General features: G+C 37.7%; 4 protein-coding genes across 5 annotated transcripts in view; 3 read left to right on the top strand and 1 right to left on the bottom strand.

Moving 5' to 3' along the window:
- Positions 1-3,232: 3,232 nt before the first annotated feature.
- LOC121326196 (5-hydroxytryptamine receptor 7-like) lies at positions 3,233-11,954 on the bottom strand. Its single transcript, XM_041269395.1, has 2 exons — positions 11,187-11,954; positions 3,233-4,591 (listed from the first exon to the last, which is right to left on the bottom strand). Exons 1-2 carry the CDS (start codon positions 11,714-11,716, stop codon positions 3,811-3,813), a joined length of 1,311 nt encoding a protein of 436 aa, XP_041125329.1. The 5' UTR covers positions 11,717-11,954; the 3' UTR covers positions 3,233-3,810.
- Positions 11,955-13,570: 1,616 nt separating this feature from the next.
- On the top strand, positions 13,571-16,953 carry zgc:65997 (uncharacterized protein LOC794398 homolog). Its single transcript, XM_041269293.1, has 3 exons — positions 13,571-13,947; positions 14,853-15,030; positions 15,733-16,953. The coding sequence occupies exons 1-3, from the start codon at positions 13,624-13,626 to the stop codon at positions 16,017-16,019; spliced, it is 789 nt and encodes a 262-aa protein (XP_041125227.1). The 5' UTR covers positions 13,571-13,623; the 3' UTR covers positions 16,020-16,953.
- Positions 16,954-18,584: 1,631 nt separating this feature from the next.
- On the top strand, positions 18,585-41,681 carry LOC121325654 (pantothenate kinase 1). Of its 2 annotated transcripts, none has more exons than XM_041268492.1 (7): positions 18,585-19,445; positions 31,479-31,831; positions 33,868-34,121; positions 35,072-35,248; positions 35,717-35,840; positions 39,285-39,410; positions 39,630-41,681. In XM_041268492.1, exons 1-7 carry the CDS (start codon positions 19,160-19,162, stop codon positions 39,687-39,689), a joined length of 1,380 nt encoding a protein of 459 aa, XP_041124426.1. In that variant the 5' UTR covers positions 18,585-19,159; the 3' UTR covers positions 39,690-41,681. The 2 variants fall into 2 exon arrangements, with proteins under 2 accessions (XP_041124426.1, XP_041124427.1); XM_041268493.1 differs by lacking the exon at positions 18,585-19,445 and adding an exon at positions 20,358-20,419.
- A 9,207-nt stretch (positions 41,682-50,888) lies between these two features.
- Positions 50,889-72,089, top strand: part of LOC121326259 (monocarboxylate transporter 12-like) — a 22,608-nt gene continuing 1,407 nt past the window's right edge. Inside the window, exons 1-5 of the mRNA XM_041269493.1 lie at positions 50,889-51,665; positions 59,627-59,865; positions 67,126-67,229; positions 70,011-70,154; positions 70,667-71,267. Coding sequence (XP_041125427.1) covers positions 59,756-59,865; positions 67,126-67,229; positions 70,011-70,154; positions 70,667-71,267 — 959 coding nt within the window. The 5' untranslated portion in view covers positions 50,889-51,665; positions 59,627-59,755. The remainder of the gene's footprint in view (positions 51,666-59,626; positions 59,866-67,125; positions 67,230-70,010; positions 70,155-70,666; positions 71,268-72,089) is intronic.

A 72,089-nucleotide genomic window follows, 5' to 3' on the forward strand; every position in this document is an offset into this window, starting at 1 on the left:
CAACGACCATTATTTAAAGGTCTTAAAACTGGACTCATTCACTTAGATGCCAACACCTTACTGCCAGAAATGTCTCTGTTTTGGTGGTTGGCTGTAAATTCCAAATTAGAGCCATCATAGACAGACAGGTGTCTGAGTAAGATTTGAATGTTCTTAAAGGCTTCTGCAAAAATATTACCATTATACGTGCCCAAGGTGTTTGTGTGACTCATGGATGAAGGGAGCAAGCCAAGGCGGGAACCATTAAACCCCTAGATTCTGATACCGTGTGCTCAAGTTTAATTGGATAAGGGTTTTTTAGATGTAAAAATTTAAGTGTGAAATACAGACAGACATACAGTACAACCTCCATACACACAGATACATTATATAAAATAAAGCTAAAGATAGTGTCATTGGTCAGTTGTCTCATGATATAGTGCCAGGCATCGGTCTTATTTCCAGTATCACTAGATATGTTAAGCATTGTGTCTCACTGGATGGGCCAAGAATCACATAAATCATTTCTTAACGGGAGCCTGTTATTTTTTTTCTTTTTTCCTTTATTTCTTTGTTTATTTTGACTGGCATGAAACAGTCACATTTACACAGTTTACACTGTTTTGGACAAACAATTGGACATTAAGCAGCCTGGGGATATTGTACTAAAATTCTCAATCATTAATATTGTAAAAAAGAGTGTTTTTTGTAAAAAATGGAGTTCACGGTATTGATTTCACACAGACCATTTGTTACGATTCTGTAGTGGTAATTTAGTTGTACTTGGCAACCTCATGAACACAAATATTTAAATTCTAATATTTAAAACTTTTGTTCAACTGTAACATTTGTTAAAAGTTTGTTTTAAAATGTATTTTTAAAATACATTATTGTATTACTATGAGAATGTCTTTAGCATATGTAAATTATGGGGCCCTACTCCAAAGTTTTAATTTCTTTTTTTTTTATTATTCAATTTTTTTATTTTATTTATTCTGTTTTTGATAATAAAATAGTTAGCTTTTTCAAAAAGCGTGTCTTTGTAAAGAAATGTTAACAATTCCGCGTATGGGTGTGAAACCTATATCTGGACATTGCCTTTCCAGTTCACATAACCTAATAAACTAGGTTTTATTATTTAATTAATTATTTAATTAATTAATTAATTAATTGATTACATGTTATATTCATAAAACTATTATAGACTATTTTATCAATAAAAAAAAGCATTCTTTAAATATTTCATGAGTTACAGCTTTTTGTAAAGGGTCCATTGTACTGTACATGGCTTTTGTAGGTATTTTATAAATTGCAGCACCAAACAGAATTAGCAAACAGTGGTAGTTTTCAGCTATGGTATAGTATGCACAGGCTCATGACACTTTCTATAAGGTGTCTGGCATTTTTAAAATATTCTAGAGCGATTTAATGTTAAATATAGTTTTATTCATAAAAACAGACTTACCATTTAGAACAAAAATTGCCAAATTTACACTCGAGCAAAAAAAAAAAAAAAAAAACACATACCTTAAATACCATATGTATTTATTTGATGTTACAATATTTTTGCCTACTTTTATTTTTTCCACACTACACTACACAAGCAAGGATTAGGGAAATACATAAACACATTGTATGTAAAGTTTTAGAAAAGTGGAGAAATGAAATCCATAGTAACAACCACACAGCAAGCTCAATGCACAGTCTGTCTGTTGAGGACCATTTTCAACAGCTATAATACATATTTTATTTGGCCTGTTCCTCGCTTGTATACAGGTTCAAATGTAAATGGAGAAATTATTCAATTACTATATTCAGCTTAACTGGAATGAGCCTCTTAAAGGTGTTAAAAAACAAGGACCTCTCCGTTGTCAATCCATTGTCATGATCAGTTTAATACAGTCACTTGAGAGACTTGAGAGTGTATTGGATTCAGGGAGTCTCTGCAGAGGATACTTTACCATCACATTTTAGGGCATATTTTCCAAGTTTATTCACAAGGAAATTTTACGTTCATTTTAAAAAATGAGAAACAACAACTTGTCAGGGCTTAAGAGACATTGGGCCTTATTTAGCAACAAAGTTCAACCTGATTTTTCTGAAAGGTTTGCAGCAATTTTAACAAAACTAGCAAGAAACAACTACAATAGCTTCTTCTTCTTCTTCTTCTTCTTCTTCTTCTTCTTCTTCTTCTTCTTCTTCTTCTTCTTCTTCTTCTTCTTCTTCTTCTTCTTCTTCTTCATTGTATTATATTTAAACTGTTGTATTCCCTTCAGAAGAAATAAGGGCCAACTTGAGTTTTATTACTTAGCTGTTTAGTTCTATAATAGTAATTAACATGTGTTTTTTTCCCCACTATGCAAATACACTCCCGTGAGTCGGCACCAAAAATGTGATGATTCTAACAAGAGGAACAAGTGGTTTGAATACTATATTTATTACACCATATTGAAGTTTTGCCTTTAATGTATTGAGGCATGTGATCTACTGTTGGTTAATGCAGAAATAATTATTATGTCAACCAGGTTAAGGACAAAAGAAAATCCTGATTTTAAATAAATAATTTACATCGGGAGTAGCCAAAAGTGGCCCCTCCAACCATGTTCTAAATGGATTAATTGAACCAATTAATCATCTCTCTAGACCCTGGAGTAATTCATTCTATCACTATACTGTGATTGGACACACCTGATTTACATTTTTGATATTTGAGAGTTTCTGAACCACGTTTATCAAACTGCGAACACAGGTTGTGGAGAACTAGGTTTCTCTACTGTAATTCTGTAGGTTTATGTCAGGTTTAATTTACTGTTCACCACGAGACATGCAAGCCAGAAAACAGCACAATGGTTTTACACGCACAGGGCAACCTTTAACCTGGTATAGCAACTTCACGTATGGTTTGAGAGACATGGTTTGGAAACTCTCTATGATAAAGCAAAAGGAAAAAGGATTTCACTTTTACACTATAGCAGGAAAAGATTTTGTTCTAGACATAACAATGCTCACTTAAATGTATATAATTCATCAAATGCAGGTAGCAGTTAACTTTTCTCATGTGTAGCAATGTTCATTTATACAAATCAATGTATGCTGGTTATGAACTAGTAAGTATATGCACTTTATAAAACAATATGATTTATAAATTAAAAAATTATAGTAATATGCAATATTTACATTCATAATTGTACATTATATTGTGTGTGTGTGTGTGTGTGTGTGTGTGTGTGTGTGTGTGTGTGTGTGTGTGTGTGTTGTGTGTGTGTATTACCTGAGTTAAGACACTTCACAGTATATTGTGTGGCCTACTTTATTGTCTTTTATCCAGGAGTAAACTCCACAACATTTAATTCCAACTCAGCATTTATTTAATGTATTTCTTCAATACTGTTTTAACATTGGCCTAAGGCCACGCTGTCATATCCTGTACTGGTTTTACTGCATTAAAAAATCTTGTGAAGTCAGAAAGTAAATGAAATGAAAGCTGTGCTAGCCTCAAAGGTATATTTGAATGTATCTATTTTTAGCATTAGCAACGCTGCTAAAGATCTTGCACTAGTAGGAAGGCTGTAACATATAAAGCAATAAGGTACCGGCACAAAGAAGTAAGTGTATGGATTTAACTTTCCTCTTTAAAATGAACAGCTTGATTACTTTTTTTTTTGTGACACCAAGTGCTAAGTAAAATTTCCTTTCAGAATGATAAAAACCCTTGATAACATAATACAGCTTAAATAAGAGGCTAATAGAGCCACAATATTCAGATTTTCTGAACACCCCAACCATGTATATAAAATGTAATAAAAGAAAGTGGTACAGCATATAACCAAGTTACAGTTTTCCCTCAAAGCAGTGCTGCTGGAGTGCAAGTTCGGGTCTCTCTGCAAGCCTCAGAGCTTCGTGCATCCCTGCTGCTGACAGTTTGCGGTTGATGTTCCTGTATTTGCACTGCAGCAGGTTCCGGAACGTGGTCCGTAGGTCTCGGTTGAAGAAGGCATATATAAAAGGATTGATGAGGGAATTGGCATAGCCCAGCCACAATAATGTCCTCTCTACCCAAAGGGGGATGCAGCTACACTCGATGCCACAGATGAAGGGCCTTGCTGTGGACAGCAAAAAGAAAGGCAGCCAGCAAACCGTAAACGCCCCCACAACAATCCCCAGGGTGGTGGCTGCTTTCTGCTCCCTTTTGAAAATGGAGATGTTTTTTCTTTCGTGCTTGAGAAGGCGAGAAAAATTGGCGCACTCTTCCGACTCCTTGTGCACTTTTATAGCTCCCGGGGCGCAGTCAAAGCCATCATTCTCTTCTGGCAGTGGGAAGCCAGAAAATGTGTGTTTAGCAGCACTCCTCTTGGCAGCTTTGTATATCTGGTAGTACATGATCAGCATCACCGACATGGGGATGTAAAATGCCACAGCGGTGGAGTAAATGGTGTAGCCAAAGTCTTGACTAATCAAACACACCTTGTCATCATTTACATTCTGGGCCCAACCGAAGAGAGGAGGCAGAGTAATGGAGGCAGACAGGAGCCAAACACACAAGATCCTTTTGGCCATGCATCTTCCATTTTGTCTCACAGGGTACGTTAACGGTTTAGTTATTCCAAGGTACCTGAAACGGTACGTAAAACAGAAGTTAAGTCCCCTTTTTAAGTAAATGACCACATTACATTTAATAAGGTGCCTCAACAGACTTTAAATTACTAGTATGAGGGGGCTCCCAAGTGGCGCATCTGGTAAAGACACTGCCAGCCATGGGCAGGAGTTCCCAGGGGTCAGTGCACAATTGGCTGAGACAGCATGCAGTTATAACTACTATTTTTATTTATGAATCTTAATGCTCTTTCAGCGCTCTCTCTTACTCTTTTAATTATTGCCTTTAGTTCTCCTTCTGACTACTCACACAACAACCAGCTGGAAGCGCAGTGCACATTTTTATATCTCCCGTTTCCCCCCCATGTCTCTGCTCTCATTCACACAAAAGTAAACAGCCAGAGTGGGCCAATCAAGCCAGCACCCATGTAAAAGAGAAAGAGCAGCATGCAATCACCACACATTATAACACAGACTCACACTCAACATTTATACAGTGCATCTTACAATGCAATCCCATCCCTCTCCCCAGTCTCTGATACAGTCCATGTTGCCCGTGTCTGGGCACGGCTGCCCCCGAGGCTACACTGCTCCCCCATTGCACACTTCCTGGCCCGTAAAGAACTGATCTGTGTTCTGAAGGAGCAGTCGTATCCGGCGATGTGGTTTGATTCTCTCTGCCGGAGCAGTCTGGCCACCGACACGAGGGATGGCTTTCGTCCATGGCAGGTGATTGGACGAGGTTGGGTTAGCAGGGTGCTGGCACTGGCTTTTAGAGGTGAGTTGGGGTATGGGTGGTGAAGATGAGACAGCGTGATTGGAGGAATCTGAGTTTAATGGGCGATGGTGGCAGTGGCTCGCGGGGTGATATTCGGACAAAGGAGCGGGAGATGGTACGGTAACTTTTGGCTCACTAACTGTTCAGTAACTATGGTAGAGAGTGAGACGGTCTCTGTGCAGGACAAGACGGAGACCAGTGGGGGGTAGTTTCACCCTGTATACCACTTCGCTAAGATGCTCAAAGACTTCATAGGGACCCACCCATGGGCTGTGAAGCAGCTCCCCTACATCAAAGTGCCGTCCCCTCTTCTTGACATCTTAATTGCACTTCTGTCTCATGCCGGCAGCTTGCAGCTTGTTTCTGTCGAACTGGTGGGCTACGTCCAGCCATCTTGTAACCAGTGTGCATACTTGGGGCCAGGAGGTAATGGACTTGAATCTGGGGGCTGCCTGAATAACAGTTTCATAGGGATATGTATTTCCCTGTGCAGCAAAAGTAGGGCTGGTATGCAGGTTCTGTAAACGAGTAGGATCAGTGGAAGCTGTTGGTCCCAGTCCCCCTGGGGGTGGCTGGTAGCGATGGCCAATTGGGCAGAGAATGTTGCGTTACGAGGTCTTGGTTGCCCCGAAGTGCCCTGTGCCACGTATTCCGTGAACCACAGTCAAGACCGCAGACTGTAGTGTACAGGGAACCATTGCCATTGCAGGACCTTTTCCCGGAGGGCTTAACTGTCCCACTGTACCCGCAGTCCTTTCGTATTGGGGGAGCAGGCGGCAATGGTTTCCCAAGCAGGCCACATACCCCCTGCAAGCCATAGGAAGACGAGCTGTAAGTCCGGGTCTTGCTACTGTTGTGCTCTCCACTCTGTGGCTGGAACAATGGTAAGCTTGTAGCAAGCCTTTCCTAGCTGTATCTCTCCTCTCCCGGTTCCTTCCTCTTGCTTCTGTTGCTCTCTCCTGTCACAGTGGTGAGGGGGCTTGCTGGGGTGTCGAGTTCGCATTCTGGTGACAAAAGTGTTGGGTGGCAAAATCGTAGTCTGGGAGTTGCTCCAACCAATAGATGAGTTGTCCTTTGGGCCCCTTGAAACTAACCAACCACTGGAAGAAGGTGTGGTCAGTGCACAGGGTTAAGTGTCTCCCACATAGGTATGGTCAAAATTGTTTAAGAGTGGCAATTACCACCAGTTCTTGGTGGGTGACGCAATAACTGCATTCTGCTCGGTTGAAGGCTCAGCTAAAGTATGCAATAACTTGTTCACCTCTGGCCATCTATTGTGACAGCACCACCCAGAATCCTTGATCACTGGCATCAGTATCAAGGAAAAAGAGTAAAGGCGCTGGGGGCATCAGGATGAGGCCCAGAATCAGTGCATCTTTCAGGGAGCCAAAAGCATCCTCACGCTGTGTGGACCATAGGAAGGGTTGACTTTTGTGGAGTAACTGGTGGAGGTGGGTTACAATGGTGACGAACTGGGGTATGAAGTGATGGTAGTATGAGGCCAGAACCAGGAAACCCTGCATCTGGCATTGGTTGGCTGGGGGAGGCCACTTTTGGACAGCTTCAGTCTTTCCAATGTTGGTGCTGATCCTGTACTTCCCCACGTGGTGTCCCAAGAATGCCGCCTCACTTTGCATTAATCAGCACTTATCAGGATGCAGCTTGAGTCTGGCGATCTTGAGGCACTGTAACACGATTTGCAGGTTAGCCAGAGCTTCGTTAAAGGTGTGGCATAGACCTGCAGGTCATCTAAGTAGACCAAACAGCTCTGAGGGGGAATGCCTGTCAGCACCCACTCCATGAGCCTTTCAAAAGTGGTAGGCGTGTTGCACAGACTGACTGCCACAATCATCTCCCCGTTGAGAAGGCGGTCTTGGGGCAGGCTTCAGGGGCGAGCTCGATTTGCTTAGTAGCTGCTGCAAAGGTCCAGGGAGCTAAGCCATGCTGAACTAGCAACCAGGTCGAGCGATTCATCAATGCAGAGCAGGGGGTAGGAGTCTTTTTTTGTGGCTTCGTTGAGACATCAGTAATCAATGCAAAACCAGCGAGTCCCATCCTTCCAGGGTACCAACACCACTGCAGAGGCCCAGGGCTATCCAAGGGCTCAATGACATTCGTCTCTTGCATCTCTCTCAATATGCGCAGCTCCTTGCTGGGCCAGGGGGAGGTGGCGTGATTGTTGGAAGGATGGGGCGGGTTTTTCCCATGTTGATCACATGCTGGACCAGATGAGTGCAGCCAGTTTCTTCAGGCTGTGCAGCAAAGGTGTCCTGGAATTCAATCAGCAGTGCTCACAGCCATCTGCATTGCTCTGGGCAAAGCCCCTCACAACTGTTGCGCCAGACCATCTTCATCGTCGACCAAGCTCCCGGCTGGGCTGAGGGGGTAGCAGGGGTGGGGCACAAGGTTTGAACTGCTGGCAAGTGACATACCTCCTATTATATCAGATGGGGCAGTTAGCCATCAAGTGTCGGGCTGCCCGCATCTCCAGCATATCCTCTCCTATTGTCGGCTCTGGTCCGGGGCGGTGGCTCTCACTCTGGGGGTAGGGGTGTGCTCTGGTTTTTCTCCCTCGTCAAGGTGGGTCTGATAGGCAGTGGTTCAGCCCGCAGCGTGGTGGGAAATCTTCATCCTGTCGCACGGCCTCAATAGTTAGCGCTTGGCTCACAGCTTCCTCCAGTGTGCGGGGGTTGGCAAGATGGACTTGGTGGCTCAGTGATGCTGTCTGTAAACTGCAGAGGAAAGTATCTAGAGAGATGCAATGACTAAAGCTGCTGGGTTCGTCACTGTAAGCCCAACTGGCTAAACGTGCAATGTCAGCAACCAACAACCCCAGTTTCTCCCTCCGTGCCTTCTTTCTTCACTGAAGTTGGTCTTGAAGAGCGAGGTATGGTTCACAGTTGTCGAACCATTGCTTCATTGCTGCTAACAGTGCATCATATTTGGTCCTCTCCTGCGGTTCATTCTCGTGACTGGGCTAGGTAGATTGCTGTCTTGTTCCACAGCTGATAGCTCAAACTGTACCAGGAAGGCCTCCAGAGAGGCTGTGTCAGTGAACCGGGGTAGTTTTGGTCTCAGCCTTGCGATGTGGAGGATCAGTAGTCTGTGGTAGGAGGCATCTCTCTCCTTCCTGGGTTGTCTCGTGTTGCAACCCCTGGCGAGGATGGGGGTAGTGGTTCCATTGTAGTGGGTGTTGTCTCACTCCTCTTCAAGTTGTCCCGTGCTTCAGCCCTTACTGGGGGGTGCAGAGTGCGGGTGTGGGGGGTTGAAGCTATTGTGCTGAGTGACAACTCAGATAGCAATAAGTGGATTCTTCCACAGGAAGTAGCCTGGTTGCAGGGTTGACCGCATTGGTACCATTGGTTGCGGGGGTCCAGGTTCAGAGTGGCTGTGGTCACGGTGTCTGGATTCGTCATCTGCTGCTCCTTGCCTCGCTGTCCTCCAGAGTGCCCTGATAACCGATGTTGCCTTCAGCCAAGACAGCGGCCACTGTCTGCATCCAAATGGGCCCTCGGGCTTTGGGTCTGCTCCCTCCTGTGAAACTCATCTGGTGTTTTCCGTGTTCTCCATTTAGATCCTACTTTACTTCGCTCTCATTCACACAAAGGTAAATAGCCCGAGCTGGCCAATCAAGCCAGCACCCACGTAAAAGAGAGAGAGAGCAGCAACACTCGCCACATATTATAGCACAGACTCACATTTTACAGTACTCTCTCTCCGCAGTTTCTGACACTGTCCATGTTGCCCGTGTCTGGGTACAGATGCCCAGACACTACAATATATATATATATATATATATATATATATATATATATATATATATATATATATATATATATATACACACACACATATATATGTATATATCAGTGCCTTGCAATTCTCTCATATTACTGAATTACAAATGGTACATTGAAATTTCGTTCTGTTCGATATTTTATTATAAAACACTTAAATTCAAAATCAATTATTGTAAGGTGACATTGATTTTATGTTGGGAAATATTTTTAAGAAAAATAAAAAAACTGAAATATCTTGCTTGCATAAGTATTCAACCCCCACACATTAATATTTGGCAGAGCCATCTTTCACTGCAATAACAGCTTTAAGTCTTTTGGGGTAAGTATGTACCAGCTTTGCACACAGTGTCGGAGTGATTTTGGCCCATTCTTCTTGGCAGATTTGCTCCAGGTTGTTCAGGTTGGTTGGACGTCGCTTGTTGACCGCAATTTTCTAATAGTGCCACAGATTCTCAATGGGATTGAGATCAAGACTTTGACTGGGCCACTGTAGGACATTCACCTTTTTGTTCTTGAGCCACTCCAATGTTGCTTTGGCCTTCAGCTTCAGTTTTTTAGTGGACTGAAGTAGATTCTCTTGCAGTATTTTCCTGTATTTTGCTCCATCCATTCTTCCTTCAATTGTAGGGATGGTGTGTTTTGAGGCATGGGCTGTGTTAGGTTTGCACCTCTCTGTGGCTTCTCTCACAAGTCTCCTTCTTGTTTGAGCATTGAGTTTTGAGGGACGGTCTTTTCTTGGCAGTGCCTGGGTGGTGTGATGCATCGTCCACTTCCTGATTATTGATCCAGCTGTGCTCATTGGGATATCCAAACACTTGGATATTATTTTGTACCCTTTCCCTAATCTATGCATTTGTATTACTTTATCTCTAACTTCTGTATAATGCTATTTGGTCTTCATTTTCCTTCAGATTCACAGCCTTACCAATGATCCTTCAACACTGGGGTTCTTATCCAGAAAATGTGACAGCAACTTTAATGGTTCACAGGTGGAGGCCAATGGTAACGTATTTGTGTCCTCCTTTGGGCAATTTCTTTCATTGTGCAAACTGGGAGCTTCCACAGCACAGGGGTTGAATACTTATGCAAGCAAGATATTTCAGTTTTTTTATTTTTCTTAAAAATATTTCCCAACATAAAACCAATGTCACCTTACAATAATTGATTCTGAGTTTCAGTGTTTAAAAATAAAATATCAAACTGAACGAAATTTCAATGTACCATTTGTAATTCAGTAATATGAGAGAATTGGTCAGAGGTCTGAATACTTTTGTAAGTATTCAGTATTCATATATATATATGTGTGTGTGTGTGTGTGTGTGTGTGTGTGTGTGTGTGTGTGTGTGTGTGTGTGTGTAATTGTGTGTCTCGTAGATGTAAAAGTGTTTTTTATTTTATATATATTATATATATATATATATATATATATATATATATATATATATATATATATATATATATATATATATATATATATATATATATATATATATATATATATATATATATATATATATATATATATATATATATATATATGTGTATATATATATATATATATATATATAATATAGATATATATATATATATATATATATATATCAATAATTTAAAGAAAATACGAGGCGACCGAAGACATGTAAAATCCTAAAGTATTAAAATAAAAGTGCTAAAAGGACAAAGTTATTTATCTGTCGCCTATTTACATGGCAGTTCATAAATTGGACAATATGTCTATTTAATGTCTTCAGTAGTCATGTAGTTTTATATTAAATGTGTCAGTTCCCACATACTTCCAGTTTTTGTATCGCTGTAAAAGTGAGAAACAGTAGTTCTGGTACGCGTATGATGTGTTAAGGAAATGTATGGTATCTAGAAGCTGAGGTGCTTATATTATACACAATGATGTGGGAAATAAAAGTGTCAAAGCGTACATTAGGCATGAATTTAAATGAAATGGAGTAGACAAGAACACACTAAATTAAAATGTGTGAATTTTATGTCTGATCACCCCGGGAGGTTTCCAGCATACTCACCTATCTATACTTATTACACACAGGGTCATGATTGAAGCTGTACAGCACATCACATCCATCGCTATAAAGACGTTACAGAAAACCTGTCCAAAGATCCATTGTCCACCAATAAGGTCCGTGACACTAACAAATGGCATTACAGCCACTGCTACCGAGAGATCAGCCAGAGCCAAAGAAACGATGAGATAATTTGAAGGCTGTCTTAGTTTCTTTACAAAGCATACCGAAATAACTACCAAACAGTTTCCAGCAATAGTCAATAAAGTGAGCATCGTCAGAATAACTCCAATAACTATTTTTTCCATGATTCCATAGTTTAGAATCTTCTCCCCGCATTGAGTATCGTTCTCTGTGAACAGGCTGGAAGTTGGCAGGGAACTGGGAGTTGGTTCTTGTATAATCTTCAATAAATAATGTAAGTCCAGCGAGTCTGAAATCATTCTAGTGGTGCTGAGATCCCTCGGTTTTTCTTCTATCATGTAGGACCTGATGTTACTGTAAATAAAACTGCTGTTGGTGTCCATAACCATTTTGATCCCCAATGTCCATGAGGCAACCCGGTGTTGTTAGCAAACTGTACAGTTATACATCTGGTCCAACAATGCAGCATCTGATGCTTTCATCTCTTCACCCAGACCGTTCAGCAAACATTACAGAAGTGATGATTAAACAGGTATGGCAGAAGATTCAGTAATGAGTATAATGGACAACAGGTGTCCCGTCTATATAATCATTTTGAGTTGAGAGTTTGCCCAAGTTCATGCTTCTTCTGTCCACGCTTCCCCAAAGAGAAGTGCTCTTTGTGAGTGAGCAAGGCTGGGTTTTGTTTGTGATTAAGCGACACTTTCACTTTAAGAAAGACTAACGACGTCATACCAATATGATGCCGTATTAAAATACAAAAAAAAAAAAAAAAAAAAAAAAAAAAAAAAAAAAAAAAAAAAGCACAAACGTCTTTAGGTGTGAAGAGAAGGCATGTTTTTTTTTTTTTTTTAACTAAACCTATTTAAATAAAACAAGCAAAACGCATGACGTGCCACTGACTTTAGTGAGTAAATCTATGAACCATTTATTTTATAATGTGTTTTCCATGTAAAATCAGTTTCAGATAGACCCTCTGGGAATCTAACAGTTTTATTTGATTTGGATGATGTGTTGTAAATATAAATACATCATTTCAAATGGAAGAAGACAATGCCACAAGTAACACCGAAGCAGTGCGTTTTCTAGTATTGTTTTTTCCTTGTAGTTGTCAATAATTGTAGGATTATATTTTATTTGTATTTCCTTGGACACCAAAACAGTAATTTTTGACAGTTCTAGCTTAGAAAATACCTTTTAATTAGTTTCTGATTGAAGTTGAAAAGACTCTAGGATGGATACTAAATGGATACCTTCTCACACACATCTTACTGTCAATATCGGTAACACATACCTCTAACTCAATTTAAAGGAATGATAAGCAAGACTTTTGTACACAATCTGTCGAAAACACATAAGCAAAGATGATCTTTCAAACAAAATGATGACACCCCGTGGTTTAAAACGTGCATATCATATGATATTCCCTAAAATGATGTCTGCTACGAAGGTTGAGATAAACTAGTCTAGGGAACAGATGATAGAAGTAGCAGTCAGTTGAAATACCAAACCTTGTAATAAAATGTTGCCTTGCCCAGTTTGCAAAAGTTAATAAATTATTTGTATCACTGGGTTTACCTATTTGTCTTTTTGTTGAACTTTCAACATGTATCCTGTTGCTAAGAGGATTTCCCCATGAACAAGCTGCACTTCTGCTGTTAGCGACCTAAAGAAAATCGCATCACAGCAAAAGTGGATACTGTCTTTAGCTCGGACTGCACAGATGACTCTCATACTTCCATTAATTAAGTTTTGCTGCCCTCTGGTGGTAAAATTAAACCAAGCACATTCAATCACGTTGGTCCTTGTGAATCGTGTTCTAATGAAAGGCGAGAAGCAGTGGTACTGTCTGCAGCCTGAATACTTTCTGACCACAGTCATTCAGTCTTGGGCCGCAACACTGGGCCTCTCCAAAGCGAAGAGGTGGTGGTTGTTATACGATAGGGATTTATGTCTACTGAGGCATCCAAACTCATTTCACTTGTGACCAAATGGCATTCAAATGACCCTCAAGATGAATGAAAGACTAGTAGTGGCCCACTCCGCTACCCAGTCCCCAGTGATAGGACAGTGCTAGATTAGCACACGGCAGTGCTGTCGTTTTGAAATGTGGCGCTTGTGTGCCACCTAGTGAAATCTGTACTGTAATGATCAGGAAATGAATGTTATTTGAGTTATACAACTTAGTTGTGTAATGATGTATACGTAACTACTGTTTGTCGCGTTCAGACGGCAGTGCAGAGCATCGCCATTGACATGCTTGTGCTTGTATGTACTTAAACAAGCATTGTTTATCATGGCAGCTGTAGCTTTAGTACAAGGTGCCAGCAGAGGGCTTGGACTGGAGTTTTGCAAACATATTTTGTCAAAGAAAAGCGAGGCACTGATTATCGCAACATGCAGAAGTCCAGAAAAGGCACTCCAGTTGAAAGATTTAGGAGAAAGGTATCCGGGAAAGGTCACAATTCTGAAGGTGGATGTGACCCGAGAAAATGAAATTCAGCAAGCCGCCGAAATAGTTAAAAGCAAATTTGGGAAAATAGACCTTTTAATTAATTCGTCCGCTATGTTGCTTCCATCGGGAAAGGGTGAAACTAGCCTTCGGGATATATCGTTTGAGGTGAGAGTGTACTGTACACTATAGTATTGTTAAACTGTGAGAAGGCTACCCTGCTACCTCGTGCAATTACAAAGGGGCACTAAGTAGTTTTGTGCAAGGTTTGAAATATGATATCAAAAAATAATAAGAGCATAGATATTTCATAATAAGCCCTGCATATACAGATGTGCTGCAAAAGTCTAGTATAAAGAAGTTAAAGTTTGTAAAATGTATCCTTGGTGATGCTAATGATTTGAACAGTAAGTTAAAATCAGAAAACTAACCAGGTTTTACAATTTGTATTTCTTTGGTTACAACATACTGTATTTTCACAATCAAATGTGTGCACTCAGCCTAATCATCCAAATTCCAACAGTACACAAGCATACCCAGAATTTAAAAACCTGTGTTGATTCGTGGTAGTAGCTGGGTTTCTTCTTCCTTCACTTTATTATTATTTAGCAGACACCTTTATGCAAAGCAACTTACAGAGACTAGGGTGTGTGAACGATGCATCAGCTGCAGGGTCACTTACAACAACACCTCACCTGAAAGACAGCATAAGGAGGTTAAGTGACTTGCTGTGGGTCACACAATGAGTGGCTGAGCTGGGATCTGAACCAGGGACTGCCTGGTTACAAGCCCTTTTCTTTAACCACAGGATCACACAGCCTCCTATTATTTGGGATACCTGAACAGCCATCTACAATTGTATGCATGCTATTTTAATAACTAAACCCTGCATGTCCCAAGTGCGTCTATTTTGTAGGAATGGCAGGAGGGAGTGGGGGTGAGGTTGTTGTTTTTTTTTTTTGGGGGGGGGGGGGGCATTTATTCAAGTTTTACCCTATAACAGGTTCAGGTCTGACCCTGATTCGGTGAATAAATTAAACACGTTAACTGGCTTTTCTATTTATCTCTCTTAGGGTCTTGTTGCCACCCTGACTACTAATACAGTTGGACCTCTTGTGATGGCAAAATATTTTAGCCCTTTGTTGATGAACGGAAGTGGAGGGTTTGGGCAACAGACAGCTGATAAATCTAAGCAACACAGTGGCATTATAGTCAACATGACTGCTAAAGTTGGGTCTATTGGAGACAACCGTAAGTGTATAAAATCTCTATGGAAGAATAAGACTGGTAATGTCGATCTCAAATGTGCAATTCACAGCAGAATTGAGAGAAGATTGTCTTGTGGTTCTAGTTAGTGTTGCAAGCTGTGAGGGTTTGACTGCGCTGGACAAAGACAGAATGCTGAAACACTGGGTTGCACACTTTTATTAAATTAAATAAAAAACAAAATACTTTTAACCATACAAAAACAAAAGTTGCCTGATAGGCTTCTTACAAAATAGCTCTATGTTAGCCGAGAAGGAGAGCACATAGACAGCCAGTCTCTCCCTGGACTTTACAAAACAACTGTGAACTGTCAGGCTTAAATACAGCTAGGCCAGGCTAAATTGACAATCAATTAAGCGACTGAGCTTGACCAGCTGCATTCACATAAAAATTAAGAGATTATTAAGGCTTAGCTTTTTAACTTTTTCCAGAAACATTTATACAGCAATAAACGTAAAACAAAATAAAATCATAAAAATAAACACTATTTAAAGGAGAGGGGTTTTCACCCCATCACATAGGCACAATTTTCAGGACCACTGTTTTAAAATAATATAAATTAAATGATACATGCAAACATCTACCCAAATCCCCCCTAACCATTATATTTGCCAGATTCTGATTGGAGCACACAAGGCCTCCTCTCTGTTGTGGATTGAGTCACTAATGTTGCTGTCATATCTCTAGGGTTGGGAGGATGGTACAGTTACAGGATGTCCAAGGCAGCACTGAACATGGCTACCAGAAACCTCAGCATTGAGCTTGGCAGAGGAAGGGCAAAGGTTGTGTGTGTGTCACTGCATCCAGGAACTGTGGACACAGACCTGTCCAGGCCTTATCACAAAAATGTTCTCAAAGATAGACTTTTTACTACTGAGTGTTCAGTACAGTACTTAATGAATCTTATAGACAATCTCAGTGTGGATAAAACTGGAAAGTGTTTTGCTTGGGATGGCTCAGAAATACCTTGGTAAATGAACCTTGATAATACCCATTTTGAACTATTGCAAATGTGATATTAACTGGCTTTAAGATAGTGGTAGTTTGTTGCAGCAGTTACAATATAATGTCAGCACAATGTATTAATAAATATTTCTAAGTACTTTGTTCTGATTTTTAAATGTCATTATTTCTTTAAACAGATTTTATGTTTAATATCAACAGTGGTTATATAACCACAAGACACCTTTCACTTCACAACATTATGTATATGTGTGTGTGTGTGTGTGTGTGTGTGTGTGTGTGTGTGTGTGTGTGTACATTCAGCCCAAAATTGGATATTGTGGGAATCATAGTTGTAGTTCCCAAAAGTGGCCATGTGGGGGTGTCATGGGCTCACTTTATTTATCTTCATGCATCTATGTTGTTTAATAAAATAATGCAGAAACTGGAGAAAACGTCTAGTAAAATTGCCTTTTGTCTCCAGTAGATTTAATTCCAGAAGTAAACAGCACTACTGTACTGTGTATAATACCTGACTAAAGATAATAACGGTAAATAAACTAAACTGGGGTTAAAAACTGCACTTTACCCATACTTTAGTGTTAATGAATTGAACTATGGTCTATATTTTTTTATTTATTTTTATTTTTATTATGTAACCCTCTGAATACAAGATAAATAACCAGTGCTCGTGGTCAAACTCCAAAGTACAGTGGAGGTAAATTAACTTTATCTGTTCAAATGGTGGCTGTTTAAAATCTCAATTCAGATCATATAATGTAAGTTTACTTGAAGACAGATTTTTCAGGTCAGGGTCACTATCTTTGTGAAGTTAATGGTGAACTGAGAGATCACGGTGAATTAACTGTCATTGATTTGTATGTACAGGCATTATGTTCAATGCAATTTCATTTTAAGAAAATTTACAAATGAGAGGAGGCCATTCGGCCCATCTTGCTCGTGTGGTTGTTAGTAGCTTATTGATCCCAGAATCTCATCAAGCAGCTTCTTGAAGGAACCCAGGGTGACAACTTCAACAACATTAAAATATAAAAAATGTTTTGTACAAAACACATTTTTTTACCTGTCATTGGTTTGGCAATACGTCTCTCAACATTTTTCCCGTTTTCCAGACTTCATTATCTATTGACAGTGAAGCCAATTTATCCACTGAAAATTAATTTGAGGTGCAACATATATTAGGATGGAACCTGATCCAGCATGGGGACCCTGGTACTTTTTTAAGGGTCCTAAAAATGTATAGCGTGGTGGCAAGATACATTGTTTTCAACTGAATCATTGTGAAGACTGAAGTCAAGAAAAATAAACAAGTGAGAAAAGTCACTTAGCAGTCATGATGATTACTTCATTAAAGTACTCTTCAAAGTGATCAGCATTTTAGCACTGAGAAAGAGTTTGTGTGGTTTTTCTGCCTGGTGGTGAAATATATAAATATAAAAAGAGAGAACCGCAGATCATGAGCTCAGTAAACAGCTCAAAGTTATTGTGGCACTGCTCTTATTAAACATATTAACAACATAGAACATTTTATTCATATTTCACAATTCAAAACAGAGATCAAAAGTAGCTTTTTTTTTGTCTGTAGAAAGTCTTAATACAGTTCATCAAGGCCTTATCTGTTTGCTTTGAGGCAAAGCACAATTTGCACAAGCCTTTTTCATGTTAATAGATTTATAAGACTTAATTGAGCCTTTGCAGCAGCTAGTCCAGTTCTTCACGCTTTATTTAGTGATAGCTACAGGGTATATTGAGTGTACAAGGATAGAACAGTCTCCCAAGTGTATCAGATCCAAGGTGGAGATTGTTATACTAATGAAGGACATGCTGGTTTCCTAGTATGGTATGTGCACATTGTAGTTACAACTATTATATGGCAAGTTTTATGATCTTACCCATTTTAGGGCCAGGGTTTTAATAATAAAAGTCAGTGTGCTTATACGAATCAATAATTCTGCTTTGCAAACCGGCCACTGTCTCCCTGGACCCTCTGTGACATTTGTTTATTGAAACTGTACCTTTTTGTGTTATCACAGGATAACTGGATTTAAAATCCCAATTAAAGTAAATGGCAAAGAGAGTCTATGTGTCAAATAATACTGAACAACAGAGGATTCTTTATATAATGGGTTCAATATACTGTAATGTTTTCATGGTTAGTAAGGCCCAGTGTATTACGTTTTGGTAATGCTGAAAATTAAATGCAATCATTTAGTGTAGAAAGAATCGTTATGTAGGTGTCCAATGGTACATTTTTCTTGGCTCAAAATACAGAAATTGGGTATCATGACATTTCAGAAATCCCACACATGGATCACTGTGCTATTCTCTGTGGTCTCAGGATAGATTACTTATACAATACATTGTATACCTCCATTTTTCTGCATGCACTCCATAATAAAAGCAGCATGGAGCCCGTCTGAGTAAGTCAGCCATCTTCCTGTGTCAGCTCCTAGCACTGTATAAACACCAGTATTCAAATACACTTTAAAACATCATTCCACCAAGTCACATTTATTTGCAAACTAGATTTGAACCCTTGAAGACAATCAAAGACAACTTTACCAAAAAAAAAAAAAAAAAAAAAAAAAAAAATCCCTGCAATGCTATTGTGGACGCAGTTCTACTGCACTGAAAATTTCCAGTCTCGTTTATGATGTACAAAAAGGTTCTTTGTCCAAAATACTTCATCATCTGCAGTCATATAACCCAGTACTGCTGCAGCACGTTTTTGTAAGGGGTCACGTCTGCTCAATTGTAATAATCTGAAAAATGAATTACCTGGTGGGTGCAATGCATATTCGCAGTAAACTCCCTGTGCCAGGAATTTGCGCAGGGTTTTTTTTTTTTTTTTTCTCGTGCCTCTGGGGGTGGTGAAGGGGGTGGGGTTAGGCATAGACAGTGACGTCGCATGCCGTCTGTTGGAGAGTAGGAAACTGCAGAAGGGGGAACATGAAGGAAGAAAATGACCGACAGTGACCTAGAACCATCCATCCGCGCCTGGGGCATCGCTATCTTTTCCAAACAGTAAATAAATACGCCAACTTAACCTTTGTTGAACAAATATATTGGACCGCAGTTGTATACTTCATAAATAATAAACAGTCGATCGTTATTTCTTGCGATACTGCCTTCTTTCTCCGTGTCTGTGATTATGGATAAAGGTAAATCCATTGTGGAGCAGAACGGAGCAGGTCCTTGGTGTGCGAACTCACTGCAGAATGAGTTTCACTCGCCACAGATAAGCAACAACACCAGCAATCCCTATAGTGCTGCTGCTGTTAGCACTACAACGACTGGTAGTACTAATAGTGGTGGTATTACAAGTTCTAGCAATGGAACAACGGAGCATTTCCAACATCACCAGGATCTTCATGGATCCCCTGCAAAGAAATGCAGACTGAGGAGGAGAGTGGATTCGGGAAAAAAGAACAGACCTCGTAAGTTATTAAAAAAAAAAAAAAAAAAAAAAAAAAAAAAAGCTAGCTGTATACAACAGTCTATTAGTGTTGCTTCTGTGAAGTTTATCAATATCTTTATCTGTCTATATTAGTTTCACAGTCAGCGCAACGGTACACTACTCACAAGCTGTCATTTCACAAGTATTTTAAAAATGATTAGGGTTACTTTCACGCCTCCATACAATACCCCAGTTTAAATCATATTGTCACTGAAACGTTTCCTTATTTATTAGCCAGAGTAGGGTACATACTGTTACAATTAGAATGATTCTTACCTGAATAATACCTCATCCATTTGTAGTATTATTATTATTATTATTATTATTATTATTATTATTATTATTATTATTATTATTATTATTATTTGTGGTAGTAGATGCTGTCATTGGAAACTGCATGAAACTGTCCTGTTAGGTAAATACAGAAGATCACAACATGCCATCTTTCAATTTAGTTTCTAGAACAAAACCAAGATTGTTGAACAGCATGGTGTGACGTTTATTGGCCAATACTCATTCAGTAGGTGTGTGTAAATCGCTGCTGATAAGAAGGCATGTCTTCTTTAGCCAATGAGCAAACAAAGCTTACCCTTGCAGGGAGGGGTTATATGGTCAGCCAGGAATGAACAGCTAAAAAGCAAGATTCTTCGCATTTGGCATTTTTCTATCAATTGATATTTTGCAGCAAAATTAACTGTGTGTAAAATTCAGACTATTGCAGATACTATAGCAGGACTTTAGTACAACCAATGCATTAGGCAGCCATAATTTGCTCCTTATTATTATTATTATTATTATTATTATTATTATTATTATTATTATTATTATTATTTTTATTATTATTATTTATTAAAATTACCTAAATTAATAAATCAAATAAACAGTCTTATTGATATTGTGCTGCAAGATCATAAACACCAGTCATTATGAAGCTTAAGGATATTAAGAAACCAGGTCTTATTATTATTATTATTATTATTATTATTATTATTATTATTATTATTATTATTATTATTATTAGTCATTTTAACAATAATTTGTGTAGTAAACTGACATCTGTTCTAGTTATTTATTTTTAATTTTTTTTTATTTAACATCAATTAAATAATTTACTGTTTGATTTTGGTACACTGTTGTTACACAAAGCTTTTCAACTACTGTTCTCAGGCAGCGTTTTTAATACTAGCAGAAATAATTAGTCCGAACTGACTACAGTTATGGTCCAGTCAGTGCAAAACTGATTTCCTTTTGTTAATCAGTGTTACAGGTGGTACTGTGCATGCTTCAATGCTTGGATTCTCAGCTTAGTTTCCTGTACTAAATTTTTTTTTGTGTGTGTGTGTAGCAGATCAATACAGTATCATGTTTCAGGCTGCTGTTGTAGCAAACATGTAATGTTTGAGTTTAGAAACATTAACTTACAACATTATGTAGCTTAGATACAGCCTATACAGTACCAGTAGGAATGCCTCTGACCTATTTGCATACTTGAACTTCTGGGATATTTAGGGAATATTTTTTTGACATAGGTGAACCTACCCTAGACTGTCAGTAAAGAAGGCAATAACATTTAAGAAAGATTCATGAACTGTATAGAGGAAGGAATTTCATTGTAACTTATTTGCCAGAATCATTTTGTAACAAACATACAAACAATTTTAAAAATACTGAACTTTTAACATTGTTTTTTCACACTTAAATCTTAAACCTATTCTGGAGCAGCCAAACCTTTTTAGCTAATATACAGATCTTGAAGAGACATAAAATATATCACTTGCAAGATAAAAGACTATAACCTAAAAAGTTAGTCTAACTAAAAGCTGCCAGACTATACTTAGACACCCTTTTCCACATAAATAGATCATAAGTAGGACACGAGCTCTAAAAATCATAAATAGGATACTTAATCAAAAAAAGCCATATTGTGTGGAGGTCAGTCAACCATTTATAAATCAGGAGCCATCGCTTGGAAAGATCTAATCTCAGCTGTACATAGATCTGCAGATTGGAGGTTGTTTTTTTTTTTTTAGAAACCTCTGTGTGTCATGTTAATGCACAATATATTATAATTTATTTTTCCCCTCCATTCGTGTTCTCTATAAATAGGTGGTGTCATGGTTCAGCTGTAAGAAAACAAGCCAAAAAAATACAGGTGGAGTTTGAGTCATTTACCTCTTAATGACTGAAGCAGTGTGTGACTTTGTTCAGTTCATTTGACCATGTTCTGCATCAGCTAGTTAGGTGCAGGCTGCATATATTAGTCATTGTTTGTAATTGAAACATGTTAATAAGGATCTCCCTCCGCTCCTGAGATGCATGCTGTGGCTTACAGTAGTAGGTTTTAGTTTGACAATAAACTCAAAAACACAACTATTGTTCTTGGTTTGTTTTAAAGGGGTTTCTTATACAGTGCTTCAGTATTACAACATCATAATTGAGAGTACAGTAGGAGAAGAGCACTGCATTTTGCTGTGATTAACTAAAGTGACAAGCATGTTTTCCCTCTTGTATGTTTGTAGAATGCTAAGAAGGTTAAGCCATGGGAAAAGTAGCAAAGACACCAGGAATATACCGACACATACTGCATACTAGTGGGAAAATGGGAATTTAAGGGATTTGGTGATTTCTGTATTGCAAAACACACGCTGCTCTTTGGTATAGTAGGAACAACTCAGTGCAGACATAGCCTGTCTGCACTATAATAAAGTGTGTTGACCTTATCCAGGGTCACGGATTTGGCAAATCCATCGAGAGGCACTACTGTAGCTTGCCTTTTACTACGACTGTACTAATTCCTCCTTCAGCTCTTCATTTGATTTAAATTTTGAGTGGTTGCCAGTTTCCCAGAGGCCTTTTTAACAACAGAATCAGTATATGGATTAAATTTTGATTAATTGTCCACAAGCAAGCTGAGTTTTCTGAGAACGTCACCCCAATGAGTTGACTTTTTTGATGACTAAAACACAGCAAGCAATTGGTTTGGTCAGCATCTACTTTAGCTGGAACCCACCAGAATCCAATTAAGTATGTTACTGTGTAAAATGCACCCAGAGTACTAGTAACCAGAACCCTTTAGTCAGCTGTTCAGAGCATGTTCTTTGGGCTTTCAGAAGAGTTGTCAGTTTCTCCTATTTTTCATAACCATTTCAGTTTCTGAAGTTCTGTGCATGACTTTGAGTTTCATAAAGCTAGGATCCTGCTTCTGATAGACACGTTTCATTACCACATACCTTTGTGGATTGCAAACATCAAATGTTTACATTCGAAAGGCATACATGCAAATAACTTTCCCTTGTCTAAAGTATTGTTTTAAGAAGCGATGTGTGGCAGTTTTTTTTTTTTTTTAATAGTGAACCGGCATGAGCCCATTGGAATCTCAATATTTCGATCCGTTAAAAGAATGGCACAGGACAGACCTTTCACCTAAATGCCCTGGCTGTCATACGGTGCATCAGGTTACCTAGTTATGTCATGTCGTGTTGACACTGAGACTTTTCCCGGTTTATACTTGGCTCTTCATGTAGTCAGCCACTTGAAGCTAGCAAAGCAAAGAGCACATTTTACAATTAAAGTGCTGTATTGTAGACCTAAGAAGTCTGTAAACTTATCTAAACTGCAGACTAAATTAGCAGTTCTACATAACACATAGCATTACAACCTTAAAATCAACATGAAATCATATAACATTCATGCCAGTCCAGTCCAATTACCTGCCATTTGAAGACATTTTTAATAAGTTACTTTGGCGCTGTATGAGAAGCACATTTTTGAAAGACTGTCCTCCGGTGAAACCAGAATAGCATGTTGGTAAAGCATACGCTCAGTAGAAAATCAAAGGCGTAATTTATTCAAAAATGAGTCTTAGTTACAATTTGTTTAAAGAAATCAGCAACAGTCACGAATAGCTTAAATATTTTTATTTACCTCATAAAAACATCACAGTTTGGAGACTTTTTTTTTTTTTTTTTATAGCTGGGTTGTAGGTTACTATCATGCTGGGTGCATTTTATAGGTACACAGTTTTTGATTTCACCATAGACACATCAACAGTAAATGTTACGTCTTACACCAATGTACTTTCTATAAGCAGTGCCACTGAGAGCAGGAGGGGCAGTGTTCTTAATGTACAGCACTGTCAATCCATACAGTGTTTAATATTTAACTTTAAAGCATTGCATGTTACTGCATCTAGTGTGTGCACAAGCAGATATTTTCAGTATAAAGTTCAAGGGCAAGAGAAAAGAAGTGTTAAAGTAGTTCAATAACCTTAGCGGGGTAGGTGTACTGAGATGGGCCAGTCGCAGCGCAAACATACCACAATTTACATTTTCATTGCAACGATTCGCAAAGTATATATTTTGTCGTATGTACTTAGAGAAAATATGTTAATGAAAAGAGCCGCAATACTAATTTAAATATCTGTTGTGTCGTCTTAGCGAGATCTGTAGCATACATTGTGAGAGTCGTGCGACATTGTTCTAATAAACTGCAGGAGTTGAGTTATGGTTTGCTACAGCAGAGGCTGCCCGAAGGATAACGTCTGTACATGCAAGGTTGCAAGAATCAGACTAACATAGTTTTTGTTAAATGTAAACGTCATCTATACAATACATTATGTTCTGTATTCATTTTACCTATTAAAATACTGTTTATATATATATATATATATATATATATATATATATATATATATATATATATATATATATATATATATATATATATATATATATATATAAAGGCAGTTTATTCCCATCAGATTCTGTAGTTGGGCCCCAACCTTCACACCCAAAAAGCTTTTCATAATCATACAGCAGCCCCTCACTAAACCAGACAAGTTTGTCCGACATAAAGAGGTGTCAGGTTTAAAAATACATTTATATACATGTATTTATAGTTCTTGATGTATGTTAAATATTAATCATTGCATTGAAATAACACTAAAGTGTTTTGGGTACACTACACATTACATTATATAAAAATATACATTTGTACAATAAGCCTATGCAGTATACAGTACAGCAGTAAAATCAAATGAATATCTAGCGCACTTTCTTTTTACTTTAGCCTAGCCTACTGCTGCATTGTACACATTAGTGTACAATGCAAATAAAAGATTATTTTAAATTGAAACTGTAATGATTTCAGTTTTTTTTATTTTTTATTTTTTAATTTATTATTATTTTTAACTTGTACTACTTAGTAGCCTACACAATTAACACACAGTAGTTCATGGTCCTATACAGATGCTCAGGATGAGGCTCAGGGGTGCTCCCAACACGCTGGGAAAACCAGAAATGTCACAGAAATTTGTTGTCAAGACTTGTAAGTAGTACACCCTGACTTTAGTGAAAATTAGGTACCCAAAAATGCAAAAATAACAAAAAAGCAGAGTGGGAAATGCCAGCAACAATTGCAACTGTTTAAAACGTGCTTTCAAACGTTCTGAACAAATTAAATCAGTTGTAACTGTCGCCGTTGTCTGCAGCTTTAGTACATCTCATTGTAATATTTGTGAACCCTGATTTGCACTATCTCCGCCCCCTTTTTGTAGATTTATGCAGGAATGCTCATAATTGCATATTCATCTGAGGTTGATCCGCAGTTATAAACTGCTGCCGCAAAGCATTCCCTAAAAAGTCGCTAACAGCATTGCGCTTGTTTAGTACATTTCACCCTAGACTTCTGTCTCTTTTGCAACTATTGCGACAGTTGCAATACTTTAGTACATCTAACCCTAAGAGTGTTTTGTAATACAGCTTTGAAGCTGCTTGAAGCAATGCATGCACCACAGTACAGCAGGACAAGTTCAATTATTGGTGCACTTTCAGTGAGTGGACTACATGAAAAGACCTTTGATAGTTTTTTGTCATATTAGTGCTGCAGAATTCATGTTTTGAAACATGGGGATTGCAACCAGATATCTGTAGAATTGCCCTGCCACCTTAAGAATATATTGTAATATCTGCAAATTGGTCTGTAATAAGCTTTTTTATGTATTATCCTTAAATTTCAGCATTTAGTATGCTTTTAATTTATAGTGTTGGCTCAAATCCTTAACTGTTGTATCATTCCATACTACAAAATCATATACATACAACTGTAGGATGCATCACATTTATTTCAGCATGCACTGGATGACAACATTTACTTTTGATATACTTTAAAGGAGAAGAATTGACGCCATATTGCAGAATATCTGCTTTATCAAAGTAGTCTCTGTTGGCATGTTGACACCACATGTACATAAATATTACATAATTAAATGAACTGGTACCTTGAGGTTCCATATTTTCCAGGTCATTATTGAATACAGTAAAATGTTTATCTTTTAAATTAGATTGAATATAATGTAATCTGTCAATGTAGTAGTAAATCATTCCTAGAAATACCTGGAAATAGAAAAGGTGTGGTCATCCTAAAGATTCAAATGGGCACATTTGTGTTTTGTGACAAGGTTGGTTGTGCACAGCCTGGCACTGTTCTTTGCAGTTAGAATATATTGCAGAATGCTGTTAATGTTCTTTATTAACATGTACTCCTACAAAGTGCTTTTAGAATTCATATTAAAGAAGACTCTGAGCTTGTGCTAAAACAAAAGCTAAGTTTATTGATGCTTTTGTAGAGGGGCCTTTTGGTGTTACAGTATATCAAAGGTCTGGGGCCCTCTTTTGCTATAGAACATCTATGAACCATCATAGTGACTTCTGTACGCTATAGTATATCATACTGTCATATCAGAGACAGACTTATTTACCAAGATTTACCCTGGCCTAATATCCATCCTTAATTTACACATGCATATAGCTATACAGCATATAGGATTACTACCTTATTGCACAGATACATTTGTAGTGCACAACAGCCCAAACCTCCAACAGCTCTGTGCTTGCTGGAACAGTAACACCTGCTGAGAGATCTGACAGGAACTGCTGTAAATTCGTCCACACAGCCTATCCCAGCTGGTGCCTGTTTCCTGTCCAGCATGTGTTGGATTTTCATTGCTACAGCTTACTTCTCACCTTCACCCACAAACCGTAAGGCACTCTGATGGATAAAGAGGGATATTAAATATTTTCGAAAAGTCTGTACAAGGTACAGAGTACGTGATAATGTTCTGTTTGGTGTTTTGTGATCTTTGTTGACGAAAAAACGAACAAACAAAAAAAAACTACAGTGTTCTACAGGGATTTAATGAAGGCAGCATATGCAGTAAAATACAATTCTGTATATAAAAACACCACCGTTATCGTTAAAGCAACATAACTGGTGTTTTTTATTGACTTTATAAACTGTTTACAGTCCTGATTTGGAAAGGGGTCACATCAGGCCCAGTTAAACAATTATGTCGTAGCAATGTAATTTCTAGTGAGTCAAACTAGAAAAGTATCCTACATAGTATTTCTGTACCAGTGCGCTATATTTGAATTATTACTGTTAAAGAAGCTATTATTTATCTCTGTAATATAACCTGTAAAAAAAAAAAAAAAATATCACACTCCTTTCCAGTCTGGTCTGGAGTTGAATGAGTTTACAGGGCACTACTGTAACCTTCAGCTTCAAGTATGGAGAAGGAGTGTGCTACAACTAGTCAATCAAAGGGTGTCTCTTCTCAGGAGGGCAGTTTTCAGCCAATTGCATGACAAAACAGCTGCAGGAGGAGGGGATGTTTTGTTACACAAGAGTGAAATGACAGTGGTAACGTGCCCCTTAACTGTTTCTTCCTAAACTGTGCTAATTATAGCAAATGAAGTACATTCTTAGTTATTTGGATAACTTGGATTCAAATGTCAGCATGCCAGATCATTAGTGGAAACAGTTTTGATTGGAGGAAAGGTGGTCTGTTGGCGTACTCGAGAAATCTACATGCTGCTTCATGTACAGCAGTACAAATAGATTTGTTTCTGAAGAATACAGAAAACATGCTGAGCAGTTTCTTATTTTTTTTTAAATGAAGTTAGAGAGGTTTTGTCTGCCCCATTAAAAGAATGCTTAAAAATCTTTCTAAGTCCAGTTTTTTTATTTATTTGTTGTTTTTTTTTTTTTTTTGGATAATCTAGTAGCCAACTAATAAAAGTATATAATAAAAGTGCTTCTGTCAAAACATGTGCCCAAGTGTTTTGTATGTAGAAAAGCCGCAATGTTTATGTAACTAGAAGACACTGTTCTGTGTATCTAACATAATTAAAGTGTTGTCTGGCAACACACAATGTATTACATATTTGAATGTGTTGGCATTTATGTCACAAAAGGTGTCAATGCACTGTTACTTTTACAGGGCTTTTGGTACCTGTTACATGAAAGGGACATCATGCTCACAAAAGGCCCTACTGGTACTGTACCGCTGTGGGAAAACTAACCATACTCTCAGATCGACCTACTTAGTAAACTTTTAATTTAAAAGTAATTTTGTTGTAAAAAATGTGATTAAAAAAAGCTATACTATTCTTATTGCAATACCTAATGTTTTTATTTATGTTTATGTCAACTTTAAGGTCATGAAGCCTGATTGGCTTGCAGATGGTGTCAGTTATCTTCAGCCTATCAGAAAAAAAGACCACATCGTGCTGTCTAGAGACTTGAAAAAGACGATTACAAACACACATTATTGTAAAAATCCATGAACTGAGACACTCAGGAATGTGCTAATATTTTTTACATCAGAGCTGGAAATTGGCTTCCAAATGATATTCAGCTCAAGGGAGGCCTTGAGCAACACATGAATTTTCCTTTGTTGTATGTCAAAGGTGGGTTGGCTTACCTATAAACTGAACAGCTGATTTGGAGTTTGGCCTGTATACCACTTCTATCTTGCCACACGCAACAAAACAGCAACATGCAGCTATGGCCAAAAAATTCATAAAATTGAATGAAACCTGCTGAATAATTTTACCTTAACATATTGAATTACACACTGCTTTGTGGTTTTCTGTATACGTAATGAAAAACTGACAAATTGAAAAATGTGACCTTTTGAAATCTAACATGAAATACTGCTACTATGGCTTCCAGTAGACTTGTGATATCATTTTGTAGTTTATTTGATTACATGATGTTAAATAAAATATAAATTAAATTAAGTAAAAAAAAAAATATATATATATATATATATATATATATATATATATATATATATATATATATATATATATATATATATATAATAAAATAAAATAAAATGTATTTTTTTAATCTCAAAGTTCAAGGTGATGCAAAACTTTTGGCCATAGCTGTACAACAGGGAGGCCATTGATTGCACAACCAGTGTGGGGCAAGCATACACTGCATTTATATTTTGGTATAGATTTATTCATCTGTAAGAGACTAGTTAGTTTCCACTGACAAATGGAACTTACCGTTTTAACTATTTTTATTTTTGTATTTAAAAGATTTATAAATATAGTGTAAACACACTATTATGGCAATATGCTTACAGTGCTAGTGTTTCAGCACAGTTATGAGTTAGGGGACAGTACAGTAGGTGTTCTTTCCACAGTAGGAGCTACTGCCCCTTGTGACAGGTAAAACAAGAATGAGAATTGATTCTCCTTCAACTGCAGTGCAAAGGCGACAGTGGCTAAGCTCTGAGGAGTGTTGTGTGCATGAGGGTGTCAGCAATTAGGTCATGGGGAAATACCTTCTGACCTGCTGACTTGCGATTGGAACCAGTTGTTAGAACTTTGTGAGACTTTCCATGCACGTTTGTTACCAGAATATATCAGTCATACTGTCTATCTAAATAGAGTGTTATTAGCTTGTGACTTGTATGTAGCGGGGTCATGTAAGATATATGCAATGTTACCTTCATTTAGCAAAAGAGAGTTTAGATAAAATGTAGTTTTAAAGGTCTGACTTCATCTTAGACTTCATCACCTAAAATGCACTACAAAAAAAAAGAATCAGAGAAAGAACTGTAAGACTGATTAAGGTGTTTCAGATACGTAAGTGTGGCATTAGAATTTTGTAAATGCCTGCCCGATCTGCATGTTTTTACAACAGAAAGGGTCGAGTTTGGATAAAGACTTTCAACAAGAATGCAGGTTGTGTAGTAAAGTGTATGCTCTCATGCACTGTATACATATTTATTATTTATTTATTTTAAAGTGCCCTTGTTCCCATCCCTTGTTACTTCTAAATATGGCGCTCACATGGGTTGAGGCAAAATTGTATTTCACTAAAGGGAAAGCCAGACGGTCTCCACACACCTGACACGATGCGATTTTTTTTTAAAACTGCCAGCAAGACACTGACCATACACACCAGATGAGACACAGGCGATGCGACAAACTGCCAGATCTATACAACTGTTAAAGATTGCTATTGACAAATATGATCAAGACTGATACATATTTGTCAACATGTAGTAATTGTGTGTCTTCTCTGATGGTAATTCATAACATATGGCAGTAAAAATACATACCAGGCTTATCCAGGTCCTTCGAAATGGACTCCCATGCATTGTCTGTCGGATCTGTATCTTTATAATTGTGATGACTTTTGTCATAAAGCTCTGGATATTTTTTCAATGGAAAGTGTTATTATTGTTTCCTCATTTTGGTACTGCTTCACCCTGCTGGACCACAAGCATCGAAGCTGTTCTCTAATTGCTCAATGCCCTAGTTGACACATGTGAAATTGCAAAAAATTGGATTCAATTCTATTTATTTTGCGTTGCTCCTGTGTCGCCTGTGGTGTAAAGATACTTATCAAAAGTATAGGTTCTATTAATTTCATCGCATCGCTGCACAGTTTCATTTGCCCCATCATGTCTGGTGTGTAGCAGCCTTTACTGTTTTCAAGTGTACAAACAGGATAGGCTTATGTTACACTGGTCAGTTGTGTGGCTAAGGATTTTTCTACTATGAAGTCAGATGGTTGGCTTTTAAAACAATTTAAATAAAAGATTGGTATTAGCTGTTTATCCTGCCCTCAAGGATATTAGAAGTGCAGTGTGCTGGCTTACTTTATGGATCTGCAGGCAGTCTTCCCTTTATGCACTTGTTTCCATAGCAACCAAAGCAATCAGCTGGTGTTGCAGTACTTGCTGCAGTTTATCTGGGATGATTTCATGTCACAGATGCTGCTTGACCTAAACTGAATGGTGACTAAGACACAGCATGCAATAGCCTGCATAAAGACAATTTCAAAAGCACAGCCCACTCATTTAAAGGCTGTGGTATCTGTGTGGGTTTTAGTTCTGTGGAGGTGAATTCCTTTGTATCTTATCTCCCTTTTAAAAATGGGTTAATTAAACACACACACACCTAAGGGAAGTTATCGAGGGGGGTGGCAACTATTGCCTTAACATCCTTACACCACCGGGCAATAGTCACCCTCTGACCTGTGATTGGTCCACTTCACTGGTAGTCCCGCCCCTTTTCAAAGGAACGTCTTTCTTCTCCACTCCTCACAACAGAGGGAAAATTACTGAATATGAATAAGCTGCTGAACAGCGATTCTGTGACTTAACAAAAAACATATGAAAAAAGATGTTCCAAACACTAAAATGGTGATTAAAGCATCACTGTCACTGTGTATGTATAAAGTCATATTTACAATTCAATTTTCCTTACTTGTTTTCTTGACTGAGTCATAGTGGAAAATTAAATGCCCCTTGGGAAGACTCCAGGGATTATAGCCTTCTCTCAGGTCCTCCTCTCCAGTCCATATTTAATGTCTATCTATCAATATCGATATATATATATATATATATATATATATATATATATATATATATATATATATATATATATATATATATATATATTGTAAAGCAGGGTAGTGGTACAGTGTTATGTAAGGAAGCATTGTCACCTCATTATTCAAATATACCAGTCTTTCATTCTTGCACATATCCCATTTCCCAAACCAGTTGTATGAATCTTGCTGAACTATAGTATGGGGGCTGCCAAATGCCAAACATTGCTTAAGTAATGAAAAACGCCACCACTGGCATTTCCCCAGGCAAGATGTGATTTTCATTAACATTGTAATGTATTTTGTTCTCCTGCAGCTTTCCCCTGGTTTGGAATGGACATTGGAGGCACACTGGTGAAGCTGGTCTACTTTGAGCCCAAGGATATCACAGCTGAGGAGGAGCAGGAGGAGGTGGAGAACTTGAAGAGTATCCGGAAATACCTGACCTCCAACACGGCCTATGGGAAGACAGGGATCCGCGACGTCCACCTGGAGCTGAAGAATCTGACCATGTGTGGCCGCAAAGGCAACCTCCACTTCATCCGCTTCCCCACCCAGGCCATGCACAGGTTCATCCAGATGGGCCGGGACAAGAACTTCTCCAGCCTGCACACCACACTCTGTGCCACCGGCGGGGGAGCCTACAAGTTTGAGGAGGACTTCAGGGCAGTAAGTGAGATCCAGCATCAAGAGATTGTTTTTCACCTGTTTTCAACAATGCAGTCCTAAGAATATAATCATGTTAAAGATACATTACTATCTAAATGTCATACTCGCTACACGGCTGTATTCTGTGATTGTATATAGTGTCAGTCATTCATATCGCAGAAATCACTCATGATGCCGTGGTGTCTTCATCTTTGTAGGGTTTTATTAACCCTGAATGCTAAATGTGTTGCTGATCATGGCATTGACTGCTGATCTAATCAGATGCCATAGGTCATCTCACTTTGAGTTTCTCCTGGATAGCAACAGTCCACTTTGTATGTTCTCTCAGTGTTTGGTTTGAGCTGTATTTGATTTTCCTGCTTCAGTTTCATTACCGGTGTTGTCCAGTTTACATTCTTAGTAATATTTCTACTGCTTATGGAACCATGTAGACCAACTTTGCAGCCTTATTGTTTAGGTAATAAGATCTCACATGCTCAGCGGGTTATAACCACTAGCTTTTTCAAAACTCAGCTTATCAAAAAGACGTCTAGATTTCATATTGACTATGAATGTACCTCTGTGAAACCGTGGAAACCATACAAATCAAATCATTTATAGTACACATAACAAAAAAAAATAAATTACACTCTACTGTACCTGTAAGGCCTGAATTTAACCTGAGGTGTATGCTTTCTGTAGATTTATATGAGCTTAGTTGTAGCAGAATACCTCTTTAGTCAAGTACCACTTTTGTTCTTCATGTTGAAATGAAATAAGTAGTTATTAGGACTAATTAGGCTGGGCTGAACAAACTGTTCTATAGGACAAGTTCTTTAGACTGCAGCTATGCTTTTTTTGCCTGATGCCATAATGTCTCATTTGTTTGTGCATTAGATGTGCTTCTGAGAATTGGCACATTAATAGTTCTGGGCCCCCTGCTATTTATTATTTATGTTTTCCCTTGGTCAGATACTAAGATTACGTGGCCTGAATTATCATTTTTACGCAGATGATACTCAAATTTATGTCCACATTAAACCTGATATTGATCTTGCTCCCTCTGTGCTTGCTGACTGCATGTCTGATATAAAGAATTGGATGTGTTTGCATCTGAATTTTGATAAGACTGAGGTTATGCTGTTAGGTAGTTCCCATCAGCTACTTAAAACCAATGCTGTAAACCTGTCAGTTGATGGTACCATGCTTGAGTTTAGATCCAAAATGAAAAATTTGGGAGTGATTTTTGATCCTGGATTAACTTTTGAACCTCATATGCAGAATACTGTTAAGGCATAATTTTTCCACCTTAGAAACATTGCTAGGCTGAGACCTATGCTCTCTGCATCTGTAGCTGAAAAGCTGGTTCTTGCTTTTGCTTTCTCACAGGTATTGTAACAACCTGCTCACAGGCGTCTCTAAAAGCACACTTACCAAATTACAATATGTTCAGAACTCAGCAGCTCGAATCTTGACTAGGTCACATGCAAGTGATCACATCACTCCTGTTTTAGAGTCCTTGCGCTGGTGGCCTGTCGGGTTTCGAGTTGATTTTTAAAATTCTTCTTCGTATCTTTAAGGCTCTGCATTGTTTGACTCCACAGTACTTCTCTGATCTTTTATCTGTTTACACTCCCTTATGCAACCTTTGCTCAACTGATTCTGGACTGTTGTGTGTTCCTCTGGAACACTATTCCTAAAGAAATGAGGGATTCAGCCACTTTGTGTGCTTTTAAATCTAGCGGAAAGACTTTTAAAAAAGCATTTTTGTGAATGCTTTTATTTTGTGTGTTGTGATTTGTGTGTTTCTTGTAAAGCACTTTGAGGTGATTGCTTTTAAAGGCGCTATATAAAATAAAGTTCAGTAGTAGTAGTAGTAGTATGTAATAATTGCGTAGCAGCAGCAGCAGACGCCTCACGTGGCCCAGGGTACGCAGTGTACAATAACACGTGGTGCAGTGCTGTGCTTGCTTTGGCCAGGAGTTTGTTTACTGGGACACCTGCTCACTGATTAACCTGCTGTTTGCTCACTGTGTGCGCTGATTTATTTTTTTCAGATGGCAGATCTGGAGCTGCACAAACTCGATGAACTGGACTGTTTGATTCAGGGGCTGCTCTACGTGGACTCCATTGGGTTTAACGGCCGTCCAGAATGCTACTTTTTTGAAAACCCCTCTGACCCCCAGAACTGTGTGAAGAAGACATGTTGCCTTGACAACCCATTCCCAATGCTGCTGGTTAACATAGGCTCTGGGGTCAGCATCCTGGCAGTTTACTCCAAGGACAATTACAAACGAGTGACTGGGACCAGGTAAACTTGCTGAGCCACGCAGTCTTGTCAAAGTCAATGTAAATCCCACTGGTTTATGATGTGGTGATTCGCCTGTTATGTTTAAAGGGCTTTAATACTAGGGAAGAAACTCTACTCTTGTTTCACAATCCACTAAAATGTGTTGTTGCTGAACACCGATACATTGATAAGTTCTTAGTTGCTGCCTTAACCAAACATATTGTAGTCTTGTCTTAACGGTGTAACTGGGTCCTATGGTCCTCATATAACTTTTGGAAAGTAATACTTTTGATCTATACAATTAACCCCCTAGAAAGATTTTTTTTTTTTTTTTTTTTTTAATAAATTATGTGGTGTCCTGTGCACTTTGCTGTATCAAGAGCAATAATGAATCCTACTAAAAACTAAACCATGGAGGAAAATGATTCTGTAAATTTAAATTTGAGCTATATTGATTGGGAAACAACAATTACACGTCACTTGTTTGCACTGGTTTGCCCACTTCACTCTTAAATCTGCAATTTTAACTGGAAAGGCATTGATCATTGGTTGCAGTTGGGGAAAAAAAATAAACCCTTAACTTGAGCTCCTGATACTTGAGTTTCTACAATACACCCTGTTACAGGACTTCTTCACGTATTCCCAAACACTTAATATGTTCCGTCTCATCCTCAGTTTGACATCCTTCTGTCTAACAGCCTAGAATGGATTTGTATGACAGTTCATAAATTACTGTAGTGTCAGTTACAAGTAATGCACTATGGAATGTGTAATCTGAGCCTTTTTATCTCCAATAAAGTTAATATGCATTGATTCTATACACTAGTTTTATAATGTTATAGTTTTAGCTAATCTAGTTACACGTCATAAAAACAGATATTCCTTCATGAAATTCCTATCTATGGAAATCAGCAGGTCTTTATCCAGACAGTAGTATTAATGATGGTCTGTTTCTAATCCCCCACCCCCAGCCTTGGAGGTGGAACCTTCCTGGGACTGTGTTGCTTGCTGACTGGCTGTGAGACATTTGAGGAAGCTCTGGAGATGGCAGCTAAGGGGGACAGTACTAATGTGGATAAACTTGTGAAGGATATCTATGGGGGAGATTATGAACGCTTTGGGTTACAGGGGTCTGCTGTAGCGTCCAGGTGAGTTTTTTACCTCCTTACTGTTCTACATGGCCGTCGATTCTTTTGTCTTGCCTCGTTAACATAACACTTCACAAGGCCTACTGTTAAACTATCACCACGGTTTAAGAACAGTAACGCCAAACTGCAGACCGCTCTTCACTTCACTCAAAACAGCTGACCAGTAAACAGTTATACAAATAGTAAAGAAATGCATTTGTATGTCCAATTTTTATTTATGTTTCAGTAAGACACTCAAACAATTTAATTACTGTGTTTGTGCTAGTGTTTTCTATATTTATTTATTATTTTATTCAAATTTTCAGACAGGATTCTGCTCATCAATCAAAGACCTGGTTTTACTTAAGCTTCACTGAAAACAAACTGTTCTGTTGGTGAAGTCTTGTCTATCAGTAAAATGCATCTCCCAAACTCATGCATACAAGCAAACTCGACCGACCTGAATTCTATGTTGTCTTGTCATTTTAGTTTTGGTCACATGATGAGTAAAGAGAAGCGAGATACTATCAGAAAGGAAGACCTGGCAAGGGCTACTCTTGTCTCCATCACGAACAACATTGGTTCCATAGCTCGGATGTGTGCAGTGAATGAGGTAAGGCTGCTTGCTGTAATTAAAGGAGTTTGCCTTTCTTAACTGCTAGCACCTATCGTATATTCCAAACTTAAGTATAAAATACGAGCAAAGAGCTAAAAGATCTTCAACAGAGGAAATGACCAGTCCTGATGGTAATAAAAAGGCAAGAAAATGCATTTAAAACTTTTGTTAGCACTCCTTTTGAAGATTTAGTAAGCATTTTTTTATAATAAATAGAATTACATAAAAGAGCATGTTATTCTAAAACATAATGTTAACCTTTTGCAGAATCCACACTGTTTGACATTGCAGCAATGAGTTTGCATCAGTCCAACCTTACTGCGCCAGTCCAACAGTAATCCACTCCAAAAAAAACAGCATTTGGCAGCATTGGTGCTGGAGTTGCACACTCAGGACTAGGTGTCAGGCTACTGACAATATGCCATTCCCTTTTGATTTTCAAGTACCTCTTTTATTTGTATTCAGTTGGTGATCCTACGTGGATTTAGACTTTTCCCCCAGAAAACAATCATGCAACTTCTAGAAAATTCCCAAGGCAGATGAACAAAACATTGTATTCCTCGAGTACAGATTAAGAAGTTGGAATACTCAGGACTTTCAGCTTCTTTAAGGTGTTGCCTTGCGACATGGAGATCATGCAGCATTGTACAAGGCTATCAATGCACAGAGAACAGTGCCGGGAAGTGACCGTAGCAACCTAGTTAAAACATGAATTCTTAAAATAATCAATACTTTAACATCCCTTCTGCGTCAAAGTCAGTGTCCACAATAGTGAGACAACCTTTGTTCACTGACTATTTTCTGCATAGTACTGCATTGAACATGCAGTGTCCACTGATATGTTGTGTTAAGATTGGTTCAGAAGGAAACATGACACTGAAATGTCTGTGGAACTTTATATGTACCCAGGTCCTGCTAGATATTGCAGTTGCTTTTCTTTTTCAACCTAACACAAAAGTCTTGGATCCAGTTTAACAGTCTTTTAACATAATCAAGAGGCCTTTGTCTAATTTTTGCTAACAGCATTTCCTTTTATATTTAGTGCAAGATTGTATTATGCTGCTATACATTAAGTTGACCAGTTTATTTAGACATGTTGGTATAACCTGTAATTCTCAATAGAGGTTGAAATATGTGCAAATAGTGGCTACAATGTTAAAGCACAAGGACTTTTCTGTTGTGTCACGTGCTTCAGAATGACCTTTGTTTTATGAATGTGTCAGGCACTGGCGCCACCTTGTGGTTTTATAAAGACTATATTTTGTGGCATGTCCTTCATGGTTTTTCACCTGCTGTGTGTATCATCATTTCATAAGTACAGCACTGTCAGGGTGCTACTGATTAGGGTGTTTTTACAGTAATGTGAAACATCATTCTACTTCCTTTTTCAAGCGAGACTGAGTATTCTGTTGAACTGTGCCACATTGTGTGCTTGTTTCGTAATGTGGACTAATATCCACTGGAAGATGAGTTTTGACAACCAGACCCCTTTCCATTTAGTATTTGAACCCAGGCCTTCACTTCCTGTCCAGTCTTTCCAATTGTATCTTCTACCAGCTAACACTTACGTTAGATTGACTTCGAGTTTGAATCTAGTCAGTTCATAGGGTTAACACCTTTTCCATTCAAAAGCATTTGCAATAATAATAATAATAATAATAATCTATTTTTATATAGCACCTTCACAAAGCACTTTACAAGATATGAGACTAGGTTGTGTGAACGATACATCAGCTGCAGAGTCACAATGTCTCACCTGAAAGACGGAGCACAATGAGGCTGGCTATGTGACTTGCTTAGGGTCACACAGTAAGTCAGTGGCTGAGCTTGGATTTAAACTGGGAACCTGCTGGTTATAAGCCTGTTTCTTTAACCACTGGACCACACAGCCTCCTCCACACAGTACACTAACCAGCAGACTGTGTACATTATTTACAGGAGCTGAAGACTACTTTAATGAATTTGCATTAGTAAAGTGGGGCTTTAGCAAGGTCAGAATTGTTAAGCAGTATTGAGAGTTATCCAAGTAACCTAGGTTAGTAACAGATCTGTTTTGGTATATCTACAGTATAATCTCTGTAAAGTATACAGTAGTATAAGGTATGTCTCGGTAACATTTCGTCTGATTTAAAAAAAAAACCCCAGCATACAGTATTCCTAAAGCAGTACTGGGGATTTGGCTGAGTGGAGAATACCTTACTATTGAGTACCCAGCACTATTTCTATTCACCGTTACTGACCTGATACGTTGCTGCTTGGACTGTTAGAGTTGACTAAATTATTATCCATGGTGGTAGCTGCAAGATACAGTACGATCTTTGCATACTCTGTGATTATGCTTTTCAGACTTAGAGAGACAGCACTGCTCTGGTCCAACTGAATCACCATTTTAATTCAGAAATTGATTTTTATTTATTTATTTATTTATTTATTTTTTACATATTTTTTGCAGAAAAAAAGGTAACAGTGGGTCATTCCAGCTCTAGTGGACTAATGGTACATAAAGTGGAACGTGATCATTGGGCAAATGCCAAGTGCATACACAAAGAAGAGCTGCTTAATTCCTGTTGTACTGGTGAGAAAGGGTCTGTAGGTGGAAAAAACATTAAGGGCATTCCACCCAAAAATAATGTCAATGTGAGCTGGAATTAACCTGTAGTTTCACTTCACAGTGCAGGAAAGTCCTTTGAAAAACCTATTTTGTATTGCAGTAAAATCTGTTTTTGCATTCACTGAAACCAAACAATCACCTGCACTTACCTACCCAATACAACCTTTTTGTGTTGTATTTCAATACAAGTAATAATAGTAAACCTGTCTGACCAGTCCAGAGGTTTGTCTGTAGACCTCCCACTAAAAACTTAGGCTAAAGTGATTTCTTCTATTGCCATATTCTGTTTTCAGATTCCTTCTTCCTGATGTAGTTGTTTTAAATATTAACCTGACATTTACATCAGATAGTCAAGCTTGAGACTATAGCTGGTCATTTAAAATGATTTTAATTCAATTTTAATAGAAGGTTGTTATAGTGTATAATGTTACTTACACATTTATAATAAGAAAAAAAAAAAACAATGAAGTGTACTATGTAGGTACTGTATATGCTAAAAAAAAATAATAAGAATAATAATCTACAGAATGAAATGGACAATAGCATATTTGGTCACATGGTTTCCTGTCACAAGATGGCAGCACTATATACAGTCTGTATGTTCCCAGTGTTTTAAAAAAAAAAAAAACATTGATTATGTCTGTCAGCAGAGGGCAGTGTTAGTAGACAAGGCTGAAATGTGCCACCTTTGAGTGCTTTGCATGCTACATCACCAGCATTATCCCAAAACCAGTTGATTTGTGTGTTTTCTTTTTGTGAATTAATTCATGCATTTATTCTCATCTTGCAGGTATTACCTGACTTCATCTGCCTATTTCTTTATCTTTCAGAAAATAGAGAGGGTGGTTTTTGTTGGGAATTTCCTCCGAATCAACATGGTGTCCACCAAGCTGTTGGCCTATGCCATGGATTTTTGGTCTAAAGGACAGCTCAAAGCTTTGTTTCTGGAACATGAGGTATGCACCCATGTGTTTCTGATTATTGCAATTTTACATGTAATATCTACTGGCAATATATAGAAATGACCAATCCTTTGACAAATTACATCTTTACACCTGTTTGTACTGCCTAGATATAACTTTTAACTTCATAATGCACTCCACAGTGGTGTTGTCTTTGCTTAATGCATTACAGCTGTTGATGAAGCAAATCACTGGTTCAACTTTGTTTTTAAGGGTTACTTTGGAGCAGTGGGGGCCCTTCTGGAGTTACTGAAGATGACAGATGACTTCTGAAGAGATTGGCCTGCGAAGAGAGAAACAAAGCAAACAAACTGTATGGGGGAAAAAGCTGCTCTTAATTTTAAGGAAGCCACTACCAGAAATGGGAAAAGCCATTTTGTATAACTGTAAATATTGTTAATTCTTCCTTCTAGTGATCCTAGTTGAGGTAAAGATTTTTATGAACTAATTTAAACCATGGAACGAGATAACATTTTAGGGAAAGGATTCCTGTTCTACTGTATATATGTATTTTTTAAAACGTGTGCTAAGGCCAAAATCTAATGACCTTTAGTAGCATGAAATCTAGATAGCTACTGTCTCACTTGCTACACCCTAAGCCTTTACTGGCAAATTAGGTTGATCATGTCTATTTCAGCTCTGACAAGTGTCAGGGGATGAAGTGGTTGACTCTGGTCTCACTAGGATTTGCCTGTGCTCTGGGCGATATTTTGCTTGAGCTTGCCTTGCAAATAAACATCCAGGCTACATAACATACCTGGCCAGGGATGTTGCTTCATCAGCCACCTCGCAATCCAAAGTCTCTGATTCTCACTAATGTAGTTAGCAAAATTATTGATTGTGTTGTCTTTTGAGATATTGTGAGGCAGGGATTCACTGTAGGCTCATTATATTAGCATCTCGAAATCCTGGAACTTGATAGCCAAAGTCTGGCTTGCTGTTTGTGCATTACAGTGGATATTTAAACAGTAGGCTAAGAAGACCAGATGTGTTAGCCAAACCCCAGAGGAGCTACTAAACCTGACTTGCAAGGTTTCTGTATAGCACAAATCTAAATGTTGTGTAAGAGACAATAACATCATGTGCCTGCTGGTCTTGCCGATCAGCTTGATGATGAGATCACTCCCAGCGGAGGCAGATTTCCCAAGCTAACAGCATTACCACATACTTCCTAACAGCAGGGAGCTGTTACCATCCTTCACTAGTAGAGGGCCACTCCAATACATACTTCACTTTCAACTTAATAAATGAGAATTCACTGAGTTTGTTTTGTGAGTTAATGTAAATTATACTCTATTCTTTTCTGATTCAGTAGGCCATGTCAACTACAAATGTAGTTGTTCAACATGCTTTTTATAAAGTCTTTTTAATATCAATGGCAAAACTCAAAAATCAAGGAGAAAAACATTTCCGTGGCCAGACGCATTCTGATTTCTTCTAAAATGGGTCCATTTTCTCGTTTTCTTCTGGGGGTGTGAATTTAATCAGAGTGTGATGTTTTTTGTTGTTTTTAATCACCTGGGAGATTTTACTTTCTGTTCATTTTCATGACATTTCATGATCTAATCTCGGTTTCAAGTGAAACTACAAAGCTAACCTGTGAGCTGCTATCACTAAAAGTCCCTGCTCTTTCCTGCCTTTTTGAAACACATCTATGAACTATATTTGGAAAGAGTCACCTTCTTTGATCCTGCACAGCAAGGATGACCTGAACTAGCCATCATGCATGCTGGTTTGGGGTCCAGAAACAGGATCTGAAGAGTTGTGTTTTTTATGTCAGGCTCTTTGCCACATGCAATGCTGCGTGTTTGCACGTGTTGGAGAAAAAATGCTGAATTGTGTTGCCACAGAAAACTGTTGAGAAAAATATCAAGGGCCATAGCGTATTCACAAAGTTAAAGAAAACAACGTATTGCTGTTACAAAGCTTCAAATAGATACTCTAGCAGAGCTAACGTAAGTCCTATGTGCACCATTTGGTTGTATTTATGCTATTTTGTGTGACACAAAACCAATGCAAACATATCACTGCGTTTAGTGCTTTCTGAATATGGCCCCAGTACTGTATTCACTGAACTGTGATTTCATATAGGTTTTCCTGTCCCAAATAATGAGACCAGAACAGGAAAGCCAGACCCATAGGTATTAAATAAGTATGTTTGATGTCTGTGTGTAAAATGCTTTTTTCTGCTTTCTGTTTTGGGAAATACGTTTTCTGGTTTTCATTGCTGGTGTAACCACTATAATAAATGTAGGCCAAAGCTGAGATGTATTGGAACTGTGCTGAATTTAAATTTGTGGTTTATATGTTTGTGTTGCAATCCCGTTTCTGAAATCAAATTGTGAGTGAAATGACGGGCAAGTCCCTTTAATTGAACATAGCGTGAGACTAATTTCATTATGAATACAGCCAAGTTAAATTAAGACAACATAATTAATTATTAAACACTGCATATACAGTTGCCCGCCATATTGCCTTGTATTAAAGGGTTGAAAATTGCAAACAGATGCCACATTTACTGACTTAAATTTGAATCATAACTGTACACAAAGCTGTAGTGCCACCACCTTTTTTTTACCCACAGGGCATTTACAATAGTGTTAAGCATTTAGCTTGTGTAATAAGTCTGCTAAGGTTTAGTGGTCCTTTCTGTTGGTGATGTGCTACAGTATGTGTGTTGTGTTCTGCTGTTCTTGGTGTTGCTATGTTGTGAACACTTGCCACCCCTTTGTCATGTCCAAGCCACAGGAAATAACCTTCATCTGCAGTGTTTTTTACAGAGTAAAAAAAACAACACTTGCTAGCTATTTTTATAATATCGAAGGGTTTGATTAAGTGCAGGTTCTCAGCACAAATAGCTCTGGGTGTGAATAACCCCATCCTTCTTATACAAGAGGGTTGACGTTACTGTGCTAGCCAAGAGCATTATGCCGCTGACATTGTAAGGGCATCCTAGTAAAGGTTGTATAAATATATATTTCATTTATATATACATTTTACAAATCTTTCCCATTTACTGTAGCATCTTGCTTGAAAATAGTGAAGATGCTCATTTGAGGTGGAAGCCATGGTCTTGAACTAGTTTGCTCACCCATAGACCACTGGTTCTGTCTTCTTGTTAAGTTGCCATTATTGAAGTATGTCATGATGCAAATCTGAAAAAAAAAGCACTGCGATAAAGTCAAGGTTGTCAAGTGCCCTTAACAAGTTTTAACATGTCTTCACTCCTATACTGGTTGAAAAGGTTAAACATGTTAAGTTGAGATTCAAAGTTAGATTTTGTATTCAAATTTTAAAAAAAAAAATGGTATGAATAAGACAGTATAGAAATTAAAGGATGTCATCTTAACTAGGTTTAGAAATACTACATTCAATTCCGTGTTCCTCAATGATTTTAGTTTTCCCTTAATATTTCTAAATGTAGCCAATTTGAGTTTGACTTTCTCAAGAAGACAATTCAAAGCTTGTGCCGTCAGCCGACCGCTTCTTTTCACACTGGAGACTCACGATGCAGCCACCTCGGAGCTACAGCGTCGGAGGACAACGCAGCTCTGGGCAGCTTACAGGCAAGCCCGCAGGCGCCCAGCCAGACCACGGGTCGCTGGTGCACGGTGAGCCGAGGACACCCTGGCCAACCTGGGAGAAGTCCTTTGTTATTGTCCTGCTGGAAGTAATATATGTAGTGATTATGTTTTGTTGCACCCATCACCAGCAATTTCTCTGTGCAGATACTATAGCACGTGCGGGTACTCCTAACTTAATCAGTGTCCAATGTTGACTGTAGGCTTTACTTGGTAGCTTGACATGTCTATGTAAAAGTGTTTGCCTGTGTGAAAATTAAAGTGCATGTAACAAGGAACTGACTTTTTGTAATAAAATGGAAAGCAGTTGTAACTGGTATGTGTGAGATCTTATTTTTCCAAGTGTAGGCTTCCAACAGCTGAGGAAACTTGGAATACAACACTCAGGTACACAGCTGTATGTGTTTTTGTAAAATAAAAAAAAGGTATTTGATCTCCAGTTGCATATACAAACCAACAAATGAACAGTTTTGCACATCTGGATAAAGCATTTTAGTCAATTCATTCATTGTCCGATTTATTCTGATTGAAAATCTTTTTTTTTTTTCAAACTAACTTTGCTTAAGCGGATTCCTTTTTTTTTCATGTCACTGTCCATTGCCTTGCATCACTTTCTAATAGTGAAAAAAAGGCCAGCAAACATTAATTTACTTTGTTTTTATATGACCATTTCTAACTGTCTTTCTGTCGGCGGCTGTTTACCAGATGAGTCGTGACAGTTACAATCCCCTTCAATGGCAGCTTTGCGTGGCCATTAAAGTTTGTGTGCAGAAAAAGATCAACATGCAAAGATTGTTGAGCCACAACCTAGAGACTGACTCACTAAGATCTGTTTAGAGACAGGTTCTAAATACGAGACACAAGTATGATGCTACACTACAAAAACACTTCACTATCTACAGTAATATTGTTGGCCTTCACAACCTCACCAAATATACAATCAATCAAGTATTAGATGTGTGACCCGTTTTTTCCTGTTCCAGTGCACCATTAAATCCAAAACAAGTTGTGCTTTTGTAGTTACCGAAAACGTAAGCTGTTAAATGAAAAGACGCGTTGTTCTGCAATTAGAGCTGGTTTTGACCAATAGCCATGAAAATGATTTGCCTTATACTATAAACATCGATATAGGTTGTCATGTTGGTAAAGTAACTGTTGATATTCATACTAAAGTTTAAAAAAATAAATAATAAATATTGCCCTTACAACTAGTGTGTATGAAGGGCATGATATGTTTTTCTGTGTAAAAAAAAAAAAAAAAAAAAAAAGTACCCCCAGATAGCTGCAAAATACATGATAAAACCTTGAAGTGCAGGCTCACTGGCAGGTATTTTGCCTAAAAAGTTTTACAGTCACTTGTAACAAAACCTGTAAAGCAGCATAATGTCTGTTTTATTGTGAAGTGACCATAGAGAAGAGTGATGCTGTAACAGGAGCTCTACCCTTTAAAGTAAGGGGTACTTTTATCTAGTCCAGTTTTGTGTGTTTATAGGAAGCATTTATACATGCAGTCTAGTACTGACCAAAAGCAGGACATTCCTTCCTTTGTAGTGTTTAATTACTTTTCAGCTTACAAGTGGGATTTGCTCTGGTTTGTCTACTTGCTGAGGAGTGTTAAATTACAAAATACTTTCACAAAGCTCCAAGCATTAAAACTAACAAACTCAAGATCAATGGTCGTTGCTGTTCCTGCCATTAATGGGGTGGTTTTGCCTGAGGTTACTGACAAAAGTTGAATAAAACAATCAATTAGTTAGCTGTTTGAATGTGCTGTTACTAATGGGCCCTATTTTCAAAAGACAATCAACATGCAGTTTACCACATCACTGCCAGCTGATGCAAACCAAAAATGCCCATGTCACTTTTACTTTCGAGAGGCATCTATTTAAAAAAATTATGTCTAATATATCTAATAAAGAAAGCACTGACAGCTATACTGTATTGCTGGGGAAAAATCATTCACGGTGGAGCAGTGAAACTTGGCAAGGGGAGGCGCTGTATGATGGGCAACAAGATTCTAAACTCCTCCATGTCACTGCTGTTGACACCTGTATATTGTATTACACTTATTAAGCACCATTTGTGCCGAGGATGGGTGCTGTCATCAAGCAAACATTACAAACAGCCGAATGCAGCATTTTCTGAAGGAGACACAACACCTCATCACAGACATCCTTGAAATCGATTAGAAATGTTTTTTTTTTTTTTTCAAACGGCTTGTCCCCAGGCTTATTCCACTAAGTCTCCTGGGTGTTTCTGGAATGGCCACCTTTGTAGAAAACTAACAATTCAAACCGGTCATGATGGACCAAGCCAAAATACGTGTGCAACATATTGTAAAAAACAATAGATGTTCTACAGTGGGCCAAATTACAGAAACAGTGGACACGACTCACCTGTTGCCACTTGAACAATATGCCAGGAGCTGGGCATTGTGGGCTTCAATAGCAGGTCACTTGGATTTTCTGGACAGTAGAAACTGTAACAATCCTGTTTCCTGTGTTTAAGTCTCACCACACTCATTGATTGTTATTGCATTACCCACAGAACCACCATGGAAACATTTGCAAATGGGCCATTTTTTGAAATCTGAAGGAAAGTTTCCAGAGCAGTGAGTGCTCCACCACACACACTGTACAATGCTACTAGAGTTTGGAGATTAAGTTTTTTTATTTATTTATTTTTTCTCCTGGTAAAACTCTAGGCATGAATTGAACTTATGACCTCAGAGAGCTAAGGTTGGCTTACAGCAAAATGTGTCTGGGACATTCATTAATGGCATTGCACACTGTGCTTCACCTTAGTACCCTGCACTGTTTAATAAGTGATTTGGAGCTGAAACTAAACACCATACAGCAAAACAATTTTGGAATAATGATTTTGGAATAATGTGAAGAAAGCTGTAAAAGAACACAAATGGTATAATACCAGTCTCTTCCAAGAATGTGCTTATAATTTGCATGTAGACTATAGTGTACTGTTCAGTGGCAACAAACAAAATGGCTATTGAGACCTTTCTACCTTCCGGCTACATAAATAATACATGTAAATGAATTATACTATAGCTATGGCCAACAGTTTTGTATCTACCTAGAATTTTAGGATTGAGACAAAAACTATATGAAAATAATTGTCATCTTTTATTTAACATCATGTAAGCAAAGAAACTACAATTGTTGTCAGTTTTTTCATTAAATGTATGGAAAATCTCATTCACTGTGTTTTGCAATGTAATTCAATATGTTAAGTAACATTTGTAATTCTATAGGGTGATGCAAAACATTTGACCATAGCTGTATGTTTAACCCAGCTGGAGTCCAATGTTACAACTACTAAATTACCAGAGATCCCTACCATAACCACCTGGAGCAGAAGACTATTGCCAAGCCACTATAATGGCAGAAACCGTGGTTGTTGTTCATTTTGAACACATATTGGTTTAACAAATGGGAAGTGGACATTTCCTTCCCAAAAAACAGCAATGGTAACAAGCACACTATCTACCAGTCAAAAGCTGGTCTGAAGAGATCATTGAATTTGGTGTTCCCTATCATCTTTTGGAAATATATCAAAGTACAAAAACATGCCTGAGCTTCATGTTTCATGAATAATCTGGGCACTTAACAAACTTTAACAGGCTGATCATCGCAAATGACTCAGTAGTAAAAATGGCCAGCTGCCTCGAACGGCTGTTATGAAGACAGATCAAAAGGCACACTGTCAGTACAGCACAGCAGCCTAAATCGGCTGAAACCAGACTTAGCCTGGAAGCAGCATAAAACTGACATAATTAAAATCCAGGACCTGAAAATGAAATACCACAACACTTATAAAAGCAATACCTACTAGAGGATGCATTAGGTGTCTTCCTACCTTATATAAAAGCATTGACTGCCTCCGATTGCATCCACTCTTAAATGTAAAACTGAACTTGCTTGTATGTGTTGAATGGCTACTAATCAAGCTGAGAGTGGATTTCTTGCTGTCAGTAAAACATATTATAAGCCATTAAATCTAAATTTTTAAAAAAAAAACATACATAAGCTGATATTAACATATTTAATCTGTTTATATAGATGTTGTTGTAGTTTAAACATTTAAAATGCTTTGCCGTAGTCATTCTGACTAGGAGATCTAAACTCTCAGGGAAATTGTCATTGCTGCTAATAGGATGCAATGGGGATGTGACTATGGTCATAATCAGCTATGTAGTCATGTCCTCGATTGTTTGTTTTGCATGCTGATGCGCGTGTAAAAAATCTGGTAAAGTACAAAAAACTTCATTTTATCTGTTAGTTTGCCATGTAACATAGATTTGGCAGTTGAATAGTACATACCACACAGTCATATAAATACTGCCAGCTGTGCATATGCAATGATTACATTAAGCAGCTAAACAATTAACTAAGTCATCAATGACTGCAGACGGCTTATTAAATATTAACTGTTAAGTCAGTGGCTGATCACTAAGGGACCTATACTCATTTTGTTTTCATGCTATTTACACGCTGGAAGAAGCGCATACTAAACTAACACCTAGAATAAAATAGAACAGAAGAATGTCGACAAGCATGATCTGAAACACTGTATTTGGCATCTCTCTTACAGGAAAGCATTACACTGACAAAAATGTAAGAGCAAACATCAACATTGCTAGCAAATACAGTGAATATATCAATAATATGATCTTGTAATATGGTACCACGGAATTACACAGTACAATCCATGCAAATTATGCTTTTTATTCCAGTAAAACACAATTAGTGGAAACTTCAGTAAATACCACGTTAAATAATTGACAGAAACAAGCCTAATGATAATGGAATCTGCTGAAAATAATGGGCGGTTTTAATTCTGTTTGCCTTGCACGTCATGCACGCCTCTAAACTTTTAATGGTTTTGACAGAAGCATTACCCATTTAAAAATTCAGTATGTTTCCAACAGAAAAGCAAACAAATTATGGGATTGGTTCTGACAGAAATAGTTACATTATATTATTAAGGGTATGTTCTTGTCCTAATCCCCTTATCCCCAAATCCTCAGGACAGTCCAATATTGAGAAAGGTTTCTAAAAATCTTATCTCATAAATTAATGTCTTCTGTGAACTTCTCCAATGTTCTACTTTTGTTCGCTTTGTATCAAAGCTGAACATGTGCTAGGTTTGTATGGGAAGCGACATGACTAATTATTGATATGTATTTTTTGTACACAACTGTAAGTCACCTTGAGTAAGGGCGTCTGCTAAGAAATAAATAATAATAATAATAATAATAATAATAATAATAATAATAATAATGCTTTGACAAGTTCTGAAGCTTTTTTTCCTTATTTTCCTTTGTATTAGGAAGATGCTTCTGTCTAGAATGTTAACACACCAAAAACCCAGTTTTCTTTTACTGAAGGAATGTACATGAAAACCTGTCACTTTGTATCATCTATTTTTTTATATTCATATTCAGGTCATCAGGAAATGTGTTATTACATCATTTTTGGCAGTGGCTGATCCTTTTGTGTAAGCAGATCTACTTTATCATTCAGTGTGTCTTAATGCACCCATTCTATTTGTGGTCTTGTTTACCGAGGCTGCATTTGGGAGAATTAGGAATATATGCGGTTTGGGTCCCAGGGTGAACTTAAAATAAATTCTACACATCTATAGTGAAAATAGGAACTTATAAGATGTTTACCAATATACACTCACAGGCAATTACAATTATTGATCTATTATTTGCCACAATTGTAAAGGCATTTGGAAATCAATCCATTAAACCTTAAATACTTCATTTAGAGTCACCAGCTTTCATAGAAACAAACACACACACAAACAAATGTGCATTTTAAACTCTTGCACATAATAATCACAATAAGATTTACTGTATTGGGTGCTGTTGATTAAATTAACCAATTATTCTAGCAAGCATTTTTTTACTGAAAGCAAAACAAAAAAAAAAAGATTTCCAACAGCCATCTTATCTTGGATGCAGCAATATTACATGTAGTTATGCTTATCTCAAATATTACCAATATTTTAAGGTGTTTTGTAGTTGATTATATCTTTTTAACAGCAGACTCATATATGAACTTCCCTCGTGATTTATTTAGATCTTCTGGTTGTTAGGAATCATAATCATGTGACTCAATAGAGACTCAATGATTAGTACATTTAAATTTATAACAATTTTTTTTTTTTTTTTTTTTTTGCTAAAACTAAGGGCTTGTTTCACAGACCCCAATTAGCACTAATCTGTGTCATATAAGAAACCAAGTCAAGGAATCAAGTGATCATCTAATATTAACAACCTAGTTGCATTGCTCGCATAGAGAAGTGCTAGCAAGATTTCCTCATCAGTACTCTGAAAAAGGCACTAACTGAAACATATTTTTCTTATAGTTTCTTATAGTTTCACCATTCTGATTCTGAGAGTTTTGAAGTAATGGATTTTTTAAAAACTTGTCACACTGTTTAGATTTCAAAATACTCATGGCTGTCAGCTGCTGATAGCTCTTACAGGTACTGATGTATGAATCCTAATTTTAACAATTTACCCATTGAGTTTTACAACTACTGATATTAAAAGCTTTCATAATTTGATAAGCACATTCTTAAAACTGAAACTACAGTAATATATGTACTTTTTGCCAAGCCTTTAATAACATCAAAATGTATTACAAATTTAAAATAAAGATATTTGTTTAACCAAGAAACACAAAGCTGTAAATCCAGCAACACAGTATGAGCTAACAGTTCTATAGAAACATACTGCTTTCTGGCATCGATATCACCGACATTCATTATAATATCATTATAGTGTGGCTAATAGTTCTTCCTCAATGGAATGGAAATATAGCTGTGATGCTCCTATACTGGCAATTGCACATTAATTGTACATGTTCTCCCCCAGCTTAACTTTGAACTCTTGACGCACATTTTTATAACTGGGGTGCAGATTCACTACCATATTTACATAGATTCCTCCTTCTTAATCCTTAGATAAGGACCAGGTTTTCAATTTTTTTTTTTTTTTTTTTGAAGTGATCTTGTGTCCCTTTGTTCAACACGTGTAGTGAATTTCCTAGTGGAAACACAGTCAACTCAAAAGTCAAAAGAGGAGGAATTAGATGTATTGTCTGACAAACAACATTCTGTATATAAATAGTTATACAATCCTTTTGCTGTATATTTTGCATAGTAAACAACCTTTCAATTCAAGCATTCCAACCACCACCTAATATTAGTTAATGATTTATTTGGGGAACAGCTCATGTTTGTGGACTTCAGGTGAATTAAGATGCACAGCAGTAAAAGCCAGCTCTTTTTAAAGGTTTATTCGTGAGTGGTCCAGTCTGTGTAATTATATTTCTGCTCGGATGGTGCAGGTTTTATTTATTTGAAACCTAACACATATAGTTTAAGGCTGTAGAATTTTACTGAATGTCACTATTTTAGTGGAAATTTAAATTTTGCTACATCATTCTTGGTAAAATAATACATTAAAATATAAAACACATACAAAGCATATAACAGAACATACAAGAGACATCTATGGCAGAGCGCATGCAGGTTTTATGCCATCTGTAGTTATTACTTTGTATAGTGTACATAAAGCTTGATTTTCAAACAGTCATGTTCTGTAAAGAGTAAAATAGCAGTAGGGCCTATGCTGTGCTTTTAAAACTGAACAAACATGGACACTGATACCAAACAGACATGGTAAGCAACTTGCTTTTGTAATGCAACCCACAGCTGCAAATGACCTTGAATAGAAGCAGAAATATAGAAACATTGTGAAATGTAACTGATAAGCAATGCAATGACCTGAGGTCTGAGGTGATAAAATGACTTGAATGGTGTGAGAACATGATGTCTGGTTTTAATTGCAATAGAAGATCGCAGAGCCATATCTGAACACAAGCTAGAGTGGGATCAACTGCAAGTTTGCATTTTCTTTTTGGGTAAAGTGAAGGTGAAATCCAGGTGTTTGTCAAATAATATCCACCCATGATCTACACACAAAAACAATTACCACCAGATATGGTAAAATGTTACCAGTAAAATTTCCACAAACATTTGCAAATGAACAGCAGTGTTCCACACCTGACATTTCAGAACTGTTTTGTCATGTAGTTCCACAGATTCACCATGCTTTACAATGGACCATGGCTTTTACAATGCCTTACGGTAAGTATGTGTGGTTTTCTATGTGTAAAAAGTGACAAAAAAGGCGTGGACATGATTATGAACACACTTTTTTTTTTTTTTTTTTATTCCACATGGAACTTTGAAAAGTGACCAGAGAGCAAATTATTTTATGGTGGGCAACTGTCATTTGTTGCTGACACGTGTTGGAACATAAAGGCTATCCTTTACATAAGAAGCTCATAGGCTGAAGGGCGGGTCTGATAATTTGCACGATAGCTTTGCATTATTTAGGAGTTGTAAGTATAGGAGGGGTTTGCTATAGCTCTATCACGCAGCCTGACTGAGTTCACTTTGTGCAAGTGCTTTTGTCCTTCTGGCTTGGTTTTGTTTTTTAGTGATCGGTTGTGAGGGTGGACAATTGTTACCTCTTAAAGATGCAAATGCAATTCTGATTTGCATATTTATAAATTACATTTGCAACGATGAGAAAGGCTGGAGAGCGCCACACAAGTGATGCTGAATTTAGGTAAGTACTGGGGTACTCTATTGCATACGAAACGTAACAAGATGAGAAAGTGCACAGAAATAAGCGATTCTGTTGTCGGGTTAAACATGGTGTTAAAGTTTTCCAAAATCTATAACAAAATATTTTATTTTAATAAAGCAGTATTAAAAAAATACAACACAGCGCGTTTTGTTTTAAAGGACATTTGGTATATCGGGTAATGGAATCTAGATTCTGAAGAGTTCATTCTGAGCATCTAACTCTCTTTTTTTCATTATGCACAAAATATGTCCCATTCATAGTTATCTAGTGAAGTGAAAACATCAAGCATAGCGTATTTTAAATACTAAAGTCAGAGGATATTTCTAAGTAATGACCAAAGCAATGTTAATATTTAAATTTGGAAAATGAATACATTATGTTTTTTTGTTTGTTTTCTTTTTAAAGGTATAGCTTGTCAAATCTTATAAATTGTTAAGCTTATATCTGTTTGCTATACATGGGGCTTATAAATACAGTTGTATTGTTTTATTCAGGTTAATGTCCAAAGTGGAAAAGGTTGTTGAGTTAACGAATTTCTTTTTCATTTTAAGGCAATTTAATGGTGATCTGATTGCAATTATCATGACAATAAGTCATTTATTTAATAAATTATAGTTTGGTATCAATCCTAGCTGTGCAAAGACAATATATAACAATATGCTAATGCTTTACAATGTATTACAAGACATATAAATTAGGTCTTCGTTTTCATGAAATGCTGCAGTATTACTGAATGTATTTTTTATTTGTTTTTCCAAAAGAGTTAAAATAGAGTTTTTTTCAAATTTACTGTATACAAAGAGTTAAAATAGAGGTTTTTTTTTCAACTTTACTGTATAAAAATCATTAAAACAACTTTTGAGTTCATTTTGTGAATAATCTAGAGCCCTGAATCTCATTACCAAATGCCTTCTGTCCACAGGAGCACTGCATGGTCACTCTTTGTTTTAAGGACTGTTTTTTCTTTGTTAACTGTTAACAAACATTGTTATTTTTTAGGTAAGGGTTAGGGTTAATAAAAACCTGATTTAATTTGCTAAACATTGCTACAGTAATTTAACTGATTTCAAGCATATGATCATGTATTGATCATCCATAGGGCTCTGATGTTTGACTGATCATTCATAGGGCTCTGGTGTTTGTAGTTATAGCTGGCCTATTATATATTATTAACTAACAGTTAACAGAAAATAAATAATCTACATTAACATGATTATTAGCTGTTTGTTAACAGTTAATAAACACCAAAAAAAAATGTCCCTTAAAATAAAGCGTGACCCACTGCTTTATATTAATCAAACATTTCAAGCAGTATTTAAACAGAAGGAGAGCTTTGTTGACATGGATTTTGATACCCTCTAACAGTTGTTGTTCATACAGACCCATCCAGGTGCTGAGATTATCACTGAGAAAGTGGTTTCTGTTGCATCTTAACATATACAAGCCATCTGGTCCTTTCTGTTTTTTTTGGACATTGTTTGGGGATCCTGGAATATAGGGGCCAATATTTATATAAAACAAAAAATGATGGCTTTATGAGTTGTTTCTTGTATCATTTAGAAAAATGATTGCTTTATTCCTCTCAGGAAGAATTGAGGGCAAACGTTTCATTCAATTTAATACAAACGTAAAAGACGTTATTATTGCATTCCTTTTGAACACTTCAAAAAAAAAAACAATACTGCAGATGAGTCTAGTCTAGTAACTGTCAAAGCAGTCATCCTGGAGCCATTCACGTCATATGACTGGAATTTTATAGTGTCACAGAAATGACAGATTTTATTAGAAACTCATTGTAAAGTTTTACAAGCACTAGAGGCTTCACACTTGGTACACAGCACTTAACTGGATTACCAGAAACTGGCTTTACAAATTCTTTACATATTCTTTACTGGACTGTATCTTCATTTCCCATGACTGTTTAAACAGAGAAATGGTGCAAAGAGTCAGAAAACACATAAATTAAACACAGAACAGTGTGTATTGAACTGTTTCATGAGCTCACACACACATTCATGCTGTACTTGCATCTTAGTACCAAGATTGGGCAAACTCAAATTTTAAACTGACAGATTGTAGTGATAACAATGTATGAACATAACCATTTACAATCAAATAGAGAATGACACTAAATATCCTGAGATATATCCACAGTTATCATAGTTTCAATAAATGAGAAAAGTAAAGAGCAAAGCATATTTAAAAGGCCTGTTTAAAATGTCTGTTTCTCGCCTGACTGGAATGGCCACTTTGTGGATACTGGGCACTCCTGCTTTCAGGCTGTTTGTTTGGAATTTGGACATCTCTAAGGACAGACAGAGTTTCTCCTTCCTAATCACTGTTTCGACCAATACTGGCTCTGCTGAGCAACCCAGTGACCTTCACTGTGAAGGATCACATACAACAAACAAAGAAAATGCCATATGCTGAATCTCAGGTGTCTAATTTAATGCCTGATCAACTGCACCTAATTCATTTGCAAAACAAGTCATCTCAGTATAAAACCAGCTGTAGACATTTTTTAGGACTAGCGCCAAAGTATTCGGTTGAACCCTGTTTTGCCTTAACACTTGATTTAGTTTTTTGAAGACATGGGTCTATCCTGACCTATATTGGTGACAACCAGCGATCATCAGAAACGCTGTCATTTATTAGATAAACTCACCAACCCTTCAGGACTGCACAGTTCACTGCGAGTTTGTAAAATCATTTCTCTGACAAGCCGACCCCTTTCTTTAATTAACTCAAACGGTTGCATAATATATGTTATCGACTTTCTGCTAACTGCTACGAGGACAAATCAACACTGATAAATACAAACGAGAGAAGTGCTGTGCTGTTAAAATACCTTCTAAACTATGTGGCTGGTCATTTTGTGTCCCGCAGTGTGTTGCAGGGGGACAAGTTCTTGGTTGCACTCTGGTTTATGAGTGCAACCAATGAGTGTTTAGACAAGGCTCTGAGAGATCTAGTGAAGCCACAGGGGTGCTTTGACATCTGAATACATTTAATGCTTTTCAGCGGCTACAGCAGACCACTGCTAGACCCTCACAGCTCTTAATTATCCTTTCAGTCATGTTGGTAATAGTACCTGCTGTCTCAGACAATTTTATTGCTTATTTATGCATGCATTTTTGTTCTGTGTTAAAGTACGGAGTTTGTGCCCCCAGAAAAAATACTCCCTACTGACTTGAGAACAATTGACTTAGCAGTTCCAGAAATTATATCATTTAATCTATACGAGTGTTCATCAGACAGTTGTAATGCACCTTTTCACTATAGTGTGATTGAGGTAGCTATTAAGGCTAAAGTCAGAAATATCACCTCTGGCCAAAATGATTCTACCCCGTTATCACCAGTAAAAGGATACAAGTCTCCAGCTGTCTTCTGAAAAGAGTCTCTTAGGGGCTTTTAATGGCAAATTAATTTCTGTTGCACTTTCTTTTTCTTTTGAATGTAATAGTGGGAGATTCAAATAAAGTAAAATTATGAAAGTAGACATTTCATACAATTTATAGAATTCAAAACCGGTTCATATGATTGAATCCAGTATACTAACCTGAAAACTACATCAACTGTTAATTGAGGTAACAAAAAAATTAAAGATTCCAGTATTTATCAGAAATTAAGAGTAGAATACTGTATAGAGTATTTGATTGCATGTGTTTTTTGTGTCCTGTACCCTCTTTTGGACACAGCATGTCATTTTAGTAATTGAGTTCCACCCAGGCTCTCCTACCTCTTGTTAATGTTAGCACATTATGTCCCCAATTGTTTGGCAGAGATTTTATTTTCTGCTTTTATTTGATCTGAGCCACTCACATGATCCAAGAGTAAAGCTGGCCTTCATCACAGGAAATGATAGGAAGCATGTGTTGGCTTTGTGTGTATTGGCTCAATATCTCTCCTTTAAATAACCCTGCATGCATATAGACTTCCTAATATTTAATTGTGTACTGATTTGATATCCTATTGTGTGTTCTCTGTTAACTCAACTGTTTCATCTCAGATCCTAATTTAACAGTTTAAATACTTAATATCCCTTTTCTATCATGTTGGTGGTTGGTAGTTTTTAGAAATAGGGGTGCGCCGCTGTAATTTCTGCCCCTGACCCTAAAAATGTGGCTACTGTGATTTAGTAAATTAAATATTTGATATGTGATGGAAGTGAAGACAAACTGTAATGCTAGAATATTACTCTTAATTAGTACTGAAAACATTTGAGATCTTTCTATACCATTGTTTCTTTACAGCTTTCTTTTTTCCTTTCATATAATACTGTGCTGTCTTCAATATACTTTTCTAGGCTATTGTTAAGGAACTCCACAACAGTCTAGAGTACTTTTATGAATATCAAATTGGATATACTAGAAATGCGCTAGGACCTATTCATAAACTGCAACAAACCACCTTAAGACAAGTTGATTACTACAGACCTGCTTCAAGCTCAAATTTCTCTTCCTTCATGTCCCTGGACAAGTGGTGGAAGATAACACCTTTGGGAACTTATCTGTTTTGTACCAATGTAGAATTCTAAACCAGATCTAATTTCTACACAGAATCGCACCCATTGTTTGATCAGACATTGTGTGTCCGTACAGGGTCCCATTTCAAACAAACAGCTATTCTTTCCAGAAATTAGCTCTCTAATTGTTCAGCATGCAATGCCTTGTTTATTCACACATCGTCCTTTATGGTTCATTTCAGCAATAAAGTTGTTTATGAAGTTGCTGAAAGAAAACATGTCCAACTTGTTTACCAGTGTTACCAAAGGGAATACATTATTTTTTTGTTTTTAGAAAGTTTAGAGTTGAGCATAAAAATATGATAAATGAAAATGAGCAGTGATCCAGTGTGGCTGTGAATTACATACAAAATACAGAATTTTTTGTTTTAAAAGGTTGCTCTGTTTTCAAGTTCAGCGCACATAGGGCTAGATTCTCAAAACGATTTGCTCCAGACTATCAAAGGTTATTTTCATAAGAAAGTCAAAACGCAAAAGGGAATTAAATAACTCAGACATTAATTAAGGGGCTGGTAAGTAGTTTGTATTTCATACTCGAAAAAGAGTAGTAATGAAGACTTGGAACAAATAGCTCTGAGAATCTAGCCCATGCTGTATTTATACGTTTTCTTGTTTTTATGTTTGTTTCTATGAAAACTTATGATGTTTATAACTTCCAAACACATTGTTGGATTCATTTTAAAATGTGTATATAACTTAACAGTTTTGGAAGAATGCAACAAGCACAATTGAAGATTTTATAACAAACTGTTCCCCCAAAAACCCATTATCTGAATAGAAGAGTAGGCGATGCAGGAAAGTAGGAAAAAAAAAAGGAACCATGATTTTGATAAACAGATGCTTTATTTGCACTACTGATAGACTATTGTACTGCACTTTATCTACGTAACTGACAAAATGACAGTTCATGAAAGGATGTCTGCATTAACCACCACTTTGGGCGGGTGACAGTTCTATTGAATGCACATCTATAACCAACGCCTTGCCTTTTCTTAATCATGATCTGTTTCGGGTTAGGCTGCTTTTACTTGACTTTAAGCTGCAAGCTTTAGGCTGAACAGATCACATGCCAATTGTTTCCACGCTGTGAGCTTAGCGCGGTCCTTTTCTCACATGACACTGTCAGGGTACATTGTCACTGATGTTTTTGGTGTTTTAAATGCCTGCTGTTAGCACACACACACACCCACACTTTATAAACGGCAATAGACCTGAGGTTTCTGAAAGGGATACAATTAAAACAATTACATTGTAGGAGTCAGGGTTCAAAAATTAGATATGCACCAAATAATAAATACTGTACAAAAAAATGTACAAAAAATGTGCGTTTGGTGTTTACTGCAATTGCATTTGTGAAATGTAGCCACTCAGTGAGTTTAATTGCAGATATGATATTTGGTTGTTGGTAGGAGTGTAAATGAATTAAATGAACAGCATTGAAGAGGATTGTATTATTCTCCCTATATGTAAACAAATGATCGAATTAATCAATAAACAGTGTTTAATAATGCTTACACTTTCAGTTTACTATCTTTCAGTTCTACTTTCTCGTTTTCTTGTTTTGAAAACTACAGTGCCTCAATCCCAAGGCACATAGGGTCAGCACTGCACCTTTGATAATGGAGATGAATGCTTGATAAGTCATTACACAGATGTACTGTAACTGGACTCCTGTCCACTCAGCGGTTGTCACATAGAGCCATTCTGGAAATGTGGCATGAGACAGCCAAGAGCAGTTATGGGTTTGTATTTATTCTTCAGCAGGGTTGTTGCATCATCATTCAAGCTGAACCGGTTTGGGGGAAAAAGTAATATAATGTAGGGCCATGAAATGCTGAAAAAAAATATTGAACAAAAAAGTGCAGAATAACTTGATAAATTAATTCACGCAAAAATATAGAAAAGAGGCAAATAGTCACATGTTAACAAACGTTTCTGGAAGCCAATGTTATTTTATACCTTAGCATACAGCCTAGTAAGACTGATCTATTATAAAATGTAAAGTATTCAGTTGACAAATTAGGGAAAAACATTTCATATCATGTGGTGGCTCAATATTGTTAATAAAATATGAAGTGAGAGCCAGACAGTTTATGATCTCAGCTGTTTTACAGTAAGGAGGACTAAATCGATTGGCCTGATTTACATTATAATGTTATTTTTTCACGTTGCATAATATTTTTTTTAAATGCTATTAGTTATTAATACATTGTTTAATCCTTTTTTTTTTTTGCTGAATACGTTACTAGCAAAGCTTTCTTGTGAATGGGGAATGTATTGCTTGAGCTCATCTGTATTGAGAATCTAAAATAATAGGAAGGAATTAATGCAGGCCTCTTGGGTCACATTTTGTGGTTGCTATAGGGATACTGGAACCTTGGGGATCATGGTGCTGGGGAAGGGGCCTCACCTGTAGAATTAATATACTTTAAAATCTGAATAATTGTCTTGGTGTATTTTCTTGTAATATATTAATTGAAGAAATGCAGTTCTTATACAAGTTAGTATTATTAGTACACAGTACATGGATTTATTCCCATATCTTTCTTTATTGTTCTTTTTTTCCATACTGGAAGTAAAGGGTACTACATGAGTAGGAAACCATTTGTGTTTGTGATGTGACCTTAATTCTAGTTTTCATTACACTGCCAGTATTTAAAAAAAAAAAAAAAAATAAACATTTACTGGTGTTGAAGAGGTTATTCTTCCTTATTGGAAAGGAACATTTTGTATTAGACAATCGAAAGGCAAGTATAATAGGTATAGTACACACACACACACACACACACACACCTGTGAAAACGTTGCTGTTACTATTTCTCTGGTGTAAGTGTTAACAGATTAGGCTAAATGATAAATGACATCATTGTATTTATGAGCTTGTTGCCTGTCTGGGTAGCAAAAGAGAAAACAGCAAATCAATAATACACTTTCTTCACTATTTCTTTCCAGCAGAAGTCTTGGAGAGCAAGCTACTACAGGAGGGGGTGTGGGAGATTTATTTAAGAAAAACACAGCGGGTCAAGTCTGAGCTGTAACACGGTCTAAAGTTAGGAGTGGGTTCATGGGAAAAAATAAAAGACTTAACAAATACACTCTTCTAATTTGGTGTTTTGTCAAAGCGAAGGGACAATTCGACAATGGAGAGGAAAGAGGAAATATTTGTCTTGGGCTTGGTTTGAGACTATTTTTTTAAAGTTTACCTTTTATAATGTTATTTGTGATGAGCAACAGGATTGAAGGTGTAACTCAGACTGGTATTTGACATTTTAATCCCAATATGTGAAAATTGTATCCCTCCTGATATTCTTTCTTTAATATATATATATATATATATATATATATATATATATATATATATATATATATATATATATATATGTGTGTGTGTGTTTTTTTCTGTGTTGTCTTGCAGATCCCTCATCAGATAACATTCCATGCATTCTGTGCAATTGCAGCTGCACTGAACAAAGTACTGCAGGAGCTCAGCACTATTAACTGAAATTTGAAAAGGGGATTAAGAGGACTGAGCTCTATTACAACCATGGCTCAGACTAATAAGGTGCTGGTAGCTGCCCCTCCAGACGGAGGCTGGGGATGGATGATCGTTGCTGGCTGCTTTATTGTCACCATTTGCACCCGTGCTGTCACCAGGTGAGTGGGGTAAACCACATACAAAAACAAACTTGTGTATTTCTACAGTATAACTGTGTCAATCTGCAGTTTTAGACACTGTAACTTTGTAATTCAGTACTACAGCAGTGCAATGAAGTAATAGCGGAAAAGGGATTCCAACAGAAGTACTGTACAAAGTTGTTTTAAAAAGTGTATATTTGCCTAAGGGACACCTGAACAGAACTTGTTTGTGTTTATATGGCCTTGTTGTTTGAAATGCTGTATAATGCTGTTGCCAAGCTTTGTGTTTTTGGTTTCAACAAAAGTCCTGTTTCTTTAGGTCTACTTTAAATAGTGCTGTGCTGATAGGGGCGCTTGTAAACATTTATGATTCGGGTTACAACATCAGCAGATAGGTCGTATATCAATACTAGACTTTTGTGTACAGCAAATGAATGTACTTAATGATTATCTATAGCACTGTTTTCATTTATGGGAGGATTTTCTAAAATAGTTCATTAGTAAGTGGTCTGTAGTCAATATTCGAAGGTAAGCTGAACGGAAAGCACTGGGGAATGAGGGTATTTAAATTTGGTGTATCACAGACTTATTTTCTAGTGGGATCCCACTGCAGGGTTTCAGTTTGCTGAACTGGCAATAGATGGCTTGTATTTTCCACAGATTACATTGCTGTTCAGGTTACAGTAGATGTCTTGTAAACATAGGGCGTCCTTATGAACGTGACTTTGAATAGCCCTCTCAGTAAAGCCTTGTGGATCTGTTTTACCTTTTGGTCAGTCATTTGAGAGTTTTAGTGGTGTAAATGGAACATTGATCATTACTGGGTTACATTAAATTGACAAAACGCTACCAGTATACTGTAGTTGGTAACCCATAGTAGCTTCAATGTTGGGCCTGTAGTGTTTGTGGTATTGTGATTGGGCCCTGGACTCGCTGGGTCACAACGCATGGAGACCTGGGGGCGTACGTGTCACTAAGAAGCTTAATTAACATTCCATGCTCTCAGCATTCCTTTGTCACATGCCATGAGCTTTCGTAACAAGCAAATGTGTAAGTCCTCCAATTACCAAATCTTTTTTTATAGAAATGATTTGTGCAGACATGGCACAAACTGTACTGTGCAGGATAGAGCTCCCCCTCCCCCAGATGAAGCTGAAAAACAGATGGTGGCTGTTCTGGTAATGAGGGTGCCTAATATGCTTGATGTTTATGATTTGTATCTATCTTAAAAGTGAGTTATCTGCCTGAACCACTGCTTTGCTAAATTAATGATCCTTTCCTAAGTGGTTTCTATACCTATAAGTGACCTATGTAGTTAGTTTGCAGGACCTACTGGGTTATCCTCTGGAATATTTCTCAGTGCGAGTAGGGCAGAGCTGTGTAGATGTGCCTCAGGTGTATCCGAGTAACATGGGTTTACTAGTGGGCTAGTACCTGACTTTCTGACATGCATGCTATTGAATGGAACTGTGGAACTAGGCAAGGTATGGTCTGAAGCATTTCAAAAATAAATGTTCTCTGTGCTTGTAACCACAATCCATGTCTGGACTCTCTATACTGCCTTATGGCCTGAATTAACATCATACAAGACTTCCCTGTAGTACCATTTTCAACATAACCACATACACCTTAATATTTATTATCCACTTTCCCATTTATCAACTGTGCAATAAAAACAGACACATTCCCCAAAACAGTGCATAGGAAGTTGTTACCTGGTGAGTGAAATTATACCCAATCCTGTCATTAAAAAAAGCAACTGATTCCCTATTGACTGACATGCTCTACAGCCAATAACATGCCTTGACCCTGAAGACCCTACTGAGGTGAAATTACCACACTTGAATAATCACATTAGCAACATTTTTAAGTTAAGTAATTTATTAGCTAAGTCCTACTTTCTAACTAGGTAATAACTAAGTGAGTGATCCCATTATGCTTACATTTAAAACCTGGAGGGGTCAAGTGGTACAAATCCGTTGGAATTCTATGAAGATTTAAGTGAGAGGCCCTTTAAAAAAATGACACTGTAACTTCATTAAATATGTAATTATAAACCCCTAATTTTTAATATTACCTTGGTGGTACCTAATACCACAGGCTATACCTCAACCATACCATCAAAAGAGCATCCTTACTACATACTGTTAACAATAGGTTTAAAATCATTTAAAAGTAAATCAAGATTACTCTTTGTGGCAGGGTGGTGAGTGGATAGTGGCCCAGAGACAGTCTGCAGTTCAAAAAAAATAACTTATTATAAACACAAAAATGAAAGGGCACAAGGGCCAAAACAAAGCAATTTAAACGCAAATAAAGCAAAAATACACTCACAAAAATAAAGATTTCCAGGCTGGGCAATGCCTTCACTGGATTCAAAACATTCAAAAATCACAAACACCAACCTGCTTCCTCAGCTCCCTCCTCCTAAATGAGAAGCAGAGGCCTCCTTTTATGTCAGGTGGCTGGGTGCTGATTGATCGTTAATTAAACTAATCATCTAATCAACCCCCGCCACCTGAACACAGTGAACCCAGGCAGGTAGAGGAATTTAACCCCATCCCTGCCAATTTCTAAATAGCAGAGCTGTGCTCTGCCACATACCTCCCCCCATGTACAACGTACACCGGCCGCAATCGGCCATGAACCCCCACCCCCCCAGAGTCCAATTATGTCCCTTGGGTGGGCTGTTTTGGTGGGTGGTGGTGGGCGTGGTTGATGTCGGAGCCCCCAAGACTTCTTTGGTTGAGGGGGCCCCGAATCTCCAAGGTAGCACGGCGACGACGGCGGCCCGGCTCCCTCTCGTGGCGGAGGCGGCGGCAGCGGACCCTCGGGAGGCCTATAAAACAAAAAGGAGACACCAGCAGCCCCAGCCGATGCGGAGCAGCAGGCGACACCAGCCGATTGAGGCACTAATTTTCAAAACAAGAAAACGAGAAAGTAGAACTGAAAGATAGTAAACTAGTAAACCCTGTCTGGCTCTGGGAGCGACGGCAGCTCCTCGCCCCTCTCTGGCTCTGGGAGCGACGGCTCACCCCTCTTTATTGGAGTGACCAGGGCATTTCCCATGTCTACCGCCAGGTAATTAACCACCATGAGGGCAACCTCTGGGAAGGACGCCGGGTGGTGTTGTTCCTTCCATTGTTCCTACCTCTCCCCATCTTGACGCCACAGTGTGTTGATAACTATGGGGAGATCGTGGACGAGGTCTGCCTCAGGGTGCATCAACCAGTCCCAGATCTCCTGGGACGGTGGTGAAGGTGGTGGTGCTGGAGGTAGTGGGGTGGCCCCTGATACCCGGGGTGAACACTGCACCTCCTCCTGGACCTGGTTGTAGGGGCATCCTGCCCAGTTGTGGCCATCCTCCTCACACCGGCCACACCAGTTTGCCAGTGGCACATCTGGGCAGGACCGCCAACGATGGTCCTCCTTCCCGCACCAGGAACACCAGGGGAAGAGGCTGGCCGGGTCCTCCAGCGGTGGCTGCAGCAGCTTACATTTCTTCAGCTGCTGCTTGTCCTGCCTTTGCCGCTGTCTGCTCTTCTTTCCCATGTTAAAAAAAAAAAAAAGATCCCAAAAGTTAAAAAAATAATAATAATACTGCTCTGAGCCTCTAGGTGGTGCTATCCCACTTCTGACACCAAATGTGGCAGGCTGGTGAGTGGATAGAGGCCCAGAGACAGCCTGGAGTTCAAAAAAATAACTATTTTATTATAAACACAAAAATGAAAGGGCACAAGGGCCAAAACAAAGCAATTTAAACACAAATAAAGCAAAAATACACTCACAAAAATAAAGGTTTCCAGGCTGGGCAATGCCTTCACTGGATTCAAAACATTCAAAAATCACACCCACCAACCCACCAACCCACCAACCCACCAACCTGCTTCCTCAGCTCCCTCCTCCTAAATGAGAAGCAGAGGCCTCCTTTTATGTCAGTTGGCTGGATGCCGATTGATCGTTAATTAAACTAATCATCTAATCAACCCCCGCCACCTGAACACAATGAACTCAGGCAGGTAGAGGAATTTAACCCCATCCCTGCCAATTTCTAAAGAGCAGAGCTGTGCTCTGCCACACTCTTCCTTTAAAATAGGAGCAAAAAGTACTCCTGGAAAAGTTGCTCGCACTGGTGAATAATTTGGGGGACATCATTTAAAAAATGTAGAAGTTTGGAACAAATAGGGAAGGGATATATTTTCCAAGAAAATAGATGAATATTTACTGAAATTAACTAAAATTAAAGACTTATTGGACCAAATAGTCTTTTTCTGTGCACTCTCGAGCTTTAGAAAGCCTAAAATTCTCTTTCTGGTACAGTATTTTATTACTTCCTGTGTCAGACTCAATCACGTAGTCAACCAAATGAGACTGGGGCCTGGGAACTGACCTTTACAATGGGAAGTGACAGGGCACCAAGAAGAAGGAAGTGCAATTGAAGTAAAAAAAAACAAAACAAAACAAAATGCAAGAAAGAGAAGAACAAAGATCTTTGGCATAAAGAGTGCTAATATTGCGCATGCTAATAAGAGATAAGAAAACTGATTTTAAATCCTTGGTTACCACTCCTTCATTCTTCTCATGATGGTTTACTGACATTTTGTACTTATTTTCCAAACCTATTACCTTGTGGCTCCCATAATTGAACCTTTCTGAATTTAGAGATAATATGCCTAATTTAATTTTATCTAGCATTAAAAGCTTAACAGTGAGATCTCCTATAGGTTTTTGCTTTTTTTTAAGTTAATAAGGCACTGTGCTATCTACTATCAAAGGCTAGTACATAGTACATTGTACTAATCACAGTCAGTCGGCAACAGACTTGGGATTTTGTATTCTAAACTACAGTAAAGGATGTCACATGGAAATATTGATAAGAGGCAATCAATCTTGAGACAACTTGGGTAGATTCTGTAATGTTCGCTCACACAGTAGTTTCAACACAGTCGGGTTTGTGTTGGTGATTAAAAGAGATCTTTCATTCAGTTTGGACTGCATGTAGCAGCTGTGCAGTAAAGACTAAGTAGTGGCAAAACTATACCAAAATATGTCTGGTGTTGAGTTTTTAAAATCGTAATCTTTTTTCTTTTTCTTTTTCTTTTTTTGTCGTTGTTGTCCGAAGAGATTTTTTTTGGATAAACTAAGTTGAAAAAAAAAAGCATTCCTGTTTAATCAGTAGGTATTCTGTTAGCATTCTGATGTTCATCTTTGACCTACAGTGAGGTTCTGAATTACATTTAGCACAGTCACATTTTTCATAGCTCTGGGCAGTGGTCCATTTGTTGAGTATTATACAAATGATGTTAATGTATGCCAGTGGTGTCACTTATCTTCTATAATTTGTAATAATTCATTCACCAGTTAGATTCTATTCATTTTCATTAACTCGCTAACTACCAAAAGGTTTAGGGGGCTAAACCTACTGGAAAATGCCATTGTAGTGCGCTCCAGAGTTTAGATGAGACAAGTTGGTTACAGTCTACACAGGTTTTAGGAATGAAAGAATAATCTTCCCTCTTCCCTATGAACATCGCACTGCAGCATGAGACCTCAGTAGCACAGTATACCAGGCTGCAGGAATGACACGTTAGTTTTTAACAAAAAATGCTAACACACATTTCAGATATTTTATTTGTGTTTGCAGATTAATTGACTTAAGGACTGATGTTCTTATTTACTGGTGATTAAAGATGGGACGTGTAGAGAGTATACAAGGGGCATGATCAGGGTGGCCATTTGGCACTTAATGCAGGTTAATACAGCCAGTTATTTATGCAACACGTTTTACAAAAGGGTTGCTTCAATTGAAAGGATTTGATTTTCTGTTACGTGTTCAGGATGGAGATTATAATGGCCTTCTAGCTTAATGAGGAAATAACAGCAGGAACTATTTTTACCCTTAAAGTTATTTACCTGCACAATGTGTTGAAATTAAATTACAGTATCAGAAGTATGGGTTTGGGTTCCACACAAATGTGTGCCTGTCAGGTCAAGCAAGGACATGAAAACAACATGGGTTTATGATTACAGTTCCGTTCACTGGGAGAGAGCCATTGGCAAGTCTGGATTAGACATTGCTTTTCCAAATGAGTGACCATTTGAAAAAGTCCTAATCCAGTTATACAGAGCGAGTTTAAAGTAGATGCAGTTCTTTGAAATACAAAAGATATGGATCTGTAAGTATATAATTAAGCATCCTTCAAGAGCTTTGTGCTTTCATATATATATATATATATATATATATATATATATATATATATATATATATATATATATATAATATGAGATATATATATATAATGAAACTTTGCAACAGTTTCTTCAGGTTAACAAACTGATGTTGTATCTGGTAGTTTTTAACCCTTTGATTGAACCCTTGTTTATTATTGATGCCTTCATGAGAACAGGAACAGTAAGTTATGCAGACTGCAGAATAGTACCCTTCTACTCCAGGTGTTGCCCATTGCCATGTTAGCCTTTTAGTTTTTTTTAGTTTTTTTTTTAAATGCCTTCAGAAGTCTGTTTCTGTCAAGTCTCACTTCTTTCCTCCCTCCTGTGCTGTCAGCTAGGGAGGGTGTCACCACAGAGATGTCAAAAGGAGATAGAAATGCAGGGTGTGGCTTTTTCAGAGGCTAGAGCTGCTAGAGCTGGATAACAATTCTATTGAATATTGAATTATCAAAATTAAGGTGAAACGATCAATTTCAAACAGAAATATTTTCATATGAAATCATTAGTCCACACGTTCTTGAAAAAATAATGCACTTGTTCTGCTTATTTCTAAAATGATCAAGGAGGTGAGAAGCCAAATGATTTGATAGGATCTCAGTTTACAGAAACATTAGTTGGCAATAGTCAGCTTGATTCCATAGTTGTTTATAGGACCTGTAGGCCTTGTTTGGAAAAAATACAATTGTGTGTGGAAGCAAAAGAAGGAGTTAAGGTTAACATTAAGTTGTGTTGCATCTATGAACATATTGTAAACAATTTATGTCAATTATTAATATTAACAGGCTATAGCAATGCAGTGTTATATGAACAGGTAATTAAGTCATCGACAGCAGACCTTGTAATTCCTTTATAAGATGATATAAAGCTTTATATAATAATGTGTCATTAAAATGCTAACCCCTTCAATAACATTCTCTCATTTACATTTGTAGTTTAAAATATGCTGAAAAGTAATATCGTAAGCGCTGTCAGTATTAATGACTTTAATGCTATCTGAGGTTTTTGTCAACAGTTTTAAGAAGTCACCTTTTCCTTTTCGTATTTTAGATGTATCTCCATTTTTTTTGTGGAGTTCCAAATGCACTTTGCTCAGGATTACTCAAAGACAGCATGGATCCATTCTTTGGTGGACTGCACAACAATGCTCTGTGGTAAGTGAAATATTTAAGCTATTTATTATTTTTTTTATTATTATTATTGTTTTATGACCTGTTCGTCCATTCAACCCCTTCAAAATATCCCTGTCCAAAGGTGACGCATGCTGGAGTCCACTTCTGACCACAGGACAGAAAAGCTTGCTTGATGTTCCACTGTGAGCTCGGGACTGCCTTGTTTCTATATTACTAGTCTGTCTAAGAATAAAGAAGAGATATATCATAGCATATGAATAATTAAGTACGTCTATGATTTCTAAGTTCATTCCAGCATAGTGATGGGCTTTCCTTTCAGCTTTCACACCTGCTTTTACTCTTTGCCCACTCCGTATCTGTAAAAGTAAAGGTGATACACATTAAGTACAGGAAATCACTGGCGGTTTACAAAAATAAAAAATCACTAACAAGATCATGTGCACATTTCTGACAGATCTGCACAGTTCATTCTGTTTCTGGTTTGATAATTTGCTGAACACCGCCAATAATTTCTATAAGCCTTACTTTGTACAATAACGTGACAGCTACTGCCCACTTTCAAAGTTTAGTTTGGCTGCTTGGATTGGTTACATATCTATAGCAACATACGCAGCATATTCCTCAGCAACATACCCAACATATTCCTCAGCAACATACACAACATATTCCTCAGCAACATCTCCAGACTATCATTTCTCCCTACATCCCCTCTCGCCCCCTCCATTTCTCCACCTCTGGCAGACTAGCTGTACCCAAGAGCGCTGAAACTAAGGGTGCTGGGGGTGTGGTAGCACCCCCTGGCTTTGCATGGCTTCCATCATATACAGTCGTTACAGTTTTGTTCAATGGCTTTCAGCACCCTTACTTTATAAATTGTTCCAGTGCCACTGGCTGTACCCCCGCTCCCCCGCCTCCAGAGCCCGCTCCTTCTCCACCCTTGTCCCTCAGTGGTGGAACGACCTACCCAAGGATATCAGGACTGTTCAGTCCCTGACCACCTTCCAGCACCTCCTAAAGACACACCTGTTCAGAGCGCTTCTATAAATCTCAACTCTCCACTATACTGGAGTATATGGCATCCAATTGTACCAATACTGCTGCGCCTAACTATAACTGTATCTTGTAGCTGATTTTACTCTTATAGGTAACCATACTGACGTTTTTTGTAATTGCTCTTATCTGAAATCATTCTCATCCATTTATCATACTTACTATATGTAACTGCTCTTAGTCAAACTTGCTCTTACCTATACTTTACTGTATTCTTTATTTTGCTCTTACTTTATTATGATATTCTATAATGTGATAACTTGTAATGTGATACTTTATAATGCAGTACTTTGTACTGTTATATTTTGTAACTGTTGTAAGTTGCCCTGGATAAGGGTGTCTGCTAAAAAATAAACAACAATAATAATAATAATAATAATAATAATAATAATAATAATAATAATAATAATATAGTAGGAAAGTGCATATAAGCAGTTGACTTTAGCAAATGAACATTGGGGACTGGAGCTCGGTGCAAGGCCAAATCCATTTTCCACCTGTGTCGGCTGGCACACTTCATGGTCGGCACAACACACCAGCAGCAGGCTGGCAGGAGACGTGGTTTTCAAAGAGCATGTGATACAGAGGGTGTTGTTAGGACATCAGCCTGAGTGACCCTCATAGAAGATAAATGTCGTCAACATGACATCAAAGGCTGTCTTGTGGATGCTGGAGAAAATCAACACTGTTCATTTCTGAATAAAGTCAGTGCATGAGCATATGGCACTGAAAGTGTATTGAGTGATGTTATTTTGTCGATAAGGCTTGTAAAAAGAACATGCTGATAATGTAACTGAATGTTTGTTGCAACATTAAGCATAGTAAGTCAAACATTCTTTTTTTTTTAAAAGTGGACTTTGGCATGTGCTTTCCGCACTTTAAAATGAAACCATTATAACAAACAACGGGCAAATTCCAGCAAAGTATATTTCTTGACACGTGACGTTTTTACTCAGATTTCAAAACAAGAAAAGTTACTTCCTTTGTACCAGAACAGGCTGCTTCTTTCTAGTATCTAGTAACACTGAATCTGTTAACTGCCTTGCAATTGATTTCCTTATTACAAATAATATTAAAAACTAAATGTAACAATAATGGCATAAGATATGTACTGCATAGAGCCACATATAATATATTGTGTAACAATTTGCAAAGGTCCAATTGAACATTTTTTTAATGGTTTAAATTTGTAAATAATCCACTGACTTTTTGCAGCCCTGCAATAAAATCAATGAACACATTTCCAAGTGAAACACAATACAAATGGTACTCCTCACACTGCTCTCGTGTGGATTTAATTAACAATGTTAAGAGAATGTTACCCGCAGCTGGATTATAAATACATTTAGAAAACATGAAATAAGATAATGAAATCATGTGAACCATTTGCAACAACTATGGTACTTGTGTTATTAGTTTGTGTGAGACTGGATCCAAAATCGATGTATTTTTACTTAATTATTTTATATTATAAACTGACCCCAAATTCCCCTCTCTCACCAGCTTATTTATTTTTATTTTTCATATGTGTAAAACAATCTAGTTTTAAGTATTAATGGCAAAGACAATTTCTTATTCTATTTTTTCCTCGTTCTGGTTATAAAAGTATATTATAAATAATTACAGCTATATTGTGTTTCCATTATCAAAAGAATATATATTTTTTAAAGCTCATGGCTCCTGATAACTGTAAACATCGCACATAATCCTATATTTAGTATGATTACCAACTTGAACAGTGTGTTTGTTTAGCCCCACTTGGCAGCTTCATTGGGAACCGCCTGTCTTGCCGATTTGCAGTAATCTTAGGAGGATTCATGGCTTCAACTGGTCTTATTCTGAGCTCCTTTGCCACCAGCCTGGAGAACCTCTATCTGTCACTGGGGGTCCTCACAGGTATGTACATTCTGAGAGTTACCAAGTTTCATTTATTTATCTATGATAGGGAAAAGAGTAAAATAAGAACCACTGCTTTGACATTAAACAACTTATACTTTATATATAACAAGGTAATAACTAAATTAATTAATAACTTTACTTTAACAACAAAGACGTCCTAGAAAAATGTCTAAAACAACCAAGTTGATGTTAGTTCATACATACATTCATTGTCTGTATAGTTATCTAATCACATTTGTAATTAATACTTTTTTTTCTCTTTTTTGGAAATAAGTGTATATATTTTTATTTGTGAAAATCAATCATTATAAAAACAAATACAACAAGGTAAAAAAGAAAACTGACCTAATTACAAAGAAACACCCTTTTGAGTATTTTCATGTCATGGGGACAATGCTATAGGGAGCTGAATGGAGATAAAGAAAAATGACTGGACAATATAATGGCTCATGTATCTATACAGTATAAATGTGACTTTGGATAACCCTTCACCTTTTTTCTATGGACAGGCATTGGATTTGCACTTTGTTACACCCCAGCCATCGCCATGGTAGGAAAATATTTCTGTAAAAGGAAGTCACTGGCTTACGGGGTCGCTATGTCAGGCAGTGGTATCGGGACCTTCATTCTGGCTCCTGTGGTTCAGCATCTGATTGAACTTTACTCCTGGCGCGGGGCACTCCTGCTGCTCGGGGGGTTTGTCGCCAACCTGTGTGTGTGCGGCGCTTTAATGAGACCCATCGCCTTTAAGGAAGAGCAGCTGAGCGCCGCGTTGTCTGGCGATGAAGAGAACACTTACAACAAACAGCAAAACGACTTGAACTCCAAGACTGCCTGCAGATCAAGGCAGCCCTTTAGGACAGACTGCCTGAACAGCTGTGTCTTCTTACAGTCACTGCAGGAGTATAGCTTCTTCCTGATGCCTGATTTCATGGTGCTAGCAGTGTCCATCCTCTTTCTGGCCTACGGCTGCAGTGTTCCATTTGTTTATTTAGTGCCTTACGCCCTGAACGTTGGGGTTAGCCACCAGAACTCTGCTTTCTTGATGTCCATATTGGGGGTGATTGGTATCGTTGGGAACATCACCTTTGGATGGCTGACAGATCGAAGGTGCGCTGATTTTTAACATGTAATATTTTTTATTAGAGACGAAGCACAATGCTCCAGATTATATCATGTTGCTAAGCAGAGGCAGAGCTTGATCTGAGGAAAGCAATTCTCAGAATTTAGCCGTATAGGTTTTCTTTTCCATACATATAGTAGTGCTTCTTCTATAAACAGAACACTCCCTGGTATGTTGTGGGTATTTCACTTGATGGCCATGGACAACCAGCTCAACCCCTTTGGGGCACTTTTGTGGAATAACTACATTACCCCATAATCATTCATATACGTTCTTTTTCCACCACATGTCCACATTGTTAAAATGTTTAAGGGCAAGCCACACTTACAGGACAGATGACTTCCATGTAATTACACACATGTTCTTCCAGTAGCTACCATGTAAGAGTAGACCCCATTGGCAGTTATCATCATGCGGTTAGGGGATTATGTACTGTACTCCCCATAGATTACCCAGGAAATGTGACTAATAGATACTACAGCAACCACCATGTTGAAAACAATATTGCAGGATTTATGAACATACTGTACAGTACAGGAGAGTGGACTAGAACAGACTTTGTTCTGAAGACCTTGTCCTGTGTTTATATTATAAAGACTGAAAAAGTAGTCTTAGTAGTGGACAGGTGGGCCAGGTGGTCTTTTTATACAGAGCGGCCACTATAGGCAGGTGGTCCTTCTCTATATGTGGTCTTTAATACCGGTTGACATTCTTAAATGCTGAAAGCACCCAAGCCCTGTATATTTAAGGTAAGCCATGACATGACCTTAACTTGAGCATGAGCAGATCAATGAAGTGACTTACGGAAC

The sequence above is a fragment of the Polyodon spathula genome, chromosome 13 (genome assembly GCF_017654505.1).
Source record: "Polyodon spathula isolate WHYD16114869_AA chromosome 13, ASM1765450v1, whole genome shotgun sequence".
NCBI lineage: Eukaryota > Metazoa > Chordata > Actinopteri > Acipenseriformes > Polyodontidae > Polyodon > Polyodon spathula.

What these genes read in the sequence shown, in the direction of transcription:
- LOC121326196 (XM_041269395.1), bottom strand. Translation starts at nt 11,716, where the DNA reads ATGGTTATGGACACCAACAGCAGTTTTATTTACAGTAACATCAGGTCC. An exon ending in TGTGTAATAAGTATAGATAG is followed by an intron (nt 4,592 to 11,186) that starts GTGAGTATGCTG and finishes GTACCGTTTCAG; the next exon opens with GTACCTTGGAATAACTAAAC.
- zgc:65997 (XM_041269293.1), top strand. Translation starts at nt 13,624, where the DNA reads ATGGCAGCTGTAGCTTTAGTACAAGGTGCCAGCAGAGGGCTTGGACTG. An exon ending in TTCGGGATATATCGTTTGAG is followed by an intron (nt 13,948 to 14,852) that starts GTGAGAGTGTAC and finishes TATCTCTCTTAG; the next exon opens with GGTCTTGTTGCCACCCTGAC. An exon ending in TGGGTCTATTGGAGACAACC is followed by an intron (nt 15,031 to 15,732) that starts GTAAGTGTATAA and finishes TCATATCTCTAG; the next exon opens with GGTTGGGAGGATGGTACAGT.
- LOC121325654 (XM_041268492.1), top strand. Translation starts at nt 19,160, where the DNA reads ATGGATAAAGGTAAATCCATTGTGGAGCAGAACGGAGCAGGTCCTTGG. An exon ending in AAACGAGTGACTGGGACCAG is followed by an intron (nt 34,122 to 35,071) that starts GTAAACTTGCTG and finishes CCCCACCCCCAG; the next exon opens with CCTTGGAGGTGGAACCTTCC. An exon ending in GGATGTGTGCAGTGAATGAG is followed by an intron (nt 35,841 to 39,284) that starts GTAAGGCTGCTT and finishes TTTATCTTTCAG; the next exon opens with AAAATAGAGAGGGTGGTTTT.